A 72,089-nucleotide genomic window follows, 5' to 3' on the forward strand; every position below is an offset into this window, starting at 1 on the left:
ATAAAAGTTCCATAAAACGTCATAAACATTTTTATGACGTCATAAAAATGACATAAATCACCACTTCCGATCGCTACGTACGACCGCTATGTACACTAAGTCTTGTTCGTATCGTTGAGGACAAGTCTTTTTTTTTTAAATTAGACCCCCCCCCCCCCCCCCGACTGAACACACCCTCGGTTGAATTAAAATATCTCAATGCCAGGATGAAAAATTGAAAATTTGAGACATGGTTCTCCTCGCTGCTCAACACTTGCGATGAATGCTAATCTATATATATATCATATATATTGTAATGTGTAGCGGTCACCCAGCCAAGTGCTGAACACGCTCGCCGTTGCTTAACTTGCGTGATCAAGAGAGGCACTCTACCACATCACTAGAAAAGCTAGCTCTGTAGCGAGGCAGTATAAGTTCCCTCTTATACTGACCGCTACATTGATGATCTAATGCAGTCAGTTTTGGAGGGTTGACAGCTAGACAATGCAGATATCTGGTGAGGAGTAGCCTGAATGGTCCCAAGTTGCCAAAGCCAACCTGGAATTGTTGCTTGGGTTTTTTTTTTTTTTTTTTTTTTTTGTTTTTTTGTTTTTTTGTTTTTTTTGAGCAACGATAGTCTTTGAATCCGATAGGTTAAGGTTAGACTTTTGTAGAGCATCAAGAACTCTTCCCCAGTTATTGAGTAGTTCTTCTGGAGTATGGCCACCACAGTATACGTCATCTGCGATCTTCGCAACTACCCCTCCTTGCACTAAATGGACTAAAACACGGCAAGTAAGATCCTTTAATGGCGTCTCCGAGCCGGGCATATCTTTGCGCTTCTGACATAAACTCGTAACCCCCCCCCCCCCCCCCCCCCCGAAATGGAGTTGTCACGCCGCAGTATTTCATAGAGTCTCTAGACAATACTCAGCACACGAGGAGCTGAAGTGAGATTAGGAATGCCTAGCTTTCTGGAGACACTTGAGAGTAAGCATGGTTCTGGCCATGAGGCTGATCGTTCTGTGACTATGTGAGGTTCCACAAAGAAAGTATTATCGGACGACACCATATCGGTTGGCAAGTCAATTTCTACAAAGTGACCTGGTCACAACGTTGTAGATTCACTAACTGGGGCACACACAATGTAGGCCCTGCGAATTGTGTGAATTGGTTTGACGAGGAGATGATCCGTACGTATATGTAGTAAATTTATTGCCTAAAATGAATTCACGACGAGGCGGGCGGATAGATACGCGTACGTCATCCCCCACCCCCCACCCCCCCACCTCCACCCCCATAAATGGGATGCCCGCTAGAATTTTCAGTATCAAGATTCTCAACCACAATGCCTTCGATAAACAAATTGTGACCTTCTCGAGTAAAGGTGAGTCTGGTTTCTCCAATAACAGTCAGGGGTGATAAGCCAGCAGTTTGATGAGCAGACTGTGAACTACCAGAAATTTTCGCGACCAGTCTATTAACGGTAGAGGCTCTGGTCATATTGCCGGTGGCGCTACAGTCTATTGTGAGATGAACAGGTGTATGACCATGGAAGGTGTCAAGATACGGCGACTGTCTGACCTGAATGTTGTTTAACGTCCCTCTCGAGAATCTTTCACTCATATAGAGACGTCACCACTGCCGGTGAAGGGCTGCAAAAATTTAGTCCTATGTTCGGCGCTTCTATGGCCATCGAGCAGGGATGGATCTTTATCATGCCACACCTGCTGTGACACGGGACCTCGGTTTTTGGGGTTCTCATCCGAAGGACCTCCCCGTTTAGTCGCCTCTTACGACAAGCAAGGGGTACTGAGGACATATTCAAACCCGGATCTCTGAGGTCTGGAACCCATAGTAAAGGCTGATAAACACACAGGATTACTATATATAAACAGAATAACAGTCATGATGGGTCTTTAGCATCAATATGTATTCAGGTAATAGAGACGTGTCAACTGCAGGTGATGTCATTTGTCATGTGACCCAAAGTATGACTAATAGTATTACATTAGAGATTTTTTTTTTCGACTTGACGAGAAAGGCCGAGTGCAGGATGATCCGATGAAAATATCTAAACGGTTTCTGCTAAAAAGACTCTCTGTTAATGGCGCTAAGTAGCATTTCGGAAATTTTATGGTTATCATAATGACCTTACTTGCAAATACAATCTGATATCTATAGCTCGAATGCTGTCTAACATGTCTCATACCAATTGTTAGATCATTCTCTACATACTGATTTTAACTAAGGATTACTCCGCTTACCAGATCAAGAATTCACGGCGGGTTACTCCTACAAGAGCCCTTTTAAACGTTCCCATTTATCGGATGTATAAGCGGAGCGGCTGATTTATTTGTGGTTGTGTTAGAAAGTTCGCAGGGGGAAATGAGAAATTATTTTGTATTCTTTCGGTAGAATTATTCCTTTTCGATAACATACATAAATATACATGTATAAATGAATAAAAATTAAAAACATGTAAATAGAAGTCTGGTAATCTTTACGTCTATGGCAATCTGTTTCATTTTATTCATTATTGCATAGATATTTTATAAGTACTTCCTTTAATAAGTACTTTCAATCCCGCGGGGATCCGGGTTAGGATAGGTCCTCAGTGCATGCCCCTTGCTTGTCGTAAGAGGCGGCTAAATGTCGCGGTCCTTCGGATGATATCGCAAAAACTGTGTGGCACGATAAAGACCCCTCCCTGCTCAAAGCCGTAAGCGCTGTGCATGGGCTTAAATTTTGCAGCTCTTCGCTGGCAATGGTGACGTCGCCATATTAGTGAAAAATTCTCGAGAGGGATGTTAAACAATGTACAATCAATCAATCATATAAGTTCTTCCTGGAACAGCAGACCAGTGTGTAAAATATAGAAGCTAATCGTTATGAGTTTCGAGATATTAATGATTGATTTGGTTGAATGTCCGTGGAGAATTTTTCACTGATATTGAGACGTCACCAGCTGTTTATGAAGTACCACAAATTTAGACCTATGCTCAGGGCCGTAGAAGTGAGGGTTCTTTATTGTGTCAACACCTGCCGAGACATGGGACCGCCGTTGTTAGGTCATATCTGAAAGATTCTCACTTTTAAATCCCGAGTCTTTGCAATTGGTGAAGAAGCAATGATCAGCAATCACTATATACCTATTTTAACGTCTTTGGTTTGAGATATAGATAGATTAATAATTCCACATTTTATGTTTGAATTTGTTGGAAATATTAATATATGTATATTTCAGTGGCGGATTACCCCCCCCCCCCCCCCCCCCCCCCCCCCCCCCCCCCCCCCCACTAAACATTTCAAATTTAGGATAAATCGTGGTATCTTGCTTAGAAAAATTTAAACAATAAAAGAAGCAATAATTTCTTCCACTCTCGGAGAGATAGATGACAATTTGTAAATCTTTTGACTTATTAAATAACTTTTTAATATTGGGAGAACTTACATTTTTTCCAAAAGCCCTTAACATTTTCGTCATCATTTTATTAATGTCACCGTATCAAAAATGACAGAAAATAGTGAAAAGAACTACATAGGAGACATATTTCGAATTCAAGACCTATAAACTCAGCAAAATCCAGGAGCTTTCGGGGACTTCGCTGAACCCACTGGGGTCTCAAGGCGGCCCCCGGACCCCCTGCCTCATAAAGGTACGCCTCACAAACCACCATTTCTGGATCCTCCCCTGTATTTTATTTATTGCTCTGCTTAGAATACGCGACATGCAAATCGGAGTTGCAGACAATATCGTCATCATGTGACATAGATCATGGGTGGCTCTTGTCATTGCATCGTATTTACAAACTATTCATGACACATTAACCACATTTCTGACGCATGTTTGGTTTCTGCAATCTATTTGAACTCAAAATCTAATAACATCCACGTTTGCTTCATTTGCATACCATTTATAATGGTACTTCAACACAAAGCACATGAGCGGATTTAGAATTTCAATATATATGGGCGTGGAGAAATTGAGAGACAAGTTGTTCGCCTTTAGGTGCCCAGTTTACGCTCATGGGGTTCCAGGCAAAGTTCCCGTAATGTCCCGTGTTTAATTGTATATCAATAATGAAATCTGGTGTAAAACTAATAGAATTTTCAAGTACACGTGCTGCTGCAATCTAATTTGCAAATAATCTTTCAGTTTTTAAACTTCATCCAATGATAACACTGTTGGCTCCCCGTATCTACGTGCAGCATCTTTATATATATATAGACACACATGCGTGACGTCCATGTCGCTCTATAGGCCTCGGTATACAGTCTCTACACCTCTGGGGAGTCCAGCGATCTGTAAGTTCCCTTCTCTTACTTTTGTATTTTTATACGTTCTGCGAGATTAAGGTCTTCACTTTTCATTAAAAAAAAATACCTTACTTTACCAGAATTCGGTGATGATATTGAGGTCATCCCAGGCGTCACAACAGGGGATGCTTACTCCTCTACGGATCTGATCCCACCTCTGGTGTGTTCAGGGGTCCGTTTTTGCCCAACTATTTATTTTGTATTGCTTAGACATAGGAGTTATGAGATTGATCACTGTTCGTTATCTTCACCTTTCATTCATGGATGGGTAGTTAATTACGCTGTGAATGTGGTGAAGACTTATTCTAAACATTATTATTTTTTCTTCAGTGGAACATGTTTGCTTAAGCTTTCTACATTTTGCTCCAGAGTAGCATTTTGAACTGGCCATTCAGCGCCGTTATCAGAATCTTGATAAGCCTCGCTTTGAAATAATGGATCTAAAGCGTGCAGACGTTTGTGAAAAGTCTACACGAACATCGGGATGATTCAGATTACTTCACCATGCACCCGGAACTAGAAGTAAAAGTTACGAATTATTCGAGTATGTCCTTAAAAACCCGGGGGGGGGGGGGGGTTAAAGGCGTTGCCTCAGTACCACGACCTTGAGCGTCCTGAACAGGGCATAGTATGTGACAATTAATATACAAAACGAGTGAAAAAGTCTCCAAGGAGATGGGGGGGGGGGATATGTATAAAAAAAAAAATTTTTTTAAAAATTCAGTCATGTAGTTGAAACGATCAGAATACTCTTACAATCCAATTTTAAGATTTAGTAGTACCGTAATCATGCTGTGTTTATTCATAAGAAGGGAATATAACGAACAATGGTCAATCTCATTTAAATTTCACCAAAATAATGCAAAATTAAGAGAGAACAAATAGTCCGTACAGGAGATATCACTTTTAACGAAGTTCGTTTCTAGGTGAGCATAATTATAAATCTTAACTTCTCGTGTTGAGTTGGATGTTGGACATATTATACTGTTGTGTTTTTCAAAAAGAATATTACAGTAAACTATCAAAATCACATTACCTTATATTCAGGTTGTGACTACGCCCTTGCTTGGTTTTATGATTTAAGTCAGGGATTTGTGAGAGTTTTTAATCGCTTCATATGGCGACACTGACTGCAAAACAGGGCAGTCTCAACAATAATAGGAAAACTATTACTTAATCAATGTATGCAGGGTTAATTAATTTTGCAATAATTATTCAACTTACTCGGAGTTATTAATAGATTAATGAAATTTATATCCTATTATATGTACGTCACGTCACGATTGTGTTGTTAATGTATGTGGTGTTTGAATGTTATAATGCACGCTTTTTTTCTATATCATATATATATATATATATATATATATATATATATATATATATATATATATATATATATAGTAATTCATTTTGGGGGTTTTGGGGTTGTTGTTTTTTTCTTCAATTCTTTTTTTTTTTTTTTTTTTTGATGGGGGTTGTGTTTTGTTTGTTATTTCTTCTTTTTTGTTTTGATTACAAAACTCTGCACATACTTTTAAAATCATTCCTGCTATGCGAGATCCCCGCCAATAGCACACCCATGCAGTTAAGCCTTTTGATTGGGACAAAACACTTACTTATAACATATAGCAAAATATGGGTTTTTTTTTTCCACGAGCTAATGTCAGATTATTGTAAATGTCAAAATGACAGTTTATCACATATAGGCTAATGTATTATAAAATTATTCTATCTAAATGATGGTCTATCATATATATTGTATTGTAAATTTATTCTATCTAAATGACGGCCTATCATATATATTGTATTGAAAATGTATCCTATCTGATTAACGGTCTATCATATATAATGTATTGTAAATTATTCTAGCTAAATGACGGTATATTGCGTATATTGTATTGTAAATGTATTATATCTAAATGACAGTCTATCACATATAGGCTATTGTATTGTAAATGTATTATATCTAAATGACAGTCTATTACATATAGGCTATTGTATTATAAAATTAATCTATCTAAATGACGCTCTGTAATATATATTGTATTGTAAATGTATTCTATCTAAATGACAGTCTATCATATATATTGTATTGTTAATGTATTCTATCTAAATGACAGTCTATCACATATAGGCTATTGTATTGTAAATGTATTCTATCTAAATGACGGTCTATCATATATATTGTATTGTAAATGTATTATATCTAAATGACAGTCTATCACATATAGGCTATTGTATTGTAAATGTATTCTATCTAAATGATGGTCTATCATATATATTGTATTGTAAATGTATTCTATCTAAATGACGGTCTATCATATATATTGTATTGTAAATGTATTCTATCTAAATGACGGTCTATCATATATATTGTATTGTAAATGTATTCTATCTAAATGACGGTCTATCATATATATTATATTATAAATGTATTCTATCTGAATGACGGTCTATCATATATATTGTATTGTTAATGTATTCTATCTAAATGACGGTCTATCATATATATTGTATTGTAAATGTATTCTATCTAAATGACGGTCTATCATATATATTGTATTGTAAATGTATTCTATCTAAATGACGGTCTATCATATATATTGTATTGTAAATGTATTCTATCTGATTGACGGTCTATCATATATATTGTATTGTAAATGTATTCTATCTGATTAACGGTCTATCATATATATTGTATTGTAAATGAATTATATCTAAATGACGGTATGTTGTGTATATTGTATTGTAAATGTATTCTATCTGAATGGCATTCTATCAGATCGTATGTGTTGTGTCGTTAAGGTACAGAGTTATAAGTTCTATATAGAGGCAGGGTTGCTTGCTTCAACTTAAAAAAAACCCATAGATTGCAGATAAATTTATAATCACATGTCGGTATTGAATATTAAAACATTTAGATACAGGTATAAGTAGGTACATGTATGTTGTGTCTCTAAGTGAGAGAAAAATACTTCTAAATAGCAATGCAGACAACATACAAACAAACAAATAACATATAAACAAACAAACAACATACAAATAAACAACATATCATACAAACAAACAACATGCAAACAAACAAACAACATACAAACAACATATCATACAAACACTAGCCAAGAAAACAACATACAAACAGCATTCGAGCAAACAGTATACAAACAACATACAAACAAACAGCATACAAACAGCACATAAACAAACAACAGACCGATTGTTAGCTGTTCTTGGTACACTGATTTTGACTACGGATAACTCCGTTTACCTGATCAGGATATAGGGCTCATGGCGGGTGTGATCGGTCGACAGGGGATGCTTACTCCTCCTAGGCACCTGATCCCTCCTCTGGTGTGTCCAGGGGTCCGTGTTTGCCCTATTATGTATTTTGTATTGCTTGTAGGAGTTATGAGAGTGATCACTGTTCGTTATCTTCACCTTTCAAACAAACATACAGCATACAAATATACAGCATACAAACAAACAATATACAAACAAACAACATACAAACAAACAACATACAAATGACCAAACAAATAACAAAGAAATAATAAAAACAGACACCATACATTGTACAATTATAAGTTTAAACCTGAATGTAAAAACTACATGTATATAGTCTGAAGGATTGCTAAATGTACAGTGTATATATTTGTAGTGAGTAGGATTGCTAAATGTACAGTGTATATATTTGTAGTGAGTAGGATTGCTAAATGTACAGTGTATATATTTGTAGTCTGAAGGATTGCTAAATGTACAGTGTATATATTTGTAGTCTGAAGGATTGCTAAATGTACAGTGTATATATTTGTAGTGAGTAGGATTGCTAAATGTACAGTGTATATATTTGTAGTCTGAAGGATTGCTAAATGTACAGTGTATATATTTGTAGTGAGTAGGATTGCTAAATGTACAGTGTATATATTTGTAGTGAGTAGGATTGCTAAATGTACAGTGTATATATTTGGTCGCGCTTTGTAATTGCATGTATCTTTTTTTATGATTCTTTATTTTTGCAAGTATAATCAAAGTACATGTACATAGTATATGTACAAATTGAATGAATGAAACTTGTATTATGGTTTTTTTATGAGAGAGAGAAAGATAGAGAGAGAGAGAGAGAGAGAGAGAGAGAGAGAGAGAGAGAGAGAGAGAGAGAGAGAGAGAGAGAGAGAGAGAGAGAGAGAGAGAGTTTTAAAGTACCGTCATTTATTCAAATAATGAGTTCCAGTTGGAGTAACTGGAACTCATTATTTGAATGAAGGTATCGAAAAAATCTTCTTCACCATTTTTATGAAAGATACTTTTGGGTCTCATTAATGTGGGATACAGCAAATCGTACATGCATGTAGGGATGTTTTTTTTGTATACCTCATTGTATTGATGTAATATCTAATCCAGAGAAGAAGTGAATTTTTGACTGCTTTATGTTTGCCAAACAATTCAAAAATGAAAGTATATGAAAAATTATTTTATTCTGAATGTGATGCTCCAACTCTGATAAAAAAAATACTTGCACATGATCTGCTCATAAAATGTGCATTGTAAATTACAGGTGTCTTATGTCGCGCTATACAAGCGATATGCACACGTACTTCAGTTCAAGTTGGTGAACATAGTGTAAATTTAAAACAGGTGCAAAGTATTCGTTTATTAATTTTTTCATCTTATGCGCGAATGGAAAAGTGATCTTCCAGACACGCGGCCGCCGTGTAATATTTTGTATATGTACACTACGATATGACGTCAAGTCAATATATGTAATATTTGTACACTACGATATGACGTCAATATATGTAATATTTGTACACTACGATATGACGTCAATATATGTAATATTTGTACACTACGATATAACGCCCAGATATGTAATATTTGTACACTACGATATGACGCCCAAGTATGTAATATTTGTACACTACGATATGACGCCCGGATATTTAATATTTGTACACTACGATATGACGCCCAGATAGGTAATATTTGTACACTACGATATGACGTCCAGATAGGTAATATTTGTACACTACGATATGACGCCCAGATAGGTAATATTTGTACACTACGATATGACGTCCAGATAGGTAATATTTGTACACTACGATATGACGCCCAGATAGGTAATATTTGTACACTACGACATGACGTCAATATATGTAATATTTGTACACTACGATATAACGCCCAGATATGTAATATTTGTACACTACGATATGACGCCCAAGTATGTAATATTTGTACACTACGATATGACGCCCAGATATGTAATATTTGTACACTACGATATGACGCCCAGATAGGTAATATTTGTACACTACGATATGACGCCCAGATAGGTAATATTTGTACACTACGATATGACGCCCAGATAGGTAATATTTGTACACTACGATATGACGCCAATATATGTAACATTTGTACACTATGATTTGACAACAATATATGTAACATTTGTACACTACGATTTGACGCCAATATATGTAACATTTGTACACAACACTTTGACGCCCAGACATGTAACATTTGTGCATTACGATATGACGCCAAGATATGTAATGTTTGTACATTACGATTTGACGCCCAGTCATGTAACATTTGTACCAGTTGACGCCCAGTCACGAGTTTCAGCTGAGCGTGAATTGATTGATTGATTGTATATTGTTTAACGTCCCTCTTGATAATTTTTCACTTATATGGAGACAATTGTGACAATTGCTGGTGAAGGACTACAAAATTTACACCTATGATCGGCTCTTACGGCCTTTGAGCAGGGAGGGATCTTTATCGTGCCACACCTACTGTGACACGGGGCCTCGATTTTTAAGAGAAGCTGTCAGTAGCCATTGAGAATTTTCTTTAAAAAAGTGGAAAGTGCAAAAATCACAAATCTGAATGAAACTCTCACACTTTTGTGTATGGTGATAATCAATGTTAAAAAAGTGAAAATTACTGGAACCATGCATCGTGTTTCCATGGCAACGGACCGTACCCACAGTTAAATCATGAGATGTTGAGTTTTTAATCTTTTCACAAATATTTCTAATAAAACAATTTCCCAGCAATGTACAGTGAATGGAAATTCAAGAAAGGACTTAGATTATTGTACTTGTGATTGAAAAAAAAAATGTGTATTTTCTTGATTATTCTTAAAAAATAAGTCATAAATTAAGGTAAAAAAGGGCATTTATGACTTCTTTTCGAACACTATTTTCTCTGAAACGCAGCAGGGCTGACATTAATTCTACATGCCGTTTTTAAGACAGTTATTTATACTACCAATATAGTACATAAAAACAGTTAAACAATTTACCCTTTTTTGTAAAAAACAAAACAAAAAACCCTCAAAACTCTACAAAAGGTCTCATCCGCAGGAGCGCCTCATTTAATCGCCTCTTACCACAAGCACGAGGACTTATTCTAACCCGGATCCCCACGAGATTGTGTAGTAATGATAATAACAATGAATTTAATTCGTAAAGCGTTTAGAGCAATTTGGATTTTACGCTTTACAAATATTTAAATATCAATAAAATAATTAATAAATTGTATAAGAACATATGACTAGTAGGTGAAGATAGGGAGTCCGTTATGATTGCATAACATAGCATGAATTGAAAACAGTAACTAAGAACATTTCAACTTGACTCATGAACAAGATGTGTGTCATGTGTACCGTTACCGTGACCTTGGTATCGACAGAACGAGTCATTATCAGCCATACAACAGGATTCATCTCCGCGTGTTTATTTCAATACATGGGAACCAACAGGCAATGGTAAACAGTTCCTCGCATACCGCGAGATCTCGCGTGCCTTTGGACCGGGGCTGGGCGTGGATGGTAGTTGTGGGTGAGTATTTTTAATTCGATTATATGATAACTTTCACATATGTACCTGTGTGCAATCGGACAAGGCAACAGGTGATTATAATTATTTCGTTTTATCTATTACGCTAGTTTCAACATTCAACGCCACTTGTGCACTGAAATACCGTTTTTACAGAATTCAATTTAGTACATTTTCAGGCTACAAGTGACATATATGGACAAATGTCACAATGAAATACTTGACTGATATTACGATCGACGAGTGTCCTATACGATTGTTCCGGAATAACGAATGCTTCAGATTGGCGCATATATATATCTTATATATATATATATATATATACAATGTATATATATAGTAACAGTATGGTATCCTATAGCTAGCTATCATGTATATAAATAGTAACAGCGTGGTATCCTATAGCTAGCTATCATATATATTAATAGTAACAGTGTGGCATTCTATAGCTAGCTATCATGTATATAAATAGTAATAGCGTGGTATCCTATAGCTAGCTATCATGTATATAAATAGTAACAGCGTGGAATCCTATAGCTAGCTAACATATACATGTATATAAATAGTAACAGTATGGTATCCTATAACTAGCTATCATATATATAAATAGTAACAGCGTGGTATCCTATACCTAGCTATCATATATATAAATAGTAACAGTGTGGTATCCTATACCTAGCTATCATATATATAAATAGTAACAGCGTGGTATCCTATAGCTAGCTATCATATATATAAATAGTAACAGCATGTTATCCTATAGCTAGCTATCGCTGTATGGATACGTCAGAATTAAATTCACTTGAATTCATATAAACATCTAATTGTCATCTTGATGTAGTGTTGTGAAAGCCAAACACTGTAAGCAATACATTTAACTAAACAGATCAATTCCAATGGCTCAGATTGATTAATTGTATCTTGTTTAAAGTCTCCCTCTCGAGAATTTTTTACTCATATGGAGACGTCATCAATATTGGTGAAGGACTTCAAGTTTAGACTTTTCTCGGCATTTACGGCCACTGAGCAGTGAGGGTTCTCTAGCATTCCTACTGTGACACGGGACATTCATTTTTAAGGTAAACTCCGAGGACCCGTGACATTCACGCCTGATGCCGAGCGTTTGGCAATGGAATTGTCACTGTTTTAACGACTTTGGTCTGTCACGGTGGGGATTCAAACACCCACCTCCCGCATGCGGGGCGAACGCTCTACCTCTAGACCACTGCAGTGGTCCTATGACTCAGAAAAAAGATAAAAGATGATAGATAGATAGGTGAACTGAATTGTTCTTTGTAGGAGCATTCTGCACGATTGGAATGGTTGTGGGCACGCTGAAATCCTTCGGCGTACTGTTGGTGGAACTCTCTAGAAAGTTTGATGTACCCACCAGCGTGCTGACGTCATCTCAGTCTCTGTGTGGCTACCTTCATCTAGCGCTGAGTATGTTTGGAGAAAGAGGGGGACAGACAGGGTAGCTTTAATTAATTGATTGATTGATGTTTTCCCTACACTCAACAATTTTTCAGTTATCTGGTGACGCCCAGTTTTTTTTATTGGTGGAAGAGAAAACCCAGATACAATGTACCTGGGAAGAGACTACCGACCTTCAGAAAGTAAACTGGGAAACTTTCTCACTTACCGGCACGAACGGGATTCGAACTCGCACAGACAGAGGTGAGAGGCCGTGTGATTTTGAGCTCGATGCTCTAACCACTCGGCCACGGAGGCCTCCACCTATAATTAAGATATCATATCCGTAAAAAAAAAAATATGAAGAAAATATATGAAGAGTACATTTGATATCTATCTTAATAAAGCAAGCAAATTTCAATTATTGAAACTGGTTTTATCTCATTATCTACATTTATATGCAGTTTCCTGATTGAAGAGAGGAAGGGAGTGAGAAAGAAAGAGAGTGGAGAGAGAGAGAGAGAGAGGCAGAGAGAGAGAGGTCAAAATATCAATTCGAAAGAGTACAGGAGACAGTAATTTATTATCGGTAGGTATTATTTCAGCGGTCGTTTCTTTTGACCTTTGACCTTGTCTTCCTCAGCCCCTATATCAACTGCTATGAGTCAAAGGTTTGGTCACAGACCCGTGATCTTTATTGGTGGACTGGTCACTGCTCTTGGCCTGGTGACCACTGGCTTTGTATCCAGCATCGAAGTCTTCTTCCTCACGTACGGGCTCTTAACAGGTATATTGAGAGAATGGTGGTTCTTTTTGATTGGTATGTTATATACCCTAACATCCACAAAACCTTTCTCCTAGATTGTTTGATTGATTGATTGTATTTTGAATTGTTTAACATCCCTCTCGAGAATTTTTCGCTCATATGGGGGCGTCTTTTCTCTTAGAAATTCTAGAAATTAGTTTTTATACATTATACAACGAGATTATTTTTTGATTTGCTTAATTTAACTTATTGTTCACACATAAGCGGCGGATCCAGAAATTTAACTTATTGTTCACACATTAGCGGCGGATCCAGAAATTTAACTTATTGTTCACAGATCCGCGGCGGATCCAGAAATTTAACTTGTTGTTCACACATGAGCGGCCGATCCAGAATTTTTTTTCCTCCCGACCGACCCTAAATTTTATTTTTAAAATCTGTAAACCAATAAATTAAAAAACTGTGGCCTTAAGTAGAACTATATATATTTCAGAGTGAAAACTCTCCCTCAAGGTGACGCGAAAAGCTACACATTTCTCATACACACATGACCATGGCCATATTTACAATTATGATATTTATTATGCAGTAATTTTATTATAGATCATGAGGATAAAAATAGAAAAGAAAATGAATTACTGAATAATACATTGTGGTAAATGTTAATGATGCTTCACATACAAGTTTTAACACATTAATAAACAGTGCCTCTATTTTCACTGCTTGTCCCTTGCAGCTTCCTTCTTGATAGTGCGTGTAAGATACACGTGTATGGTTGGGAGGGCAGTGCGAAAATTTAAAAGTAGATACGGTCATACAACAGTAGTACCCGCACACTGTTTATAATATATTAATAGCATAATACATTTAAAGATTATTTCCCAGTTTGAATTTCCCGCGATATTTCATGTGTGTATTGAACTATTCCCAGAATGCACTGTATTTTGTTTGACTGCCATCTTTATTAAACTTGTTAGACTGCTCACACGTGTTTCTCGATCTCCCGCACTAAACATGGTGTCAGAAGACTTAACACAGTAAGGAAACGCCTAGAGACTGTAAGTGTTTTTCAGGTGACATTTCCGATATTCTGAACCATTATGCCTAATTTCAACCTGCCAGAATCGTTCGACTTTAGCCGACCAAGCGAGTGGCCGGAGTGGAAACAGCGATTTTGCAGGTACCGAACCGCCACGAAACTTGACAAGGAGGATGAAGCCATCCAAATTAGTTCATTGATATATGCCATGGGACTGCAGGCGGAACACATAGTTAAGTCTTTCGTATTTGGTGACGGGGAAGATGAGACAAAGTTCGAGGTAATTCTGAAGAAGTACGATGACTATTTTGTACCCAAACGTAACGTGATTCACGAAAGGGCCAAATTCCACCTGAGATCGCAAGCTCAAGGAGAATCAGTCGAAACTTTTATTCGTTCACTGCATGAACTCTCAGAACATTGTGATTTTGCTAACAGATCCGAGGCAATCCGAGATAGACTTAAAGCTTGTTATTGGCATCAACGACAAAGGACTATCAGAGAAACTGCAGCTAACCAAGGATTTGACTCTTGAGAAAGCGTCAGAAATTGCCAGGAATTCTGAATTAGTGAAATCTCAAATTAGAGATCTACAATCCAAAAATTTGGATGCGGTACGGGTGAAACGTCACACTCAAGATCCGCCACACCAAGTAAATCGTGGAAGAGGTGCGCAACGGACTCGCGGTGGACAGTCTAGTCGCGGCAGAGGATCTAATAATCAGAACCGACAGAATGCGAATTTACCGTTGTGTGGAGCGTGCAATCGTAAACATTACGAGGGTCAGTGCCCAGCTCATGGACGGCGATGCAGAAAGTGCAACCGTAGGAATCATTTCGCAGTGTGCTGTCGTTCCAACACTGTTGCCGGTGTTCGTGAAATTGTCGACGACGACAATGATCATCATGACTACTTTCTAGGTTCAGTGACCGCGTGCAACGAGGGAGAACCGTGGTTTGTTAAACTTAAAGTTTGTGGTTCAGAGATTCCGTTCAAGATTGATACTGGTGCTGACATTTCCATCATGTCAGAATACACGTACAAATCGCTACCATTTCAACCAAAATTACATGTGAACAACAGCAAACTACAAACGCCAAACGGTGATCTTCACTCACTTGGAAAATTCAAGGTTACTACTCGACATAAGAATCATCCTTATTCATTTCACGTAGTTGTGATTCCAAGCACCGACTCTCAGAATAATCTTCTATCAAGATCAGTTGCGTCTACCATGGGTCTCATTCAGAAGATAGGAAGTGTCATAGAACATCACGGTACTATGAAAGGTGACCCAGTGAAAATTGTTCTCCGATCTGATGCGCAACCGTATTGTGTTACGACTGCTCGACGAATACCGTTCGCTCTTATGCCGAAAGTGAAAGCAGAACTCGATAAACTAGAAAATGATGGTATCATTCGTAAAATTAATGAACCTACTGACTGGTGTGCACCAATTGTTCCAGCAACAAAGAAAAACGGTGATGTGCGTATTTGCATCGATCTGAAGCGTCTTAACGAAGCCGTTAAACGTGAGTACTACATGCTACCGAATCTGGACGATATCTCTCCGAAATTAAGCGAAGCGACCATATTCTCTAAATTGGATGCAGCATCAGGATTTCATCAACTTAAACTGCACGAGGACAGTCAAAAATTGACTACATTTATTACTCCTTTTGGAAGGTACTGTTACACGCGCGTACCGTTCGGAATCTCGTCAGCACCCGAGATATTCCAAAGGCGCATGGGAGAAGTACTATCTGGGTTGGAAGTCGTAGAGTCGATAATAGATGACGTCATCATCTATGGATCTTCACGCAATGAACACGACCGCAGATTAAAAGCAGCATTGGATCGTATTAGAGATGCAGGGATCAAGCTAAATCCCAACAAGCGCGAATATCGAAAGGAGAAAATTGAATATTTTGGACACATCATCTCGAAAGATGGTGTTCAACCTAGTCCAGAACGTGTGCGCTCTATTCTGGATTTGCCACCACCGACTAACATCAGTGAGTTGCGTCGTATTATCGGGATGATCAATTATCTTGGTCGATTTGTTCCTGATCTATCCAGTATCATGAACCCTATCAATAATCTGTTAAAATCAGACACAGCGTGGACTTGGGATGAATCTCAGCAAAGTGCGTTTGACCGTGTGAAGAAACTCATTACAGAAGCGCCAGTACTTGCATTTTACGATATGACTCGACCCACTATCGTTAGTGCGGATGCAAGTAGTTTCGGTATCGGTGCAGCGCTATTTCAAGTTGTGGATGGAGAGACTAAACCAATCGCATTTGCGTCTCGCACACTTACCGAGGCAGAGCGTAAATATGCGCAAATTGAGAAGGAATGTTTGGCCGGAGTGTGGGAATGCGAGAAATTCGACCGATACCTCATGGGAATTGGATCATTCGAACTGATTACGGACCATAAGCCGTTAGTACCGCTGATTAATACTCAAGATCTCAATAAAGCGCCATTGAGATGCCAGAGATTACTGATGAGATTACGTAGGTACAATGTCGTAGCGAAACATGTTCCAGGAAAACAGCTCGTGGTTCCGGATACGCTTTCGAGAAGTCCTCTCAATATCAGTGATCAAAGCAATACTGTTGAAGATGTTACCGCATACGTAGCGTCCGTGGTCAATACGAAACCATTATCAGATAAGAAATTGGAAGAAATTCGTAACGAAACATCTTCAGATCCGATTCTACCTGACGTCATGAGATACACTATGCAAGGTTGGCCGCAAAAAGAAAATTCATTGTATGCGGAGTTGAAACCATATTTCGCGCCAAGATTCGAATTCTCAGTGTCTGATGTTATAGTGTTCTATAGAGACAGACTAGTGATTCCAGAATCCCTGAGAGCTGATGTACTCGCAGCGATACATACAGGCCATTTGGGACTGAACAAGTCAAGAGAGCGTGCAAAGTCATCAGTATGGTGGCCTGGATTATCAAGTGATTTGGAACATTTGATCAGGTGTTGCGAGTTTTGTAATACCAACCGTCCGTCACAGCGTAGTGAGCCACTTAAAACTACTCAGCTTCCTAGTCGTCCCTGGGTAAGGGTTGGAGCTGATCTTTGCGAATTACAGGGCAAAAATTACCTTGTAGTGATGGATTACTTTTCTCGGTATTTGGAGATTGCCTACCTGGACAATATCACAAGTAATCACGTAGTTGGCAAATTAAAGAATATGTTTGCCAGATGGGGCATACCCGAGGAACTTGTTAGTGATAACGGTGGACAGTTCAGTTCGAAATCATTCAGACAGTTTTCGATTGATTATGGATTTCATCATACATTCTCCAGTCCTCATTATCCTCAAGCAAATGGAGAGGCAGAGAGTGCGGTTAAAGTAGCCAAACGAATACTCAAACAGCCGGATGTATTTCTAGCCCTAATGGCTTACCGCAGTACCCCCGTACATGCGACAGGTACTAGTCCATCTGAACTCATCATGGGACGTAAAATCAGAACTACCGTTCCGATTTGTTCTGACCAACTAGAGCCTGGATGGCCGGACCTAGGAAAAGTTAGGGGAAAGGACAGACAATCCAAACACAGGATGCGTGTAAACTTCAATCGTATGCATGGAGCTCGCACTTTAAAACCACTTTACGTAGGTGACCGTGTGAGGGTGAAAACTGATAAAGAAAAGTATTGGGATGAGGCAGGAATCGTCACATCTGCTGATTACGCGAACCGCTCATACTTTGTGAAAACTCTCAGTGGAGACCTCAGGAGAAATCGTAAGCACTTGCTTCATGTCAATGATGAAATGCAAGATTCATCTGTGCCAAGTGATTTTCAGTGTTCTTCCGCTATGGAACCGGAACCGGAAATTCCGATGGGGAACCAGAATTCAGAGGAATCGCTGTGTACCGAAACAACCACACCACTTACCAATGAAACTCCGAGTGTACCTGTTACGAACATTCCACAGAGTAGCACTCCACCAGCTACCGTAAGGCGTAGTGGTCGCGAAATAAAACGCCCCAAATACCTAAGTGACTATTTGCTGTGAATTTATTCATAAGTCATGTCAGACATTTTGAACAGTTTTGCTATTTTGCTATTCATTTACTTTAATGTACATGGTATTCATTTTTGCACATTTCACTGGAAGTGAATAGAGACATTACACAGTTCTATGTAATTATGTTATAAAGACAGTCAACTCTAATCATTATATAAAGATATTTTGATACATTGAAAAATTCAATTCCTATGTACTGTACATCTATTTTTGCTTCAACTATTCCTAATTTTGGTAAAGATAAATTTTTGAGATTTATAATCTTAAGGAAGGAGATGTTTATAATATATTAATAGCATAATACATTTAAAGATTATTTCTCAGTTTGAATTTCCCGCGATATTTCATGTGTGTATTGAACTATTCCCAGAATGCACTGTATTTTGTTTGACTGCCATCTTTATTAAACTTGTTAGACTGTTCACACGTGTTTCTCGATCTCCCGCACTAAACACACACAAGTGTTTGCCTTTAAATATACTCTCCGAGGCGTCGTACTTATGTAACTAGCAAAGAATCTACAATAGATGGTTTACCATCGAAGCGATTAAGCAAGAGTTATTTCCCATTGGCCACCATATTGTAGGTTAACATGCCCGGATTCCTTCATTATTCAACCAAAATCAGCCTTGTTATTCTGGTCACTGAGGTGGAGATAAACTGTTTTTCTTAATAATATACATTTGTTAATGCATCTTTTACTTCATAATTGCAGTATTGCAAAGATTTCCCCCCAAATATTTCTGCTTTACATGTTTGAAATTGGTTGCCCAAAGAGGAAAATCCACCAGTTTGACCTACAAGATGGCGGCCAAGGGGAATAACTCGGGGTCAAAATACGTCATATGAAAACCATCTATAGTTATTCTATAATTTACTTGAATATACCTCATCAAATTAAGCATAAAATGCTCAGATGAGAATATGACCGCTGGGGGGAATACACTGTACATTGCCACTAAATTGTCAGAAATTACATTTTTCATCTCGATCTCTGATGTTGTACTTTATACATGTACATACATATGGCGCTGGCTACATGTGACATTAGTGATCATGTATACTACTGATTTAATCAAACTGGCCTCTTACATTCATATAATTCATTCATAACTTAATAAAGGAGAAAATGCATAACTTAATAAATCATGAATTATGTTTGAAAAGGAGTTTTGGAAGGAAGATTTGTATGCACCCGGAATCGAATATTCGGGGGCATATAGTTTTTGACCTGTCCGTCTGTATGTTTGGCTGTAGCAAAATACTTTAACCTTGATCAGATCTTTTACACCTTAAAAGTTAGAGCTTTCATATTTGGCATGTATATTTCTTGCGAAAAGACCTTTCTAACGATACTAAATTTGTTGACCTTGTGATTTTGACATTGACATTTTACCTAGTTTTTTTTGTAAATTTTCAACCCCAATTGGGCCTGGATAAAAATGAAAATTGTTAAACCTTATTTTCCATCTACAGGACACTGCCTATGATATTCCAAAATATTGATTGTTTACTGCTTAAAATAACCGAGGAGTTTGTGGAAGAAAAAAGTGTGACAGACGGACGGACGGACCAGAGAAACAACTTTCTTTTAAAAGTGCGGGTATAATTAAGACAATTCTATCCTAAACATGAACGTTTTGACTGCACGGAAAAATTTCTCTTTTCAGGAATTGGATTCGGGATTATTCTAGGACCCTCCCTCGTTTTCCCGGGCCTGTACTTTGAAAAACGTTTAGCCATAGCTTTAGGGTTGACATCGTCCGGGTCAGGATTTGGAAGTTTCATTTTTCCGAACTTGATGCGATTTCTCATGGACGAGTATGGGATTCAAGGTTGTTTCTTCATCATGGGAGCCATAATGCTTAATGTCTGTGCTTGTGCTTTGCTGTTTTTACCAGTGTCATGGTGGGAAAAGGGAAGAGGCAAATGTTACGAGGCAGGGGTATTACTAGTTGATAATACTAATGATATAGCGATGGATCTATACAAATCCAATGAGAGTGAGTTGGAGGATTACGAAAATGGTCTCCTTAACAGATCTACAGAACGGGCGTTGAATCATTGTAACTCTCTGGAAGGTGTGGGAACAAAAGAGCCATTTTGCGTAGATGACAAAACTGTCAAAGAAATAGAGTTGTCTGAAATGAATTCTACTGTCACGTGTCCTTCAGACATAAAACGCCATCGAAGTCATGACAGTGCAATTGAGTTAGCTAGCATGGATTCCATTCCTATCATCTTAGAGAAAACCACCAATTCAGAGAACAAAGACAAGCAATCGTGTTTTGATTGTGAAATATTGAAAAATCCCACTTTCCACATCCTCAATATAGGAGTATTTCTGGCGATACTCTCCCACCACTGTGTTTTCAATTTCACACCTTCACTAGCAGAAGAGTTCGGATTCACTGAGTCAGAGGGCGCTTTGTGTGTGTCGATCGTCGGCGCTATGGATCTTGTCGGGAGGGTCTCATCTGGTTTCATCTCAACCGCGTTTTTCTCTCGACGGGTGCACTTGTACCAATTGTGTCTTCTGTTGTTTTCTTTCAGCGTCATGACAACCATTTACATGGAAACATTCTACGCTTTTGTCACGTTGTGTGGCATGATGGGATTGATGACAGGCGGGTTTGTGGGGACACAAATTTCTATGTTGGCCGAGGAACTTGGGCGGGAAAAACTACACACGACATGGAGTTACGTGGCATTCTCTATTTCCTTCTCCACCCTGATTAATCCTACAATAGCGGGTCAGTGCGCATGCGTTTTGTTATTTTATTTTATGTCTGTCGATATACATATATGTACTAGTATTTCTGTAAAGTGTAGATTGGTACTGAAACTCATTTCAATTCCTTAAAGATGAGCTTACAAAGCAATTCTCCGAATCAAAAAAACATAAATCGAAATACTTTTACAAATCTGATAAAATCAAGTCAATGAAGTTTCATTATTGTCTTTCCTTAAAGTTGAAAAAAAAAATCTCCTCATATACGTCAGTGTTAGCCTATGTTGAGGTGCAACAAAAGAAGTGTTTGCTTACAGCCCCTTATTTGAACCTTCACGGTATTTTTTTTTTTTTTAATCTGACATATGATTTAATCTGTTCAAAATTCTTTTCGAAATTCTCGAATTTCGCGCTGATGACTTTTGTATGACGTCAAAAAATACAAGGGTATACGATCGTTTTCTCTTCGTTTCATTTGGAAGGGGGTGGGTGTTTGTTTGTATGGTATATTATAGACCTGCTACATACATCGATGATTGTGAACTTTATGCAGGTCTACAAGAAAAATATTCAATCAGAATAATTAGGATGGTTTTAAAAACAACGTTTGAAAATTTGGTAAATTCAAATCATTTGAGATATGTTGCTCTTTTTTTCAGGGGCAGTCCGTGACGTAACAGGATCGTGGGTGTTTGTGTTTTGGATGGTCACGGGGTGGAGTTTTACAGGTGTCTTTGTTTTCAGTCTTTTGTATCTTATGAGCAAATGTATAAAAAAGAACACGTGATCTGTAGTCTTTTGTGACGTCACGCTCGTTATGTATGTACAAGACAAACTCCCCATCGAGTCTCATTACGTCACCTACGTATAAACCTTTCCGATCACCCCGGTCGATTCCATCTAACTAAATCTAAATCTAATCTAGCTAGATGTAGGATACCGGAGAGTAACGGAATCTGCCGAAGTTTGCCGAATTTTCGTAACATTTTGGATAATGGCGGCGAAATATTTGCCGAGGTGACAGGACAGCCAGTAGCAAGTTTTCCTCCATGGCCCGAGCCAAATGAGGAAGGGGGTGGTGTTGTGCTTCCCTGCAAATACATACTTGAAAATGTGAATGCTTCAACTTTATTTGATAAATTGAAGACAATTTTATCACAATTAAAATAGGGGGATGCGATGAAATTGTATACTTTATAGATGATAAACAGCCTCTGAACTTGACTTATAGATATGTCAGTTTTTTTGTACAATGCAAGGTGAAGATAACGAACAGTGATCAATCTTGTACATAAATTATCTATTTTATTTCTCGATATTATTCAGGGAGCTCACTAGTTTTGAGGACGGGGCCCTTTTAGAATGAGAAATTTATTGAATTATTTGTTTAGATTGAAAAATGTTTAATTAACATACAATCACCCAGGTTTTTGTTTTAATAGCAGAGGACCTTTTCTGTGTTTTTGACAGTAGGTTATCATTTTAGAAATATATCTGGCAACATTGTCTCGAAATTGAGAAATTTTGGGAATTGTTTGCAAATTTTCTCCAATGAAAGAGGTCCTTTTAAATGGAATTCAATTTAAAATGATTGACAGCTGGGCTATCCCAGTATAGGCTATATGTAAATTTGCATTTCTTGAATAAATGTTTACGATGAATTAGACTGACTTTAAAGTAATTTAACTTTACAAACACACACTGGGTAATTGTGATTTATTAAACCTTTTATGGATATATGGTAATTTTTTGAAATTGTCATGTAGCCCGTTTTCGTTTTCAACTGCATTACCCGATATTCTTTTTTAAATTTCCATATATTGACGGGTAAAATATTGAATAATTCATGTTAAGGTCACACAAAAGAATATTTGTGTCATCATTTCTTTCTTCGTGTTTATTACGACATAAAAATGCATGTTGACATTGTCCCTAACAAAAATGCTCAACTGTAAATCACGTGATTCGGTAATGGAGAAAATGATCCGGTAAAGGCGACAAGTGTGCTCATTAACAAACAACAATAATTCCTATTTATTAAGTGCTTATTGAGAAATGATATATACAATAGTTTAAGTTATATATGGTACCACTATTCATGTTATATAATAGATTTAACTCGAACTCGGATACCAACTATCGACGCTAAACCACGAAGTGATCCGTTATAGGCAACCTCTCCGTAGCCCTATCCCGAAAACGTCAGAATAAAAAAAAATTGGATAGGGCTACATTATTGCAGCTAACTTGCCTCTTACAATTGATTGCATCTAAATGTACCACCGAAATGTTTGTATATTGTTAAAAAAGATAATGTTATGTCACCGAAACGAAAAATGAAAACAAAAATGTTCATTTTTTAATTGCCCGATTCAGCGGGTTTAATTCTAATCACTTGGAAAACGTATAATTGTTGGTCAGCCTTTGTGAAGGTCAGGGCGTGTGTGTAAGGGGAAACAATCTAAACTGGAGATGTCGTGAATACGTATACGAGGCCCATTGTGAATGTAATTGTACATGTATCTAAAATTTGAATTGATAACAAATGACTTAAAGCATTCAATGAAGAATCCAATACGGAATGTCCAACTGTACAAGTATTGCATCTTCACTTCCCAAAATCGTTCCTATGATCTAAATTTCTAATTCATTCTCAGTGGCGGATCTCGAGGGGAGTATGGTTGCTACTACTAAAACTTCATGTTTTAAGTACACGTATATAAGGAAATTTGAAAATTTTCAAAACAAAAATCTAATTTTAAATATTTACCTTGATTAATGATTTCCTCAATTTCTAAACTTGATTAAATCATAAACTAGTAAATATTTTCCCATAATTTTAAGCATTTGCCGGTGTAACCGTGGTGGCGGTCGCTGGTGACCAGGGTCGCTCTTAATAGAATATATAGGGAAAAGAACCGACTCGGATCATCGGCTTCTGCGCATGCGTGGTATTTAACTCGAAGCGGTGCCCTACTGGTTTTAAATCCATAGTAATAATAAACCCCCTTCTCAGTTTTCTGTTTCGTATGCACATCATAACTTGAAAGATACAAATTAACTTGTATTATCCAACTCCAAAATTGATATTTTAATGCATAAGATTTCTGAATTATGTCTAAGATATCTAATAACGAATAAACAACTTGAAAACAATGGCTGTTTATTCAAAGCATATTTACAATAGTGTTATCTCCATAACAATTCCTAAGTCATCTTTTATATTTTAATCACATGATAACAGGTGTGAACAAGGCACAGCTAGACGCCTTAAACTTGGATTAACGTGCAGGTGTAAACAATTACCTGTAAATAAAATAACACCAGGTTATTCTACCGTGACCAACCTTCGTAATCATAAGTACAAATACCACTCGCCCAATTTACGAACAATACGTAGGCACATATTCAACATTGTTTTATTATTTATTTATCTATTTTGCATAGTATGTTTCTTCTCTCACCCTCTTTTATTTCAAATATATTTTCTGATTATCTGAATTCAAATTATCTCCGATATGCGAACAACCACACATCTACTGTATACAACTTGGAGGTTTACTTTGGGTGTTTTTGTACAAAAGTGGAAGACTTTCCCATTACGAGATAATTCTTTTTGTGTTAAAATTTAACCAAATAGACTCTATATACATGTACATATAGCAGGATCGTGTATAGGAACCAGCAGGCATGAGGGATCGTGCCATCCTTCTTATTCCCAATAAAAACCATAAGACAACAAAACTAACGTCTGGCGGCTTTTTTCGTCTTTATTTACCTAATATCTATTTATTTATTTTCAAGGTCAACGTATATCTGTTCACTTATGCCCCAACTATAATTGCTTACAAAGGACACGTTTCAGTTTCACGAAATTAGTCAAAATAGGATTCATGTTTGGTATACGGACAAAAAGTCACAGGATAAACGTCACTGGACAGAAAGTCACAAAATATGTAGAAAAGTCACAAAAATGACTTAGCAAATGAGACCCCATATATACTTTTAAGATAATAATAACAGGTGGTACCCAAATGCTCACTAAAGCTGTTGTTCAGACACCAGACATTTCTTACAGTGGATAGGAGGTACAAGGGAATACATGTCATCATTATTGATGTTTGTTTTGCCACATTTAGCACCTTCAGTTCATTATTAAATGTTCATTATCAGATAATAAGAAAGGAAAAATCATTAACTTGTTTATATATCAATTATTATATGATAGTTTACTTACTTCTTGTTTTGACAATGATCTGGAGTGAAAGGAAGCCAACCATAATTCTGTCATCAGATTTTGTTTTGACAATCATTACATGTAATATGTAGTATACTAAACCAAATGATCATCAAGCTTATTTCATCGAAATAAGAAATCTCTCTTTTTAAAAATCAAAATGATATTTTACAATAGAAGACAGCGGAGTTGGAACTGTTCTCGTGGGACAAATTCTAGACAGAAATAAGAAGACCTAGGGGAGGGGACTCACCCCCACCCCCTCTAAATCCGCAACTGCATAGATATGTAGACTTCTTTATATTTTGAATTAAGGTATGCCATGTATAATGAAAGGATAATGAACAATTTTGAAGGATTTAGATCAACATAAATGTTTATTGTCAAATAATGATGAAAGTGAAGCAGATGAAATTCACATGACTGGTGAATGATTCGAAGCTGACATTTTTGCACTTAAGACTTTTTAGAAGAGTTGTCTGCCCTTTGTATAAATAAGAAAAATCTAATTTTCTAAAAATGTGTGTGGTCAATGATTAATTTTATTTCATATTTTCATTAAGAGAAAGTGTATGTAACTTTCTACCAAGAGATTTGTATGAAACTATAACTTCTTTTTAAAATATTGTAATAAAACATGCTTCATATTTTGTCAGAACTGACTAGGGTATGGTCTGTAAAAGTTGCACAAGGTGCAAATGGGTGGCGGTTTGATTTGAAATAGCTAATTTAAGTGTAGTTTCAGAATTCGGGAGAGAAAAAATGGGGAAAATAATTATTTTGAATTAATTATGAGCGTCGGTGTCTGGGGTCGCTCTTCAGAATGACCGTTTCATATTTTGTCAGAACTGACTTGGGTATGGTCTGTAAAAGTTGCACAAGGTGCAAATGGGTGGCGGTTTCATTTCAACTAGCTAATTTAAGTGTAGTTTCAGAATTCAGGAGAGAAAAAATGGGGAAAATACCTTGATAAATAGTCCCCTTAAAATTAAGCATTTACCGGTACCTTCATTAATATTTACCCCTGATTTAAGCACTTACCGGTACCTTCAATAATATTCACCCCTAATTTTAAGTATTTACCGGTACCTTCATCAATATTTACCCTAATTTTAAGCATTTACCGGTACCTTCATCAATATTTACCCTAATTTAAGCATTTACCGGTACCCTTATTAATATTTACCTCAATTTTGAGCATTTACCGGTAGCTTGATTAATATTTTCTCTAATTTTAAGCGTTTACCGGTAACCTGATTAATATGTCCTCTAATTTTAAGCGTTTACCGGTAGCTTGATTAATATTTCCTCTACTGTAATTTTAAGCATTTACCGGTACCTTCATTAATAGTTCCCCCCCAATTTTAAGCATTTCAGACGCAACACAAAACAAAAAAAATGGACAGTAGGAAAACTACGAAGAAAAGACGATGTACCAATATATGTTGTCTAACATCACCCCCCCCCCCCCCCCCCCCCCTCACACACACACACAAGAAAGAAAACAAACAAAAGCAAACATATTTTTTTCTTGATTTTCAAATACTTTGTGGCACTAAAAATCTTCCATACATTTATACATCATTATAGGCGCTATGATAGCATTCTGAAACCACCAACATAACTTCCCTGTCGGACGTAAATAACAAAGAAAAATAAAATTCATTTTAAATATTTTTATTTATTTTGTAGAAAAGATCATAAATATCTCGCACACCATTTCTTAAATTTGACCACACGAAGTTCTTTAAAAACACCCCCGCCTTCACCAGTCTCCTCGCCGTCTCCAATCTCTCCTTCCTCGTCGTGTCCATGGGCGTGCCCAGCTCCGCCCACGATCCATCCAGTCGCCCACGCGGCCCCTCCCTCTCCAGCCTCGCCCTCTCCCGCCTCTTCCTCCTCTCCCGCCTCTTCCTCTCCGGTTAAACAGCTGACTACCGATGATACCTCCTCCTATGGCTCCAAGTGGATGCCCTCCTGAAAGCTGCGATTAATCAAAATGATTGATTTTATTTATCAATTGATCCATTGATTGATAATGTACAATAGATACCCTTCACCTTCATCAATAAATATAAAAATTGACGACCATGTGTGTGTGTGTGGTTTTTTTGTTGTTGTTTTTTTTTTTGTTGTTGTTGTTGTTTTTTTTTTTTTTTTTTTTTTTTTTTTTCTATCTTAAGGAAGCCCGATACACTGCACATCCGAGGTAGGGAAGAGTTTTTAGCAGGTTAAGTGGTCCCCTCATTTACGGATGATAATGGTTTGTTTTTTTTTAATGTGGGAATATACGCATTGCCAATTAATAGGTGCTACCGACCACACCAGACATGAGCAAGAGACCATAAAAACGGAGAACAGATTTATCAAATCTAAATTTTCAATACAACTAACATTTGATACGATTTTCATAAACAAATAAACATTTTGAGTATATGTTTACATTTTTTTGGAGAAAAAAGCAGTTGTTTTAAACATCTGTTCTAGATAAATCTTAAGGTATTTAAGTATAATCAACATTTTGATTTAAGTCAATTATCAGTTAATAGTCCGGACAGAGAATGTTACCTTAGATCCGTGTGGAGATTTTTTTTTACACTTTTTTTTTTTTGTCTTTAAGGTATTTTCACCCTCCTGTGACATCATACTATTTTGCAAAGTCGATGATTTAATAAGATTTATGCATGACAGGAACAAAAATTTTGTTGGAGCCTTTTTCAATAGTTATTGTGAAAAATCTTGTTAACCATAAAATGTTTAAAAAGTCGAAGTTATATATGAATAATCAATCATATGTTTCAAATATTGAATCTAAGGGCAATAACTCTGATTTCATTAAATTATTTATCAAGTCTATTATACAATAGATTTCCTTTATTTTTCACAAACATTTTGTATACATTTTTTAAAGAAGCAGTTTCATGAAATTGTTCTGAATATTATATCGTTACAGCAAGTTTTTGTGAAATTTTGATAATGCTGTTTAAGGAAAATTGCAATTTTCTGACGTTGATACTATAGATATATTGTGCTAATTGATAAACACAATTATTGATACCGCAACATACTTCTTTTATAATTTTTATTTCTTACTAAGGTATATTAATTGAAGAATCAACAATCAAATATAAGATTGAACCTATCATTCTAGAGGGGTGGAGTTACCTTAACTTTGCAAAATGAAAATTTTCAATTTGCTTATTTTTTTTAGAACCAGCCTACCCTACCCCAGGAGTAACTTTTCAATGAACCAAATATCCGATGCAATGGCGGATTTTAAACCCTCCCTTCGAAAAACTTGTTGATTTGCTCCTGTCTGATTTATACATGTATTATGAGTAACTATGTTATAAAAATTACGTGATGGCCGGCAAGTCCACCCAATAAAGCCCCGAGGAATCTCTGTGACGTCACAGGGTCCACTAACAGCAAACAGAACAACACACAGACAATGGACTTCAGCTTCATTTTCTGCAGGAGAGAAGAAAACGAATCATTAACCCATGAATCTAATACATAATACATCATCTCGATTGGAGAAGAATACTAAGTTTTATTAACATTCTTGATATATGAAAGGTGAAGATAACGAACAGTGATCAATCTCATAACTCCTATAAGCAATACAGAATAGACAGTTGTGCAAACACGGACCTATGGAGACACCAGAGGTGGGATCAGGTGCCTAGGAGGAGTAAGCATCCCCTGTCACTCTTAGAAACACCACTAAACCTAGGTACATATACATACTTAAAACTATATGTGCCGCATGACATGTAATATTGAATATTAAAGGTATGGATGTATGTATGTTTTATCAAGCGATAAAAGTTACGCATTTTGTTTCACTCGATCGGATTAACAAATGTATTAAGCTATTTTCCTATTAATTCTCCGAGTCGGATGATAAGCGCCCCATGTCGAAATATCTATGATCGCATTAAGATCCAAGCTGAAGTCAATCGGCAATACTCGGATAATTTCGCTGCTTTTTAAACATATCTGAGATGTGATTTATGTAGGAAAATGTATCGATTTCTTACATTTTGTCGCCGGAAATAACTGCTTTTTTAACCTCGCTTTTAAAGATGGCTAAAGACGAATTATCCACTGCACGGAAGTTTGTAAAGGATTGCCTTGTCACATACATGTACATGTATGTTTATTTTAACAGACAATTGAAGCAGATGCAGACACTTAAATCCTTTTTAACTGCTTCGATACTTTACGTTTTGAAAACTATTTTCTTGTGATCACTTGAATGGAATTATTCAATATTGTGAGAATCCATCACGTCCGAGATCACATTGCAGGTTACGAACCACGCGAGGAGCTCCGAGTGAGCTGAACCGTTGCAGGCTTTTGGTAGAACACATTCAGCAATAAAAGACATCAAACTGGAAACAATAGACATGTGAAGGGAGTTGAATATCATGTTTAAAATAAAATCACTTCTGATACGAATATCTATGATAAATAAAATCCCTTCTCCGTGATGTTATTGATGATATTCTTGCGCACATCCACCATAAACATTAATCCTTATTAAAAGACGGTGTTTATCATAAATATTATATTGAATGAACCAGTATACCTCGTTAATAATTATAGTTGAAATTGCCAGATATTATTTTACATATCTTATCATATTGGCAATACTGCGGTCTATATTTTACAGCTGTTGGATACGACAAATTCCTGATTTTTTTTTTAAGACAGTCGTTTTTATTTCAGGGCTCTCAAACAAATCTTATAGGTTCTTTGTTCCTGTTTCATTATTCATGAATTTTCCATTTAAACACAAGTCTTATTACTTTATCTCTCTGTCTGAAGCTGCAGCTTCAGATTTCGACGTTCTATTAAACAACGTTATGAATTTGAAGAAGAAAAACAGAATAATTTCCCTCATGGTTTCTTTAAAATCTCTATATTTCGTGCTTTTCTTATTGACGTACATTGCGAAAGTAAACCTTCTTATGTAGATCTTTATTCTCTGGTGTTTTTTTTTTTTAATATCCACTGAGTTTGAGTATTTTAGACCATATTTTCTTTTTAAAAATCTCTGATGTTGACCATTCAAATTCAACATTGCATGCGTTAAAATTTGTGCTATCAAAATATATTTCTTGAGGAAATTTAAATTTGATTCAAACGAGGATATAAACAATTAAAAAATTAAAGACAAACTCAATGACTGCATACTGTCTGTTTATAATCAATTCATTATCATAAGCCCCAATCCGCCACTACTTAAAAGTTTCTCATTAAATGAATTTCGATCAACGGTAAATTTATCTAAAATAATTGTAATTTTTCATCAAACTTGTAAATCTCTGTCTTGTATTTAAAACTATAGATATAATTTTTCCCCCATGGGCTAAATCCCCCAAAATGAAAGTTTCAGATATATTTTTTTAAAATCCTAAATCAATATCAGATGGAACTAAAAGGTATAGAACGTCACTACTTACTGTGCACTTTGAGCGGCCGCTAATACTGAGTGACGTTCTGCGTAAACCAGAGACTTTTATATATCGACTTGTAGATTTATGTAAGGAGGTGACAGCGGTCATACACCGTAAGGAATTTTCAAAAACCACGACAATTCGTTATCGATGACGGGCGATCAACCGAGAGATTTAAATTAAAGTTTGATTTATCACATGTAGATAGCGAACTTGCGTACTAATTATATAAATCAACATGGTAATCGTTACACAATGTTATTTGTATTTCATTAGTGTTTTTTTTCTTCTATGTGATTTGTGAACCCCTTTGAATGAGTCACTATGACAGAGCATTTGTGTAATTTTGGAGAAATTAAAAACAATTCAGGGAAACACTAAAAAAAGATTTAAATTGTTAAAATTCAATTCAATTTATTCGCTCAAATCATGTTAGACTGCACTTGAGATACAATAGATATGATACATGCAAGAAAAATCGTTAAAGATTCATATATGGAACAATGCAACTTTCTTAGATACCAGAGGGGAACATAATATACAATGCATGTATAAATAAACATAATTTAGTAATACGTTTAAGAGGTAGCAGAAGAACATTTACGAAGAACAACAGAAAATCTCAAATATATGAGAAATAAAAACACAGAAATTTCTTAATATTTTCATATCTTGAGTTGACAATAGATTAAGTTCATTCTTTGTACAACATTAAAAATGTGGAGGATCTCGGTTGATAGTTAGAATGGTTCATATTCATTGTACAACATTGAAAATGTGGAGGATCTCGAGTACCCAGTTTACCGTTTATTAATGAAGTACACTGCGCATATGATAATAAATTTAGACATTACATTATTTACACACAATAAAACTCAAATGATATTGAAAATGGGATGGGTTTGGGATTGGAACTTCAGATCACAGTACTTGAGAAATAATTTTTATTTAAGACTACCCTGAAATGCCAGCAAAATTAAAGAACACAATTCAATCAACGACTTAACAATTTATTTACAATTATCAGCAGTAAAGTATCAGTGACAATAGATCCCGTGGGGATCCGGATAAGAATAGATCCTCAGTACCCCCTGCTTGTTGTAAGAGGCAATCAAATGGGGCGGTCCTTCGGATGAGACCACAAAAACCGAGGCCCTGTGTCACAGCAGGTGTGGCACGATAAAGTTCTCTAGCTCCTGCTCAAAGGCCGTAAGCACCGAGCATAGGCCTAAATTTTACAGCCCTTTACCGGGAATGGAGACGTCTCCATGTGAGCGAAATATTCTCTAGTGGGACGTTAAACAATATATACAATCAATCAATGAGAAATTGCTAACTTACACTAATTAACTTTATTACCGATGTTTGTTCCCCCCGAGCTAAATTTACACATGAAAAATAAGCCTATAGCGCTGTTTAAATTGCTGAAATCCAGTCCCCAGTTATGTAATATCCATTGTAGTTCTGCGAAGTCCTTCTAACCAAAAAATCTAGAGTGTATTTACACTAAAGCATGATTATCGCTAATTCTGTTTCCAGAGAAGGTTACTTATTTACAAACAAACACCGTTTTAAAGATAAACCTTCCAGGATGTTATTCAGGTCACAGGTGTCAATTTTGATAAACAATATATTGTACACATGTACACAACACGTACTATCGTACCCATGATAGCATGTCACTTGGCTTGATGGAGCATGCGCATTTCACTCACTGATTGATCGAATGGTTTGAATAAAGGAGAGTTTTGATGACCAAGCTACATGTATGCCATTCAAAGTCAAACCTATTTCGTAGAAATTTATGACAAGCTTCATCCAAACATTTGCACACTTGAAGTGGCTTAGCGTTATCGGAACAATAGTACCATTTTAAATATAAAACCGCAGTTGCGTATAGGTGTGATGCAGGTTTAGGGCGTTCAACAAAAAGCTACACGGTTGCACTGCGTTTCCCGGGAATTTACCGACAATAAGCCTGTGTTTTCTAACCGTAGTTTCAATTTTGACACTGCAAAATCAGTTGGTTCATTTCCCAGAATGCGATGTCGGAAAACATGATCAAAAGCATAGGTCAAAAGGTATATCACTTCTTTAAAATCAATGTGGTATGTTTGTCATGGTTTATTTTGTTTTATGCCTTGTAGTTGAATTTTGATTTTTACAAATATTTCAATTTATTCCTCGAGGTTTTAACAACTTACAGTCTAACAAAGGACGTATTAACGGTCTATGTCCGAGATCATTACATAACGACCAACCCGAAGCATACATCAAATATGTAATAAATTTGGTTTCAACGTAAACTACATTTTTCTTTTACATTTTAAAGTGTTTTTTTTTTAAAAGAGAGAAACTGTTTATATGGATTTCCTGTGACGAAAAATTAGCAAGTGTTATTTCCAGTGAATTCCATTGTGATTAACTATAAACTAATTTTCTCTAAGCAAAACTGAAGCAAAAATTGACGTTTGGATATTTTCTGTTGGGCTTCTAAGTAGTAATGGTCCAGAGAGAATTTAGTGAGTTTTACAAACAGACACTGTCGGATTGAAGGACACAAACGGAAGTGCAAGTTGAAAGTGCTAAACGGGTTCACTAGAGCACAATAATCAGGAAATCATCACTCATCATTGATCGCGCATTCATTATGACGCCCGTATACAAAACGCTGTCATAAATTCAATGTACGTTTTGCACTAGAAATTAACGAATCATACATACTTTTACGACGCATTCAAGGAAATAATAATTATTATTATCTAATTAGAACTGGCCTAGATATCTATTTACTATTTATTCTTACGTGTTATGAATGTTGTACGGAGTATTACCGAAACAGTGGAGCGTGTAACTTGGTCGTACCGTAAAGAGTCGAATTTCAAACAAGTACATATATCAATCATCCTTTATCGTGCTATTAATCAAGTAACACACCTCAAGTGTGAATAATTAGATAAACAGGTATTATATAAATTTATCAATTTGGGTGTTTGGCGACTAAAACAAAGAAGAAACTGTCCCCTTTGTGTGAACATTCTAACCCATTCATTTAAATTATACATCGTTGTAACATTGTTGTCTACTCACTCTCCACAATGTCATTTTTGTTTGCATATATTGTTTTGTAATGGGATTCATGTCTATGTACATGTACATGTATATCCAATGAGCATGTGACTCACGGAAATAAAGAATCAGCAGCGATTTTTTTCCTTATATAACTGGTACCGATAAACGGTACCATTCCCAATGCCCAAAACCATTGATTTTTCCCAATTTTGAGACTAAAAATTCCCAATTCACTACTTCTTGTTTTGTTTTCTTTTTTCTTTTCTTTTCTTTTAGTTAAAATCATTTGCCGTTACATTGGTAGAAAATTCCCAATTTGTTCGATTTTTTCCCAATTGAATGGGTACCGGTACCAGTACCCGTGGGTAGAAAAAAAATCACTGAATCAGAATGAAAGTTCTAAAGAATATGTAGATAAAATCTCTTTTTTCCTTCTAATGATTTAGAGATTTTCACATACATGTCTTATAATTACATGAAGGTGAAGAGTTGAAACTAAAGGGATGATCATGAGAAAATTCGGGATAGGATGATTTTTTTTCCCCCGTACAACAAATAGTGTACACCAGTAACAGGATTCCGTGTTTGTCCTACACTTAATTTGGTGTTCTCTGTAGGAACTATGAGATTAATCACTGTTTGTTATGTTCAATTATTTCATGTCAGCATAAAAATTTCAAACCTTGAAGATGGAGAAAACACAATTGTACAACGAAGTGAATTAATAAGGGCTGACTTAAATCAGACTGGAGAAAACGTTAAATAAGCTACAAGTATTGTTTGATTGTGTGCCTAATTATGTACTTATGCATACCAGTATACATAAATATATACATATACATAATGTATTGTATATTATCATGATAGTATAATCTAACGTTATTACATTTTGGTGGTACGACAATCTTCATTTGAACATGTATAATTTACATGATATATATTTTGTATACAGGAGAGGTTTTCTAAGTTGCTGAAGCTTGTAACTAATCCCTTTGTATATGTATGCAATGAAATATGTTCAAATCAGAAAACACTGCAGGGATTTAAATGAAACTCCGTATCACAGTCTGCATACGTAGCAGAAATGTAGACAAATCTTGTTTATCAATAGTGTTTTTTTTGGGGGGGGGGGGGCGACTGTGGTCATTCACGTACACACAGATCTTATAAACAATCATAAGGGATTGTCCCAAAAGTTGTTTTTGACATTTCCATTTTCAGTACCAGTATCGATTATCTTTAGAGGCTTGATTGTACACAAACATATAATGGTTTCAAGAAATTGTTTTTCACATTGTATTGTGTCGTTTATTGGCTTTAAGCCTTACAGCTCATCAGCATAATACATATTCAATTACAGAGTATAAACAAAAAAGTATATTGACATTTTTGGTGATTACCTTTGACATCATTTCTTATTGCATAAGTACATGTATAACTTACACAAACACTGTGATCAGTGGACAATATAAGTGGTGTAACACACACCTTCATCATTTGTACGTACAAGCAAAAATATTCTTGTCCGCGTTTTCTTTTTCATTGAAAGGAGATGTATGAAATTATTCAAAGGAGTGGTAATGATTAATTTTTAGCTTTAATGTTAAAATGTTTGGGTTCACTTCTGTTCTTTTTATGTCAGTGGTGTAATTTACTTGTCAGTGGTCAAACACATTTTGTCATTGGTGTTACATGAACAATTTTCTTGATCGCAGACAAAGATGGTCATATATCAGTATCAAACTTTTCTTAAAATAAGATTTAAATAAATCTATTTAATCTGTATTAATATTTTTGTGTCATTTTGTAATAATGCAGGTATTGTGTTAAAAGGAGAGGAAGGTTTTTAAAATAGTGTCTCAGATATACCATTTTGTGTCAGTTTAATTATAGAATTATTGAGTGTTTTAAACATCAGACCAAAATATATCAATTTTAATGCTTTTTTGCAATTATTTATGCCATTTTCAAGTATATGGTATTATTACTTATCCTTTTCCCCATTTATTATATATTTGTTACACCATTGACAGATTTGTTTTACCTATTCACCTTTGACCCCATTTTTTTTTTTTTTTTTGGCAATGGGGAACATTTCATGTTTGCAAAATTTAATATGTTTTACCGTAATGTTTGATAAACATGTTATGCTAAAAAAAAAATTGGAATTTAGAGCTATATATATCTTGTCATTTCTAACTGAAAAATCTGCGAAATTTGATAATGACCAGTGTACAATATGAAAAGTGGAGTGAATATTAGAGGATGGACATACATGAAGAGAGTTATAAGTCAAGTTTACATAAAAAGGAAACCAACAAAAACCAGCATATACATTAGACGATAGTTTGGTTAGATCGTAAGAGTAAAGCACTTTTTAAAAATTTACCCAGATTACAGAGTCCTTTTCTATTATGAATTGACATCAATTGTACCAGTTTAAACATAGAAACATAATCATATATAAATGGGTTTTAACAAAAATTGGTTTTCAAATTCAAATTCGAAGTAAATAGTTTGTAAATTAGAAATTGATAATTTGTGATTTACAACTGATACTTTGGCATTACAAATTCAAATTAGAAATAATTTGTTGTAAACTGAAAAATATTAGGTGATGCAAAAATGCTGCATTTTTGTTCATGTATTTTTGTTTTGTAATGGGGAAGAAAACACACAATGTTAACTGACTGGGAATCACATATGGGCCCCTTGAATTTAATTCTGATCGCGATCAGGTAGTCTACCAAAAACTACATGTAAATGGAGCCGGCTTGGATACCCCCCCCCCCCAATGATTTTTTTTCAAGGACTTCAAGATAACCAAACACTCCACATGCAGTCGTTTCCATGTGTCACAATATGAAATGTAACGGAAAGGAATGACGATACCTGGAGTTGAACCGGGTACCCCTGGATCCAGACAGGTGCTTTACAAAGTACCAACGGAGTTATTAGTATCACGTGACTGCTGTTCAATCCGATCTGACCATGAGCTACATTTTCGTGATCAGAACTGATTTCACTGGAAAGGCTCCCATTAAGGCTAAAAGGTCAAGTTCCTAAATATGGTTTTTTGCGTACAGTTCATAAATTACTATCAAGTTAATATTCATATAATTGTTTTTTCATGTCAAACTCAAAATTGTTGATATTTACAAAATTTAGAGTGGAGATCCCCCCTCCCAGAAAGCAGAAAAGTTCACCAAGACAGAGTGTCGGGCAAGATCTGAGTCACGGCACTACCCTGCCGAAATACTGCTGCTGGCGTTATATCCATGACCAATACAGAGAGTTTCTAGCGGGTAGAGAATAGAACTATCTTGATGTTTTATTACAATTATATACGCACTACACAGCATTTATCACACGATTACAATGGTTGCCATTTCTGATAAATGGCACCAGGGATAGGGGAGTTGAAATAATTAAAGAATATTCTGATACAAAATATGGTAATTAAGTATTCAATTAATTGTGAATGACCAGGTTTTAGCTCACCTGAGCTGAAAGCGCCTGATCGCCTGTTGTCCGTCGTCTGTCTGTCCGTCTGTAAACTTTTTACATTTTCGACTTTATCTCCAGAACCACTGGGCCAATATCAACCAAACCTGGCAAAAGCATCCTTGGGGTAAGGGCGTTCAAGTTTATTCAAATGAAGGACCATGTCCCCTTCAAATGGGAGATAACAAAAAAAATGTAAATCATTTAGAAATCTTCATGACCTCGGGGGTAAGATGGGCCACAAGAGGTGGGGGGGGGGGGGGGGGGGGCAAAGTTTTACATAAAAATGTATAGGGATAATCTTTAAAAATCTTCTTCTCAAGAACCACTGGTCCAGGAAAGTACAAATTTACATGACAGCTTTCTGACATACTGCAGATTCAAATTTGTTGAAATCATGACCCCCGGAGGTAAGATGCGGCCACAATAGGGGGTCAAAGTTTTACATACAAATATATAAGGAAAGTCTTTAAAAATCTTCTCAAGAATCACTGGGCCAGGAAAGTGCAAATTTTCATGACAGCTTCCTGACATAGTGCAGATTCAAGTTTGTCAAAAGCATGGCCTCCGGGGATAATATGGGGCACAATAGGGGATCAACGTTTTACATACAAATATGTAGGGGAAATCTTTAAAAATCTTCTTAAGAACCACTGGGCCATAAAAGTGCAAATTTTCATGACAGCTTCCTGACATAGTGCAAATTGAAATTTGTTAAAAGCATGACCTCCGGGGTAGGATGGTGCCACATGAGGGGATAAAAGTTTTGCATACATATACATGTATATAGGAAAAAAACATCAAAACTCTTCTCAAGAACCACTGGGCCAGGAAAGTACAAAATTACATGAAAGGTTTCTGATATAGTGTAGATTAAAATTTGTTAAAATAATGGTCCCCGGGGGTAGGATAGGGGATCCAAATTTTACATACAAATAAAAAGGGAAAATCATTAAAAATCTTCTTCTCAAGAACCACTGAGCCAGAAAAGTTGAAAGCTTTCTGACAAAGTGCAGATTGAATTTTTTTTTAAATCATGGCCCTAGGGGTAGGATGGGGGCCAGACTGGGCCACAATAGAGGATCAAAGTTATAGAGAAAATCTTTAAGAATCGTTTTCAGAACCATTGGGTCAGAGAAGTTTACATTTACATGAAAACTTTACTGTCAAGTGCAAAACGTTTGTAAAAATCATGCCCCCCCCCCCCCCCCGGGGGGGGGGGGGGGTAGGTAGGTTAGGGTCACTAGAGAAATCAAAGTTATATATGCGAATATATAGGGAAAATCTTTAAGGTGTCTCCCTACACCTTGAAATAATTTCTCAAATCAGTACGAATTGACTGAATCATAAAAGATACCTGTATGATGATATACAATATGTATACATGCCAAAAGGCAGAAAATATGCACATTGGATAAAAACATGATTTTCAAAAACATTATTTCAGTACATATGAACAAAAGACTGGCGGATTTGAACTAGAGATTTGCGGTTTCGCAGCAGGGTTAATGTCTCAAACTACCAGGAAATGGAGGAAAATTCACCTTCAGAAGCCCATGTTTTAATTTTCAGATTTTATTACCATGGCAACCAATTTTCAAAAATAATGTATATGGTTCTTAAAAGTACACATGTGAAAGATTTTAAAGGTCCATCATGACATCTGCTGCTAGCCTAGAAATGGATCGAGATACACTCAGGCACCTGCCATCTTGGAAGTAAAATATCAACAAAAATTAGAAAAATATACCCATTTCCAACCCGTCCTAATAAAAAAAAAATTCCCAGTATAATGACAGATATCAACTTTCAGCAAAAAGCCTAACCTTTCCAACAAGGCCAAATTTGCAATAGGGTCCTTGATTCCTTTTCGAGATGTTTTACATCAAAGATGCAGCATGCTCTTTTCAACTTACCGTTTAAAGTGAAAGTAGAATTGCCCGCCTAGAAGTCAAACTCTCATACATCTCACAGGCACAGTTTCGAATCCCATAAAAAGGCACTGGATCAATGTAGAATGGTCACCACCCTATATTAATACAGATATCAATAACAATGAAACTATATAAATTCTATAAAATACTCTTTTAACATATTTACATTTATAAAATACTCTTTTAACAGCTTCGTATTGGCAGTTCGCCAGGTATATTGAGACTTAAGGTGTCCCGAGTAAAGTTAAAACCTCGATGCACTTCATACTATATGACGTCACAATATAAAATGTCTATAGTTGTATCGTGGGGAAAATGTCATAATATTTTCTCGCTATTTATTGCCGTTATCTAGTGTTCAAGCTGTATGTGTTTAAATCTGATTGTCAGGTGATTTTTTCCCAGTTTTCTTCGATAATATATAAGTCTCATATTTTCATATATAGTATGTGCACGAAAGACTGTAAAGTAATCTTTACATCACTTTGTGACCTTGATATCGCCCCCGATGTGTATAGTCATTTGGAATAAAGGAAACCAACGCATGTACATATCGACTCGGTACAGGTGAAAGATGACGATATTTTATTTCGATCAAGGCATATTCAGAAAGGTAACTAGTTGCAGATTTGGGATTTTGATATGGAAGGTACAATATTTTGCCTCGTTTAGATACGATTTGGATGTGAATGTGGAAAATGTCCAACATTTGAGTTGAGATTATGGAAATTGCTATATTTGAGAGGATATTGCACCGATCCGTATCACTCTTTGAATTTACCATATCAATGTCGACATATCAAGCCCAAACTGCAATTGATTTGAGTGCATCTTTCACCTGTACCGTGATAAACAACTAAAAGTCTAGTGGATACAAATAGCTGTACGTCACTTGTATGACGACGTAATAGTTAAGCAAAGGATTTCCCCACCTGATACGATGTTTGTTTATGTATTGACAAACGATATTTACTAAAAATATGCGACACTTGAAAGAATTTTACTTTTATATAAATATGCTGTTATTACTTGTTACTTTACTTGGGACACTTTAACCTCGATGTGTTACCAGCCCAATGCTTTTTCTCTCTCTTTTTCCAGCCCAATGCTTTAACCACTGGGCTACGATAATAGACAAATAGATCGATCGATACAAATAATTTCACCAAACATTTAAATCGCCACTTTGTGACGTGGTGTCATAAAGAGAATAAGCTTTAGTGTAGTGGGCCACCTTAAATATGGGCCATGGTGACTCAGGTGAACGATGTGGCCCATGGGCCTCTTGTTACGTGTACCTGTATCGTTTTCTTTTTGGAGAGTGATAGTGTTTAAGTATATTCACAACTAGTTATTATGAATTCAAATAGAATATATGGGAAACAAAACACGGTAATTAAAATACAGGCAAATTGATGAGACAATGGTTATTGGTATCATTCATAAAAATATAAAGTGGGCTACACTATATCGACACAATACGATTTTAAAGAGAACAAGCTCTGAATTAAAGAGATTATTGAATAAAGTCATGTCGAATTAGAACTTTGGTATCCCGAACACCGATATATCTAATACCAGGAATACATCGAAGTGGTTAGGAAGTCCCAACCACACACTCACTCTCAATCATGCACTTATTCTCTCTGAATATTTTACCATTAATATCTCGAATCCTCGGATATCTCTAGAGAGTTCGAGATAACGCGGTTTGACTGTATCAATAATTACCGGTTGTTTGCTATAAATGGAGTGGAAATTGATAAGTTGGACAATATTTAGCATTTTACAATCAGACAAGTTTAGAAGACAAGCTATATGAAAAAATGTAAACAGATCACCAATTTGGACATAGATCACTAATCTGACCACAGCTAGTCACTGATTTGGTTATAGGTCACTGATTTGGTTACAGGTCACTGATTTGGTTTACAGGTTATTGATTTGGTTATAGGTCACTGATATGGTTACAGGTCACTGATTTGGTTATAGGTCACTGATTTGGTTACAGGTCACTGATTTGGTTACAGGTCACTGATTTGGTTACAGGTTATTGATTTGGTTATAGGTCACTGATTTGGTTACAGGTCACTGATTTGGTTATAGGTCACTGATTTGGTTTACAAGTTATTGATTTGGTTACAGGTCACTGATTTTATCGCTCTCTTTAAACATGTATGTATGATCAGTGTATTAATTAGAAAACAACCCTATATAAGAAGCTATCGACGATCCACAGGAAGCCCCTGATCTAGAGGTATCTTTAAATCTTTAGAATAGTTGGCTAAATACATGAATCATCCTAAATCAAGCTCCGCGACCATAAACTGAGAAAGGAAATATAATTTTTTTTTCAGATTTTGTATGTACTCTTAGCTTCTTAAAATCACAAATTCTCTACTGACATTTTGAGTCATATCTCAGTATGAATTTTATTGACTGTGTACATCAATATTGTACTGGTTAGATTAATTTATTGACTGTCTATATTAATACTGTACGGGTTAGATTAATTTATTGACTGTCTATAATAATTCTGTACGGGTTAGATTAATTTATTGACTGTCTATAATAATTCTGTACGGGTTAGATTAATTTATTGACTGTCTATAATAATTATGTATTGGTTACATTAATTTATTGACTGTCTATAATAATTAAGTATGGGTTACATTAATTTATTGACTGTCTATATTAATATTGTACGGGTTAGATTAATTTATTGAATAGGTATATTTTCAGTTTATTGTCACGGAACTTGGCTCTACCAGCAATAAGATATATCAACAATCATTACCAATGGACAATGTCCACGGCTTGACCACATACTCAGAAGGGACTCATATACAATATCATTAAAACAGCTCTCGTTTTGGACATCAGAGAGAAAATGGAAAAGTGGAAGGTCCAAATTGACCATATGACGAGGAACAATTGAAGCTAAAATATATATAGAATGGGAGAAAAGCTGGGAAACATTCTAGAAACTAGCCAATGGAGATATCTCGTTTATGCCCTATCCACCAAATGCGTCACAGACAATATCAGGTTTCCTATATAGAAATACACTTTAAGTACATGTAGTTTTTTTTTTATTCTTACGGATGAAAAATGAAGATAACGAACAGTGATCATTTTCAGTACTTCTATAAAGAATACAAATTTAAGAGTACGAGAACACGGATCCCTGCAGTGGGCACACCCGAGGTGTGATCAGGTGCGTAGGAGGAGAAAATCAGTGGCGGATTTAGAGGGGGCGCAGCCGACGCCCCCCCCCCCTTAAAATTTGCAAATTTGAGGTAAATCGCTGTATCTCGTTTCGGAAAATGTACTATACGATAAAAGAAGCAATAATTTCTTCCAGTCAAGGAGAAATAAATGAAAAATCCTTTGATTTCTTGAATTACTTTATTGGGAGAACTTAATTTTTTCTAAAAATCCCTTAAAATTTGGATCATTTTAATATTGATTTCACCTTATTAAAATGATAGAAAATAGTACAAATGACTTAATAGGAGAAATATTTCAAGCCCCATAAAATCTGTAAAATCCAGGAGCCACAGCCTCGTAAAGTGCCCCCCCCCCCCCTGTAATCAAAATTCCTGGATCCGCCCCTGAAAGTATCCCATGTCGATCGATCACACCCGCCGAAAGCCCGGCCTATTATATCTTGATCAGGTAAACGGAGTAATCTGTAGTCAAAATTAGTGGGTAAAGAACGACCTAACAATTGGTATGAAACACGTCAGACAGCAGTCACCCTAATGACCACAGGTACTTATTTCATACACGAGTCCCCTCAATCTCTACCCAGAGTTATCGTTCCTTACACCCCCTTACACCTCTGTAAACGTCTCAAGGGTTTTACAAGATTTTTGTAAAATGGCACGTACATGTATGCTCAAATAAAGTATGGTTTTGACTTCAGTTACAAAAATATACGTAAATAAATAAATATTGAGCAGATGTCAAGTCTATTTGTGACACAAGAAGCATTGATTTGGGTTGAAACGTATATATTGGGTAGTTCTATTGCACCAGGCCTATAGATAGGTACATGAAGAATATATAGTAATGGAAAAAAATATACAAATAGTTGCTTGTCCTACATTTTCCAGATATTTTATAAAATAGTTCTTCGTTTTATTAGCCGTAAAAAAAAAGTGGATTTACATGTGGAATAACATTGCTTATTTTGAGACGTTAACAGAGGTGTAAGTGAAAGCAAGGGACGACAACTCTGGGTAGAGATTGGAATCCCCTATCTCAATTATTTTAAAAGGAGTTAAGTTGGGGACTCATGTATGAAACAAGTGCCTGTGTTAATGATAGGTTTTATTGGATATGGTGAAATGTGGTTAAATTGAGGTTGAACAAATATACCATTTTCTAAATTTGTTGTAGATGTTAGAGGTCACTAGTTACCTACTCCGTTCTCACAGTGAGAATGAATATACATACATGTACAAATGGGTTTCTGGCTTTTTCGAGTGGAATCAAGAAAGATAACTCTTACATCAATGCTATATTGCAATCGACCTCGAAGAAATTTACTTCAATTCCGAATGATAACATTTATCATAACTTGAAGCGTTCAAGAGAGTATATTTGTAGTTCATTTGAGAAAAGCGTACCCGGTTGTTTTAGAAAGTGGTTGTGAGTTTTTCCCCGGGATTTTTGTAGCCATTCGTAGGTAGTTTAATATTTTGGCTCGCTTCTTGCTTCCCGTTTTATTTATTTTAACGCGGCAGGCTTGATCTTTGTTTCTTTACGAGAGATCTACCCTTTTTACAGTAAGTACGGCGTCAATATATATTTCATGATCAGTAAGCGTAGTACTATGAGGTACAGCCGCGTTAAATTCGCTAATTTGTCCGAGGCGACCCCTCAGAAAACCCGTCTCTTCAGTTTACATAGTGACGTTTATCGGTTTGTCATCCTAACATGCTAAACATGGCTATGTCATTCATGATTGTCGTGTTATTGTGTGGAATTTGTTTCTAAAAAGTTATGAACGACAATGCTTACATAGGTCGTTCTCAGCTTGGCGTTAAAAACTTCAAAGAAATGCGAACTCGCTTGATGGTTGCAGATGAGGAAATTCCTCATGAAAGCATCTACTGTCACAGTCAGGGCTGACTATTCTTGTATGCGGGTCCCGACTCCGGTAAACGGACCCATTCCCAATTGAAAGCTGATTGTTTATCCCAAGTTCTAATTGAAAACATATCAGCCCACAAGCATAGTAAAAATAACATCTCCATCAGCATGTGTTGTTACGTAAACTCTGCAACATCTTGGGAATTAATCCGAGATTCCTCTGATTCTTGCCCCCGCTTTATATTGTGACGTGCGGGGAGAGTTGGAGCGGATTCGTGTAACAAAAGTTGTATCATTAGCGGCTTCCATTCATATCTGCTTATGGTTTGAATATGATCTGCAAAAATATGATAAGGAAATTGTCAAATTCCACACTTGCATGGTCGATTCGTTTGTCCCAAATCAGGAAAGCGCTTGAATTTACTCATTTGATTAAATACGCAGACTCAAATGTTTCATCGGTTTCACAACTACATTTAAAAACATTCACAAAACGTTTTTGTCAATTATAATTGAATGAGTGTTTTAATCTAATTAAGGTACACTGAATTGAGAAATCAGGACAATTGTGTTTAATCTGAGATTGTATGATTTACATATGATGTTAATTTAAGATGTAGGTCTCTTGTTTAGTAATCGTCAAGAAAGCATTTTAATTTTGATAAAACCAAGCACATAAAGTTCTGAATTGATAGCTTACACATTACCGGTCCTTCAGACTAATTATAACAAAAAAATCACTGGACTTTAGAAATACCTACATGTTTCACTGGTACAGTGGATTTCAAAAACTCTGTGATGTGTTCTATTTGAACTGTGTTTTTATAATTATTCTCTGAAGCTGAGTAGATCTTATTACAAAGGAAAAGTAGTTTATTATATGTTCTCAACTATTTTCAAAGATAGTCATCAAAACTCGACCAAAATAAAACAGAATTCACATCTTCAAATTTTTCTCAGTTTTTGCAGCATTGACTACCCCAAACTTTTTTTTTTACGTAAATCATGTAAATAGTGGATGTGGATTGGTGTTTTTCCTAAAAAAAAGTGAATAACAGTCTTCACGAAAACATTTAAAACTTGCTGGTCAGTCATAAAATTCGCTGGCCTTGGTCTTCGGACCATTGAGTTTTCATGAAGACTGCAATAAACTGACTGCCTAGGGAGTTTTCCTATAAAAAGTGAATACTTAACTCTTCCAAGAGTACTCTTGAGATTTATTCTGTAAATTTGTGAGATGTATGATATAGTAAGTGAGATATTGAGGTATTCAAATGTGCGTGTGTGTCGAATAGACTGATTTCAATATTTGTTATCCGAGTCCTTGTAATTAGTTCAGTGTATCGTGTTTCCACACTGTACATGTAGTATTAGCTTCAGACGATATTGTACTTACTGTTTGTAACCGATTTTGTAAAATCTTAGAGCTCTGTAAATTGTGAATTTTTTTTTAGCCAAGACCAAAAAAAAAAAAAAAAATAAATGTTGGTTTCCACTTTTACCTCAAAAATTTTAACGGTAGGTAGGTACATGTAGTGTTTTTTATTTATTTTTTTGATTTTATAGGTTGAATTATTTTTTAGTGATTTAGTATTCTACTATGCATAGTGATTGTGATTGTCTAGTAATCAAATAAAAGTTATATGGTAACAGGGGTCGAAATTAACTTTTTCTACCACAAGCTAAAATGAAAACCTACAAGCTAAAATGAAAAGAATGAAGCAGTGCTCTTTTTATATTTATTTTTTTTCAATCAATGATTTTCCCCATCATTACTGAACCTAGTGGGTCAACAGGCAGCGTTTGGACAAGACACTAAGTTACGTAAGTCATATGGTGCAATGTCTAGGTCTCTTGATTATCGCACCTCTAACAGTCTAATCCACGACTTGTTTACCGCAGGTCTAGATCCAGTCTTCCAATTTCATGCCACATCAGGGTTGTCACTAGTGATTTTTTAAAGCGAATACAGGACTCATGGTTTTATAAGCAGCACGACCACGAGTCCTATGACTTTTTTGATAATCGTCTACGCGGTGAGAAATGCACCCGTGTCGTCACTACAACCCGACCTCAATATGACAATAAATTTAGATATGACATTCTCATGATTCTGATAAAAATAACTACCGGAAGACTTGGTAAAACATAGATTCCGATATTTTTTGTAGATAAATGAATAACAAAAACATCATACTTGGAATTATTCAATTTAACGTAGTTCCACACTCCTGTGACGTCATAGGATTTTGCAAAGTCAATGATTTAATGATAGGAACATAAATTTTGTTGGAATCTTTTTCAATAGTTATTGTAAAAAATCTTGTTAGCCATAAAATATTTAAAAATTCTTAGTTATGTTTGAATAGTCAATGATATTTTTCAAAATATTGAATCCAAGGACAATAACTCTGTTTTCATTCAATTATTTATCAAGTCTATAATGCGATAGATTTCCTTTATTTTTGACAAACATTTTACCAAGGTGATAAGGAATCATTATCTGTGTCTTTTCACGAAATTACATAAAATTTTAATCCCGAGTGATTTTAAATAGCTCAGAAGTATGGTGCCAGACTTCAGTTTTTGATGGGGGTATACATAATCTGGAAGCTATAGATTTGAAATTATTAAGGAAAGGTATGGATTTTTTCCCATGAATAACTAAAACAGATATAACTCTACTAATATAAACAGAAAAAATGATATGTAAACCATGCTATAAGGAAAATGCGTCCACATTTGTTTTTTAACATTTTGGGGAATAACGATAATTCAATAATTTTGCACATATTATTCTAAAACTTGATGAACATATTGAAAATGACATGTGTTTTAGTTATTGACATGTTTCCTGATAAATAAATGCAATTCAAAAAATATTTTGTTGTTTTTATATTAAAATAACAACAAATAACTGTTTCCAATGAATTTCATAAAAATCTACATCGGGGTATATGACTTTAGTGGTGTATGTAATAAAAATTAATATGGAAACCCTTAACTGTTTTGCCTTTTTTCATTACTCTGAATGTTAATTTATTGATTCCAACCAAAAAAATGTTACCTAAACCCCAAAAATCCAGGACTAAGGACCCACCTTAATCACCCCTATAGGTGAACAGGACTCGTGGCACATGTCGATATGCGATGTCCAATCTCTAAAGCATTTGTTTGACTCCGAGTTTCTTAAAAAATCATAAAAGAAAAATCCGGATAAAAACGGTTATTGAAATCGGTCGTTCATGTAAGCGTTTGTATGATTCAGAGTGCAAGTTTGAGAAAAACGAATAGCGCATCACCGTATAAAACGGATACAATACGATCATAGTTTGTAAATCACCACTTGCTAAGATTTTCGAGTGTCCATTATTTTTACTCGCTATTTTTCAAATGTACTCGCATTTTGCGAGTATTTCTCGCTAATTTCGAGCCCTGTGGTAAACAAAAAACCCAGATATACTCTCTTGTTGTAGTGATGGCAGTCACAAAGTCTATGAGAATGGAAAAAAAATGTGTTGGGGCCGCCAGGAATATTTAGGGTCAGTCGGGAAAGTAGAAACCAACATGTATTTTTTTTGCCCATATTTTAGTAACAGGACCTGGGGATTGAATGTTCTATCTCTGATGTAGGATTGATGTATTCCAGATGGAAAATAAAAAGAAAGAGAGACCACGGTTTCCATGCAGATTTTGTGGAAAAGAATATATAACAAAGCAAGGCCTAGAACTTCACCTGCCGTCTCACATGGGGATTAAACCCTTCACCTGCAGCTATTGCAACAAAGGATTCTCACAGAACGGAGTTTTAAAGGTAGGGCGGAAAATGCGAGTTGGACCAACATTAAAACAGAAGACCATTGATTCTCTAGACATACCCTCTACAAGCTCAGTTTTCTGTTCATCTAGATGTACTCGTATTGCATCTGCAGTATTTTTTGTCGCAAATAAGGCCAAAGACTAAAGGGGATATAATTTTTTTGACTGTCTTTCCAAAACTTAAGGTTATTTATACGTTTTGATTAAAAAATTATTGCAATTAGCTTGTATCCATCGTCATGCACCGTTCATCCTTCGGGTGTTAACAATTCAACATTTTTAACTTCTTCTTGATAACTACCATTCCAATTCTTTTCAAATTTGATATGAAGCATCTTTGGGACACAGGAACATAAATTGTAAACTCCAGGGCTCCTGCACCGCGGTGTAAAACCTATATAAAAAAAAATAAACCAATTTTCAAAAATCTTCTCTACAACCGTACATGTGTTAGAAAAACTAAATGTATAGCGATTTTAAGCAGGAAGGCCTCTACCAAAATTGTAAATTTCATGATTCCCAGGGTAGATGTTCTGACACCAGGGTGGGGACGAACTTGTTATATAGCGTTTATGTGTAAAACACTTAAAATAACATTCTTTTGTGCAATAGATACTAAATTGAAACTAAAAGGGTATTTAAAAAAAAAGAACAGGTAGTCCTTTACCAAAATTGAAAATGTTATAATCCCTGCAGGGTTAGGGGTTTTGGTATCAGGGTGGGGCCAAAATGGTCAGTTATTAATTTTATGAACAATAGAACGTTTTTGAACTTCTTGATAACTACCTGTCCAATTCCTTTCAAATTTTGTGAACTCCTGGTTCCTTAATAATGGGGCAAAAACTGCCAAAAATTGACCAATTTTCAAAAATCTTCTCTACAACCGCACGTATATAAAAAAAAACTAAATTCATAGTGATGTAGAGTAGGAAGGCCTCTTCCAAAACTAAATTTCATGATCCCCGGAGGAGGGGTTTTGACCTTTACCAAAATTGTAAATTTGATGATCCCAGGGGTAGTGGTTTTGGTATCAGGGTGGGGCCAAAATGATCAGTTGGTTATTGAATGTGTGAACAACAGAACATTTTTAACTTCTTGACAACTACCATTCCAATTCCTTTCAAATTTGGTGTGAAGCATCTTTGCGACAAAGGGGATGTAAATTGTAAATTTCAGGACTCCTGCACCAGGGGAAAATCTGCAAATATTGACCAATTTTCATAAATCTTTTTCTTTACAACTGCAAATCTTGAAGAAAAACTAAATGCATAGTGATGTAGAGCAGGAAGGCCTCTGCTTGAATTGTAACTTTCGTGATTCCCAGGGTAGAGTTTCTAACTCCAGGGTGGAACCAAACTGGATATATATATAGTGTATATCTGTAAAACATATCTGTCTTCATTAATGCAGATTGAAACCTAAATGGATTTTTCAGAATGAGTAGTCCTTTACCAAAATTGTAAATTTCATGGTCTTAAGGGGAAAGGGTTTGGTTTCAGGGTAGAGCCAAAATTACTACAGTGATTATGGTCTTTATGATTTGAAGGATTTCTTTAAGTTTACTGATGAAGTATAAAAACAAAATGCATGTTTAGGAATAGCAGAAAATGATGCACAAAAAATGGTGACTTTTACAACCCCAGGGTTTTGACCCTAGGATTATTATATTGTTTAATTTTAATGCATATATTATGTAAAGCCTTTCATCAGTATATGCACTTTTGAGGGCATTGAAGTTTTAAGAACACATCTTGTTTTATACTGTTGCTGAATATTAGAATTTAGCTTAGATATTCAGAACTCCCTCTTTCAGGGGAGACATATTGTTTTTGTACTTTCTGTCCATACGTCCGTCTGTCTGTCTGTCACAAAATCTTGTGAATGCTTCTCCTCCTATATGGCTTATCTGATAGATTTGAAACTTTGTACAATGATTCATTGCCATTTTGTAGATGTGCATATTTTTGGGAAAGGAGGATCCAATTATTTTCCTAGATGTTATAGTGGATCGAAGAGGGATGAAGGATGTTAAATTAGAAATAGCTTGTGAACACTTCTCTTATATGCCTTATCCAATAGACTGTGTGCAATACTTCAGTGCCATTTACAGATGTGCATATTGTAGGGACAGGAGGGTCCAATTGTTTTCCTTCAAGTGATAGTGGATCTGAGGGGGTGGAGGCCGGGTGTAAAACAAATTGTGAACACTTCTCCTATGTGGCTTATCAGAGTTCATAATATCTGTGTTCCCGCTCATGCTTTCTCCTCTATACTGTGCAGTACATTAAGGGGAAGAAGTTTCATTTTGAGCACTTTCAATTTGGAGAGCTGCGGAGACAATTGTTTTTCATAAAAACAATCTCTTGCTTTTTCTAGATTTTATAGCCTTTGGGACTTTTAACTAGTACTCGAGTGAATGATACGGCCTGTGGGCCTCTTGTTGTTATAGAGGACACTGTCTTTGGGACTTTTAACTAGTACTCGAGTGACTGATACGGCTTGTGGGCTTCTTGTTGTTATAGAGGACACTGTCTTTGGGACTTTTAACTAGTACTCGAGTGACTGATACGGCTTGTGGGCCTCTTGTTGTTATAGAGGACACTGTCTTTGGGAGTTTTAACTAGTACTCGAGTGACTGGTACGGCCTGTGGGCCTCTTGTTGTTATAGAGGACACTGTCTTTGGGACTTTTAACTAGTACTCGAGTGACTGAACGGCTTGTGGGCTTCTTGTTGTTATAGAGGACACTGTCTTTGGGACTTTTAACTAGTACTCGAGTGACTGATACGGCCTGTGGGCCTCTTGTTGTTATAGAGGACACTGTCTTTGGGACTTTTAACTAGTACTCGAGTGACTGATACGGCTTGTGGGCTTCTTGTTGTTATAGAGGACACTGTCTTTGGGACTTTTAACTAGTACTCGAGTGACTGATACGGCTTGTGGGCCTCTTGTTGTTATAGAGGACACTGTCTTTGGGAGTTTTAACTAGTACTCGAGTGACTGGTACGGCCTGTGGGCTTCTTGTTATAGAGGACACTGTCTTTGGGACTTTTAACTAGTACTCGAGTGACTGATACGGCCTGTGGGCCACTTGTTGTTATAGAGGACACTGTCTTTGGGACTTTTAACTAGTACTCGAGTGATTGATATGGCCTGTGGGCCTCTTGTTGTTATAGAGGACACTGTCTTTGGGACTTTTAACTGGTACCCGAATGACTGATACGGCCTGTGGGCCTCTTGTTGTTATAGAGGACACTGTCTTTGGGACTTTTATCTAGTACTCGAGTGACTGGTACGGCCTGTGGGCCTCTTGTTGTTATAGAGGACACTGTCTTTGGGACTTTTAACTAGTACTCGAGTGACTGATACGGCCTGTGGGCCTCTTGTTGTTATAGGGGACACTGTCTTTGGGACTTTTAACTAGTACTCAAGTGACTGATACGGCCTGTGGGCCTCTTGTTGTTATAGAGGACACTGTCTTTGGGACTTTTAATACTCGAGTGACTGATACGGCCTGTGGGCCTCTTGTTGTTATAGAGGACACTGTCTTTGGGACTTTTAACTAGTACTCAAGTGACTGATACAGCCTGTGGGCCTCTTGTTGTTATAGAGGACACTGTCTTTGGGACTTTTAACTAGTACTCAAGTGACTGATACAGCCTGTGGGCCTCTTGTTGTTATAGAGGACACTGTCTGTCAGGGTTTGTTACTTCCTATAACCACAGTGATGATTGTTCAACTGATGAAATCCAGATTATCGGTTTTTCGCCCATCAACTCACTGATCGTCCGTCAACTCATGTGTCGATCATCTGTTGATTCGTCAAGGCAGAAATGGGAAAATTTGTTTCATAAAGAATCAATGCAGTTTTGCTTACATATAGATTGCTTGATAAAAATATCATGTATATGTAATGGAGATGTGACAATGCCACTAGAAATTGGTTAATTGTGTTCATAATGAACTTGTAATTTGAAAAATCAGCATTTTAGCGACACTTTTACTAGTGTGTTTTACCTATGTAACATGGCACAAGCCTTGTTTACATAACAAAGAATTGTGAGCTCTGTATCTCTCTTTGAACTCAACAACTGACTTTCACATTATTGCTGACTATTAAAAATGCCTTATAGTCATTAAAAATGGAAAAATAAAATTTGAAAATTTTAAGCTAATATCGTGTCCATGCACCTTTAATTAGTATCAATATAGAAAGTGACTCACTTGGAGATTTTTAAAAATAATTGTGAGCATGTACACGATTTGAGCTGAAAATTTTCAAATTTTATTGTTTTCATTATCAATGTTTAGAATGCTTAACTAAAGTATTTCTAATAGTCAGCAAAACTTTGAATGTCAGTTGTCGAGGTACATGGGAGATGCAGAGCTCACAATTCTTTGTTATGTAAACAAGGATCATGCCATGTTTTTGTTTACATAAGTTGAATATATTAGTAAAAGTTTCATTTAAAGCAGACTTTCCAATTTACTAGTTAATTCTGAACACAGTTAAATACTTTCTAGTGTTTGGCACATCTCATTTTGTTTTAAACATGTTTTCTATTAAGCAATCTATATGTAAACAAAAACATGGCATGGGCCTTAATTGTTTACATAACAAACTATAAGAATCTTGAACTCTGTATCTCACTTGTAACTCAACAACTGATATTCAAATTTTGGTTGACCATTAAAAATACTTTATTTAACCAACAATTGTAAAAATAAAATTTGAAAATTTTTCAGCTCAAATTGTGTCCATGCCCCTTTTAAACATTAGTTAGATTTCATAGCCATATATATACATAGATATACAATTTATTTACCAATATATATTGTACCATTCATATCTAGAATGGGAAAACTTTTGTTATGTATCAGATATGCTACAAAATCCACATCCTCTTTCAATATTTTCATACTTTTTCAATTCAAACATACACATGCACAACTATATAGATAGCACAATTGATTTGTCATGTTTGTGTCAAGTAATATATATATATGTGTTTATTATACTTTCATGTTAAATACATGTACTCAAATCTGATTGGTCGAGAAGCATTTGAAAAAACTTTGTTTCCCTCTGAGAACAGAAAGCACGCGCTCCAGGGTGATAGTATCTAGCAACGGGTAACAGTACTTGACAACGGGTGATATTATATAAAATTATCACATGTGTCGATAGTTACATGTAGACAACATCGTTTGAGTGTTTGTAATAAATGTGAATCCCTGCATTGATATACAAAACATTGCATGATGGTGATTTATCAAATGTCCATAGACGTAATTTTTTCTGCTTTGTTATTTATATTTCAGCATAATAAAACAAATATTGCATGTAGTTGAGGATATCATTAAAAAAATTTCAACTACACCTCGGTTGACAATGGTTCTCTCGGGGTGATAATTTTCAGTGTTCATTATCTAATTTTCTATATAATGATGTTACATGCATCTTGCATATATTGTATAGATATAAAGTATAAAGTAAACATATCATTTTTCAATCTAAATAAATATATATTTATTTATATATCTTCAGGTACACATGCGTACACACACGGGGGAGAAACCCTACGATTGCAGTACGTGCGGGAAGTCCTTCAGCTGTGCGTTTTATCTGAGGGCTCACGAGAGGACACATACAAACACTAAACCCTTTGAGTGCCAACTATGTGGCAGCAAATTTACACAACTTTCGTCTTTAGGGACCCACTTAAAAAGGAACTGTAAAGAACTTTATGTGTAGTCTTCATCTCATTCTGTGTACCTGTGGTGGATCTAAGATTTTGTCTGCATCTCATATTGTGGACCAGTGGAGGATCTGAGATTTTATCAACATTTCATGCTGTGCATGTTGTGGACCATGCAGGCATAGATTTGAGATATTGTTGTCTCATACTGTGTATGTTGTGTATCATAGACAAATCTGAGATATTGTCTTGATCTCGGTCTTTGCAAGATGTGTATTGGGAACAGATCTGAGATATTGTCTCCATTTTATACATGATTGTTGTGTGTCAGAGACAAATCTGAGATATTGTCTAAATCTCAGTCTTTGCATGCTGTATATTGGGAATATATATGAGATATTGTCTCAGTCTTTGCATGCTGAGATATTTTCTTGATCTCGGTCTTTGCATGCTGTATATTGGGAATATATCTAAGATATTGTCTCAATCTCAGTCTTTGCATGCTGTATATTGGGGATATATCTGAGATATTATCTTACTCGTTCTTTGCATGCTGAGATATATCTGAGATATTTTCTTGATCTCGGTCTTTGTGTGCTGTATATTGGGGACAGATCTGAGATATTGTCTCGATCTTCAGTCTTTGCATGCTGTATATTGGGGATATATCTGAGATATTGTCTCAATCTCGGTCTTTGCATGCTGTATATTGGGGATATATCTGAGATATTGTCTCAATCTCGGTCTTTGCGTGCTGTATATTGGAGACAGATCTGAGATGTTATAGAAGGGTATAATGTTGCGGATTCTGTTATACGTTTTTCAGTGCCATTCATTCCAAGAATAATTAACTAAATCTGCCACTGTTTATCATTGTTTAGTTCAGTTGTAGTTGTTTGTATTGCAGGCTTAGAGTTATTTTTAGTATCTTGATGCACATAATCTTGTGAATTTGAATATTTCTTATCTGTTTGACCAGGAAAGTTCTGCACAGTCATTCAGACCACTGTGTTTGAACAGTTAAGTTCTATGTAGTTCATCAGACCACTCTGTTTGAATATTTCAATTCTCATTGTCCAGTTTCCATGTAGTTAGACCGCTGTAAACAGAGAAATATTCACCTGTGTTTTATTTTCGCTCTTGTTGTCGGTGGGCGAATTAAGACTGGGTGAAATTGTTTTTTTCCCTTTTTTCTTCCTTCTAACACAACTGTGTCCAAGCAAATTTAAAATGGAGCAAAACCATCAGCAAGTGCAGAAAGGCGAAAATAACAGGGGGCGAAAATAACCCTGTATGCAGTATATTGTACAATGTATGTTTATTGTGGGTGTAAAAATACTCATACTTGCACATTCAATATTCAGATTTCCATTATTGACATAGCACAATCATAAATCAGTGCTTTATGATGACATTTTTTAATGTTACATTATTTACTAGTTTTATGGATTCATGGCTGGGAAAATGGCTCACATTCCCTGTCTAAGTTTATCTAAAGAATGCGAGACCATATATCCTGCAAAGAATTCATAATTACGAATATGTCCGACTGCAGAACGATGTTTATAATTGTTTATAGATTTATCGAAGCCATCTTGTATCCCATCTATTCTTGGCATGGTACCTGACCTCATATTCCCAGCGTGTCGTCCAATCAAATGCCTAGATTTTTCTTTGTAGTAGGATATCGTCCAATCAGATGCCTTAGATTTTTCTTTGCAGTAGGACATAAATCTATATTTGTTATCTAGCACAAGAAACTCCACTGAAATATGATTTGTGCTAAATAATATGCTTACAGTATTAACAAGAGCCTTTATGTGCATGTACAATGTATAGAAGTACTATGTTTGTACAGTATTGTTCAATTGAACTGTAGAAAGAGTTTTAATAGAAATGTACATGTTATTTTAAACGTTTTAGCTATGAGATTTTAGAAGAGTATGTGTTTTAAATTATTTTGTTACTTATAGTGTAAAAATTATAAGAAAATGTTGTATCAGTTCTTGATTTGTTTACATTATGATATGGTGTATGTTTCAAAACTGTATATCGACACATCAGCTGGTAACTTTCTTGGCTTCTTCTTTGGAACAACTAGACCAATTTCAACTAAACTTTACTTAGCACACACTGTCCTTGAGTGTAACAATTTTACAAGGACAAACTCTGCTTTAAGGAGAGAAACTACAAAGCTACTCGAATTTGGACTTTCTCCATGCATGTTCCCTCTCAGAGTAAATATAGTGTAGATGTGGTATTTCATTAATTAGATAGCCTAATTAATTAATTAATATAAGTTCATCACAGGTATAGTGCAACAGATGAGGGCATCAAATGTCGCATACATGTTGAGGATAACATCCCCTAATCAAGATTGGTGTGAAATATTGCTGAAGTGTGGCTGGACCAGCTTCCATTTTGAAATTGTGCTGTTGAGTAGAATCTGTTTCTTCACTGTAAACGGTCCGTGGCTTGATGCGAGTGAGTCGTGATGCGAGCGAGTCGTGATGCGAGTGAGTCGTGATGCGAGTGTCAGCAACTTGTGTCCAGACAACTGAGGTGAACTTAGGGTCTTTGAGTCTTAATAATCTGCTAAAAGCCAGATATATATAATTCTAAGACCATGCAAGGGCAATAAATAATTGGATATGATTCTCACGGAGCTTAACCAATTTTACATAGATTAGAAAATTATCAGTCTGTGCTCATTTTGTGTTGGTTTTTGTTATTTTTGTCCACTTCCATTAAATGTTTATTTCTAGTCATTTTGTAAATGTTTGTGCAGGTTACTTATGTACAAGACTGCGGGTTGACGTGTGCTGTTCAGTTTGGGATTGTGAGTCAATTCAGAGACTACATAGAGCCATCAGTCACTACATGAAATTGTCAGATGCTAAACAGAATTAACAGTCGCTACACAAAATTGTCAGTCACAACAATTGTCAGTCGATCACTACATTTGAATCCATGCTAATAAAATGCTTTTTTATGTTTCTATTGGTATGGCAGCGTTTACAATGCAGTTAACAAATTTCACAAATCTGAAAAGTTTGTGATCAGATATTATTTATCATAGAGCTAAGAAAAATGTTCTTCTATAAACATCATCTGATAATCCAATCTAGATTGGAAAAGCAGAAAGATTGTACAATTTGGCCTGTCTGGGGTGTGGATTCTGTTAGCTTACCGTTTTCTACATTTGTTTTAACCTTTCACACAGGTATTTATTGTTTAACTTTTCACACAGGTATTTATTGTCTGGTTGTAAGTGTCTGTGCAAGAGATTAAAATACATCTTCATTTTTGCTTTACACAAAAAGAAAAATGAAAATAAAAAAAATCAAAATGTATAAGCTTTAATTATTTTTTTTTTTAAAAAGTCCTTTACATGCTATTAGTAGTTTGTATAAAAGGTAAATAAAAGTTTATGAATGTTGATATTGAAAGCGGGGATTCCAATCAAATTAGAATTAGATCCTTTGATCCGCTCACGTATATCGCAAGGAGCGGATCAAAGGATCTAATTTTAATTAGATTGGGGGAAATTCAATCATTTTCATTTTGTTCGTGATATTTAGGAATATTGGAGAGTATTGATAAATCAACAGAGTGTGTATTTAATGCTGACTATTTCTTACAAATTTACATTCCTTTAGTATGACGTCACTACGCCTGTCTTTTACATAGTAAAGCGATGCATTGTTTAACATTGCTTTTTATTAGCTCACCTGAGCTAAAAGCTCAAGTGAGCTTTTCTGATCACCCGTATTCCGGCGTCCGTCCGTCTGTAAACTTTTAACATTTTTTACTTCTTCTCAAAAACCACTGGGCCAATTTCAACCAATTAAGTTGGCAGAAAGCATCCATAGGTAAAGGGAATTCTAGATTGTTAAAATAAAGGGCCAGGCCACCTTCCAAGGGGAGATAATCAAAAAAAGGTAAAAATAGAGTAGGGTCATTAAAAAATCTTCTTCTCAAGAACCACTGGGCCAGAAAAGCTGAGATTTATAGATAAGCTTTATTAGGTAGTGCAGATTCTAAATTCTTAAAATCATGGCCCCTGGCGGTTGGATGGGGCCACAATAGGGGATCAAAGTTTTACATACTAATATATAGGAAAAATCTCCTCAAGAAACACTGAGCCAGAAAAGCTGATATTTACCTGATATAATGCAGATTCAAGTTTGATAAAATCATGGCCCCCGGGGTAGGATTGGGCCACCAGGGGGATCAAAGTTTTACATACAGTCAAATATATAGGAAAAATCTTCTCAGGAATCACTGAGCCAGAAAAGCTGAGATTTATATGAAAGCTTTCTGATATAGTGCAGATGCAGTTTTGTTAAAATCATGGTCCCCGGGGGTCGGATGGGGCCACAATAGGGGATCAAAGTTTTACATACAAATATATAGGGACAATCTTTAAAAATCTTCTTAAGAACCACTGAGCCAGAAAAGCTGATATTTATATGAAAGCTGCCTGATATAGTGCATATTCAAGTTTGTGAAAATGATGGCCGGGGGTGGGGGGGGGGGGGGGGGGGGTAGGATGGGACCACAATAGGGGTTCAAAGTTTTACATACAAATATATAGAGAAAATCTTTAAAAATCTTCTCAAGAACCACTGAGCCAGAAAAATTACATAAAAGCTTTCTGACATAGTGCAGATTCAAGTTTGTTCAAATCATGGTCCCTGGGGGTAGGATGGGGCCACAAGGGGGATCAAAGTTTTACATACAAATATATAGGAAAAATCTTCAGTCTCAAGAACCATTGGGCCAAAGAAGTTCACATTTACATGAAAACTTTCTGACATAGTGTAGATTCAAGTTTGCAAAAACCATGGCCTCCAGGGGTAGGTTGGGGCCATAATAGGGACTACGGTTTTACATGCAAATATATATGGTAAAGTCTTCTGATGGTGATGTGGCCCATGGGCATCTTGTTTATTTTTTAAAGATGTATAGTACATATTCAATGCTAGGGGCAGGGAAAATGTATATTTGATATTGACAAAATGGTCAGTTGATACATCATCCCCACACCACCCCCACCCCTCAATAAAATTCTGTTGTTGTGGAGCATTGTGTTTCCTGGATTCCATGCTTTAACTGAAACAAAGCACGCCAAGTATGCAAACTAAATTTTCAGTATGTCAAAATTGTAGGTTGGTTGGTTGTTTTAAACAGTACAATGCTTTCTGTGTTGTTTCATCGGATGATGAGGCTAGCTAGCATTGCAGGATAAAAAAAAATCATAATCCGCGTAAGCGGTTGCGCTGGTTATATAAGTTTTTTTCTGCAATGATTGCTATCTTCACTCGATGAAACAACAAAGAAAGACATTTTATTATTTATATTTTTAGGCATTGTTTTACAATATAAACTAGATTTAAGTATTAAATATCTTATGGTTGACCCAATCGTTAAGCTAAACGGAACAACCAACGCACCCCTTGACCTTGATGACTCCATTTTGGTAATGATTACACAGACATGTGGTACTCAAAATTGGAACGAAATAGTTTGCAATACACATGCATTCATTGTCTAGACGAAAAGAATTAATGTCAATTTCAATAAAAATATAATTTTTGCAATAGGCGATCAAATGGGGCAGACCTTCGGGTGAGATCACAAAAAAAAAAAAAAAAACCCCAAGAATTGAGGCCCCATGTCACAGCAGGTGTTGCACAATAAAGATCCCTCCCTGCCTAAAGGCCGTAACCACCGAGCATAGACCTATATACTTTGCAGCCCTTCACTATGAATAGTGATGTCTCCATATGAGTGAACAAAATAATTAAGAGGAGGGGGCAGGGAGAAAGTTGGAAGATGACTTGAGAAGTATAGTGTGCACATTTCGACCACCTTCAACCGGGTCCAAGATGGTGGTCCTTCCGCTTCCTGGAGTCACTTCCGCCAAGATGGCGACCGTTTCGTTAAAGTAACCATCACCCTTTACCAGGACTTTGGACCTGCTGCCAGGAGGCAGGTGGATTTACTACTTTTTTAACGAGAAGAATGCACACAGCAGCACAAAGCTAGGTCTCGTACCGACCAGATCAGCGTTCATAGCCCGATCATCGAATCGAGGGGAACGTTCGAGTGGTGTACGGGACTTTACGACCGCGCCAGGGACCAACTCATGGTTTCAGGAAGCCTAGTATACCCGAGTTCTGATAGCACTGTCCTGTCCACAACTGCTATTTTCACGTAATTCAGTTTTTTAAAAAAGCAACCAAAACAATGCAATTTTAATATAATTGTACCCCCCCCCCTCTATATACATGCATTATAAATTACACAATCAGAAATCAAACAATGATTTGCCCATCAATTTCTAAAACTAAAATAATTCATATTATCAATTTATGATAGCTCTATATTTATAAAAGAAATTGTTCATGGAGCCAATGACTGAGAGTAAGAGATCAAGAGAGAGAGAAAGAGGGGTTGGGTGTAGACTACCTTTAAGATTACAACCATTATACAATCACTATGACCACAGAAAAACTGCCAACAGCCCCGAAACACGTCCTGTGCATATCAGAAGTACAATACCCAGAATATTCGGCCAAGTAAATTCCAGGTAAATACAAATGACATTAGAAGAGCTCCGCCCACATCCAGTGATCCGTAAGGAAACCGTATGTTGTTTTAAAGTTTGTTTTTGTCTTATTCCTATTGGGTACTGGGTAGAGGTGTCAACAATTACGTCAGAAGATAGAATTTCCTTTCATCAAAAATTTAAATTCCATCAAATGTGTACAGTGTATACGTTGAATAAATAATTATGATATATAATATTTTTTCGTCCGTGTATAAATTACATCCCATGTACGGGAATAATCATGTGTTACAGGAACCACACAGGTATTTAATCGCTGGACTAGATGGACGGTCGAAAAAACACAGAGGCCATGTTGGATTTTCAGGTTAGAAAATTTATACATATTATACCTTCTGGCATTGTAGTGCAATTAATATCGATATTTGTGTGATCAATGAGATATATTTTGATTTGATAATGATTTCATTTAATTCGGGAGGGGCGTGGGGGTGTTACATCGAAACCTTGTGCATATCATTTCATTAGAAACATCAAAATTAATGACCGGGTTGTTTTATAGCATGTTGTAATTCTAGCTTCTAAATAATTTATTGTTTTGACCTCTCAAAGTGTGTAATAAAGATTCCCTTTTTCATTGGCAGTGAACTGCTCGTGCGATCCCGGCGTCAGAAATGTATCCCCGGCGCAGTGCTCAGGAAATCCTACTGTGTGACTCCTGTGAAACTTTCTCCCTACAGAGTCATTGTGAACTTTGTCAAATAAATCTCTGTACTAAATGTGTAGGAAAACACCTCTCAGATTTGTCTAATCTACACAATGTGGTGCACTATTTACACAGAAAGTCTACTCTTAACTACCCGAAATGTCCGAAACACACCGAAAAACGCTGTGAACTTCACTGTGAGAAATGTGACATTCCTGTCTGTATTACCTGCGTCTCCTCAGGTAAACATGAAGGTCACACGTTATCAGAATTTCTGGAAAAACTCAGCGGAAAAACAAAAAGTTTAGAAAAAGATCTGGAGGAATTGGAGACCAGTATTTATCTCCAATATGAAGAAATGGCGTCCAGTGTCCAAACTGAGAAAGCTGAATTAGAAGCGAATTACATGAAATTGACAACAGCTGCCGACCAAGAAGGAGAAGTCTGGCACCGAGAGATCACCGCCATTGTCGACCAGCGGAAATCTGATATCCAGGAAATGAAATACAAACACCTATCTATCCTTAATAAAAATACTGAAGAAATCACACAGAAATTGACTGAACTCAAACAGATTATTTCCGACTTGAAATCAATGCTAAAATCAAATGACGTCTCCTTAACCTCTACTTACAAATCTAGGAATTCCGAATTTATAACATTACCGCCTACAGCCCGAGTTACATTACCAAGCTTTTCTCCTCGGAAAATAGAAAAAGATCAGCTCAATGAAATGTTTGGTTCTCTGTCACCATTATCCATTAACACAGAAGAACATGACTACACAATGAAGTCAGCAGAAGCTGTATCGTCTCCTCCAGTCAAACCACTGCTTGATAAGCCGCGACTCACCGCCACCATAGACGCTGGGTATATACAACTACTCGGTGTTAGGTGTCTCAGTGAAGATCAAGTCTGGGTCCGCGGGAAAGACAAAATAATGAAGCTTATCAACCTCCAGAGTAAACTACTGACATCAATAGTAACCGAGTCAGGGAACGTACCACGGGACATAGCAGTGACACGGGACGGAGATCTTGTTTATACTGACTATAATAATAAAACTGTAAACCTGGTGAAGAATAAACAGATCCAGACCGTGATCACACTACAGGGGTGGGCACCTCTCTATGCCTGCAGTACCTCTTCTAATGATCTCCTGGTTATCATGATCAGTGATGATAGAAAAAAAAAATGCAAAGTTGTGCGTTACTCTGGCTCCACAGAGACACAAACCATTCAGTTTAATGATCAGGGTCGTCCTCTTTATTCATCTACTAGTTTTAACAAATACATCAATGAGAACAGTAACCTGGATATCTGTGTGGCTGACAATAAAGCTAAAGCAGTAGTGGTGGTCAATCACTCAGGAAAATTCCGATTTAGATACACTGGTCATCCCTCTAATATCAAGGAAATATTTGATCCAGTCGGCATCACTACAGACAGTCAGAGTCACATCCTGACATCAGACTGGTACAATCATCGCATCCACATCCTAGATCAGGACGGAGAATTCCTCCGTTACATTCAGAACGGTCATTTACGCGATCCATGCGCTTTATGTGTGGATATCAGAGACAATCTCTTTGTGGCTGAGTGGCGCACTGCTAAAGTGAAGAAAATCCAATATTTATAAACACTGTTAATTACACATCTCAACAGTGTTCATTACATATCTAAACAGTGATATATACAGCAATGTGTTAATTAAAACGGCTTGCTAATTAGAACTGCATGTTAATTACAACCAAGTGTTAATTACAGTTTTATGTTAATTACAAACATGTGTTAATTACAGTTTTGTGCTGATCACAACCGTGTGTTAATTACAGTTTTGTGTTGATCACAACCCTGTGTTAATTACAGTTTTGTGTTAATTACAACCCTGTGTTGATTACAGCCATGTGTTAATACAGCCATGTGTTGATTACAGCCATGTGTTAATTACAGCCCTGTGTTAATTACAGCCATGTGTTAATTACAGTTTTGTGTTAATTACAACCCTGTGTTGATTACAGCCATGTGTTAATACATCCATGTGTTGATTACAGCCATGTGTTAATACAGCCCTGTGTTGATTACAGTCATGTGTTAATTACAGCCCTGTGTTAATTACAGCCCTGTGTTAATTACAGCCATGTGTTGATTACAGCTCTGTGTTAATAACAGCCCTGTGTTTATGATGTGCAATTAACATATCCTTGTGTTTGTGTGTTTAACATATTAACGATTAGTCCAGGGCCGTAAATTACATGGAGGCGGAGGAGGCAGCTGCCTCCTCCAACTTTTGAGCCAAAAAAAATTAAAATTTAAAGTTCATTAGAATTTATGTTGTTTCCAATAACTAACATGATACCTCCCTTAAAAAGCATTCCAAATCTTTCTTTTAGAATGAGTTAGTCAAGTAACATCTTAGAAGGCCCTAGAATCAAGGATTTTGCACGAAACGTGTTCAGTGTGCACAAAATGTGCCCAGACCCCCGCCTAATTTCCTGCCTCCTCCAAATTGAAGGTTAATTTACGGCCCTGCCAGCCGGACTATCAGCTGGAAGAAAGAAACACATGTAGGTGAAAAGGTGAAAATAACGAGCGTTGATCAATCTCATAAGTCCTATAAGTAGTACAATGTTAAGAGCTGACGTTAACGCAATACACACATCTGGAATGTTAAGAGTGGGGTATACGCGGACCCCTGGACTCACCAGATATGTATAAGATGGTCTATATCTAGACACTTTGAAGTTTGTAATTACACACCCGTCAGAGCCTCTATTTCGATCAGGTAAACGGAGTAAATCCTAAAACTGATTTTTTTACAAATAGAAGAAACAACTTTAATTTTTGAATCATGGGAACGATTTATGTTATTTTTTCAAATGACACGATTACGCTGTTGTAGTATACAGATCAATCGACGTGGAATTTAAATACCCGGTCAATTCCACAGTTAAGCGAATCGGTGTTTATCAATTAGGCATCCGTTCTGTTTTCTTCGTCCAACTTCATAGAGAACAAAGAAGCTGGTATCGTTTGATCACGACTCCAAATTGCTATAAAAATTTCGAAATCAATCTGGAGAACTGAGCGCTGTAAGATTACGATCACTGATGTTGAAATTAAAGGTCTTCAGACAATTAACCGTTGTACTCTACGGCTGAAATGTCAAAAGCATTATGCCATCGGTATATACATGCACTGCAGGGGACTTGACACTCTGGTGATAAATTCTGTATAAATGTACTGTGATAATATAAAATGTATAAAGACACTCAGGTGATATGTATGTAATTTATATAAACTCACTTTGATGCGAGAATCTGTATCATTACACTCTGGTAATAGTCTTCATAAGCACATTCCGATGATATAATGTGATATAAATGTATATGTATAAACACTCTGATGATATAATGTGTTATAAATGTATATGTATAAACACTCTGATTATATAATGTGTTATAAATGTATATGTATAAAGACATTGATGATATAATGTGATATAAATGTATATGTATAAACACACACTGATATAATGTGATATAAAATGTATATGTATACACACTCCGATGATATAATGTGATATAAATGTATATGTATAAACACTCTGATGATATAATGTGATATAAATGTATATGTATAAACACTCTGATGATATAATGTGATATAAATGTATGTGTATAAACACTGAAGATATAATGTGATATAAATGTATGTGTTTAAACACACTGATGATATAATGTGATATAAATGTGTATATATAAACATTCTGATTATACAATGTGATATAAATGTATATGTATAAACACTCTGATGATATAATGTGATATAAATGTATATGTATTAACACTCTGATGATATAATGTGTTATAAATGTATATGTATTAACACTCTGATGATATAATGTGTTATAATTGTATATGTATTAACACTCTGATGATATAATGTGATATAAATGTATATGTATTAACACTCTGATGATATAATGTGTTATAAATGTGTATGTATTAACACTCTGATGATATAATGTGATATAAATGTATATGTATTAACACTCTGATGATATAATGTGTTATAAATGTATATGTATAAACACTATGATGATATAATGTGATATAAATGTATATGTTTAAACGCTCTGATGATATAATGTGATATAAATGGATAAGTTTAAACGCTCTGATGATATAATGTGATATAAATGTATATGTATTAACACTCTGATGATATAATGTGTTATAAATGTATATGTATAAACACTATGATGATATAATGTGATATAAATGTATGTGTTTAAACACTCTGATGATATAATGTGATATAAATGTATATGTATAAACACACACTGATATAATGTGATATAAAATGTATATGTATACACACTCCGATGATATAATGTGATATAAATGTATATGTATAAACACTCTGATGATATAATGTGATATAAATGTATATGTATAAACACTCTGATGATATAATGTGTTATAAATGTATATGTATAAACACTCTGATGATATAATGTGATATAAATGTATATGTATAAACACTCTGATGATATAATGTGATATAAATGTGTATGTATAAACATTCTGATGATATAATGTGATATAAATGTATATGTATAAACACTCTGATTATACAATGTGATATAAATGTATATGTATAAACACTCTGATGATATAATGTGATATAAATGTATATGTATAAACACTCCGATGATATAATGTGAGATAAATGTGTATGTATAAACATTCTGATGATATAATGTGATATAAATGTATATGTATAAACACTCTGATTATACAATGTGATATAAATGTATATGTATAAACACTCTGATGATATAATGTGATATAAATGTGTATGTATAAACATTCTGATGATATAATGTGATATAAATGTATATGTATAAACACTCTGATTATACAATGTGATATAAATGTATATGTATAAACACTCTGATGATATAATGTGATATAAATGTATATGTATTAACACTCTGATGATATAATGTGTTATAAATGTATATGTATTAACACTCTGATGATATAATGTGTTATAATTGTATATGTATTAACACTCTGATGATATAATGTGATATAAATGTATATGTATTAACACTCTGATGATATAATGTGTTATAAATGTGTATGTATTAACACTCTGATGATATAATGTGATATAAATGTATATGTATTAACACTCTGATGATATAATGTGTTATAAATGTATATGTATAAACACTATGATGATATAATGTGATATAAATGTATATGTTTAAACGCTCTGATGATATAATGTGATATAAATGTATAAGTTTAAACGCTCTGATGATATAATGTGATATAAATGTATATGTATTAACACTCTGATGATATAATGTGTTATAAATGTATATGTATAAACACTATGATGATATAATGTGATATAAATGTATGTGTTTAAACACTCTGATGATATAATGTGATATAAATGTATATGTATAAACACACACTGATATAATGTGATATAAAATGTATATGTATACACACTCCGATGATATAATGTGATATAAATGTATATGTATAAACACTCTGATGATATAATGTGATATAAATGTATATGTATAAACACTCTGATGATATAATGTGTTATAAATGTATATGTATAAACACTCTGATGATATAATGTGATATAAATGTATATGTATAAACACTCTGATGATATAATGTGATATAAATGTGTATGTATAAACATTCTGATGATACAATGTGATATAAATGTATATGTATAAACACTCTGATGATATAATGTGTTATAAATGTATATGTATAAACACTCTGATTATATAATGTGTTATAAATGTATATGTATAAAGACATTGATGATATAATGTGATATAAATGTATAAGTTTAAACACTCTGATTATACAATGTGATATAAATGTATATGTATAAACACTCTGATGATATAATGTGATATAAATGTATATGTATAAACATTCTGATGATATAATGTGATATAAATGTATATGTATAAACACTCTGATGATACAATGTGATATAAATGTATATGTATAAACACTGATGATATAATGTGATATAAATGTATATATATAAACACTCTGATGATATAATGTGATATAAATGTATATGTATAAACACTATGATGATATAATGTGTTATAAATGTATATGTATAAACACTCTGATGATATAATGTGTTATAAATGTATATGTATAAACACTCTGATGATATAATGTGTTATAAATGTATGTGTATAAACACTATGATGATATACTTTGATACAGTATAAGGTATCATGTTTGAATATATATCGGGATATAAATACGGGTTGGTTACGTGATCAAATTCCATAAAGCCGAAAGGGTTTTAAGGAAAATTTGATCACGTAACAATCCGTATTCATATCCCGATCGATATTTTAAAAATGAAACCTTATTACTTATATATACATGTTTGATCAATTACCATTGCTGAATTGTGTTAACAACACGTTTCCATACATTTCACATTGTTGACCTACACGACGATTTGTTCAAAATGACGAAAACACAAAACAAACCTTCTTTTTTTAATTTTTAAGACGTTGAAAAGCAGGTTAATCAACAAGGACATACAGTGTATACAGCAACTCAGGAGTATATAATTGAAAACACTTCCTTATGTCTAAATTGGTAATTTTGGAGAGAGAAAACCTGATAAAAATATACTTCGAATAGAAGGGGGTGTGCTCAATGTTGCAGTTTTGATGCGTCCTTTCACATTTGACAGTTGAAGACAGACTTTGAAAGACATCCTATGAATAGTAACACTGAGGTGGAGGGACATGAAGAACAGGGCGGCAGTCGTCAGGAGTCGGCAGATCATTTATGGACAGGACAGAGGACGCAGACGAATCTCCAAAAAGAATGTGGAAGTACACGAAGGTAAGGAACGGCTTGGATTTGGATTTGTAATTGTTGACAAACATGAACTGACTGAACATTTCTGTTGACTCGATAACTTTCTGTTATTGTTTTCAACGACGCTTCGATGGTCCGACATAGACATGATTTGGCGTGCTTGGAAGCCGGCATCATTCATGGATGCTGTGGCACGTAGGCAGTGGGGTGTGTAGGTCTTAATGTACTTTGACGACTCATCGGTCATAAATCCCGTGAATGACCTTTTTGCTAAAGGTCAAATGTCATCATCTACTAGAAGGTACAATTCCACGTCACCTATACCAAAGTTGCCAAATTCAGCCATTGTTTACATAAGGGTGACCAGGGGGTCAATGTAGCGGCCAAAATTTAGACATTCATAAGTAAGACTTATTTATACGTACAATGATGAAAGTCCACAGCTTGGAATACAAATAAAATCATAAATAAATTTTGTGATGTTGATTTCATTTATTGATAGACTTCTGTAGTAAGTGAGAGCGACTGCTAGATGTGTATTGCCTTATCAATAGTATTACCAGTAACCTACTTTTAACAAGTTTTCATGACTCTGTTGACCCCAAAAGGGTATCAATACAGTGATTAATTGCTCATAATAGTGTTATATGAGAGAAAATCTATCTATCTATCTACATGTGTCTATCTATCTATATGTATCTATATATCTATCTATCTATATACATCTATCTATCTATCTATCTATTTTTCTATCTATCTATCTATCTATAAACACACTCTGATAATACAATGTGATCTAAATTGTATAAACGCACTCTGTTGGTGGTTGTATAATCTCGGAAATCTACTTGGGTTATTTGACTACTATACGACTTAAACACAGCCCACACCTCTGAAATTTATACTATTCTGGCGTCTGGTCAGATGTAGTCGAGTTATTATTTTTTATTACTTGTTTTATTGCTATATTAATGGGATTGACTCACGATTTTTTGCCATATTTTATTTTTGAATTTTAATGATCAAAATCTACTGACTAATGTATTTGAAAGGGTTCACAAAAACATTAAGGTTATACATTATCACAGAAGCTCAATTTAAAGAGTTTATTATTTGTTTTGTAAACAAAGACTGCGGTGTGTTATCGTTTATGAGGTTTTCAAAAGAAATGAATATCGATCTAAGTTTATTATGTTTATCACATTTCAAGCATTCGTTAGGTGAAATGTGTCATGTAAAAGTTAAATTGGTAATTGTGCAAAATTAAAATGCTTTAAATTGCAAAATTAAGATATCACTGGTTGGGTTTTTTAACATAAAAAGACCCCAGTCTCTGTTTACATAACACAGAGGTAAGGCTAAAATATTGCTGTAATCCTTGCATTCAGGTCAAAAGTTTGGCTGTCAACATTAAATGGGTTATACACTGTATTTTTATATTTAACATTAAAAAGGAAAAATATTTTGTTAAAAAATCGTGAACCAGTCCCTTTAAAGTCTAAATTTTGCTTAATTGTATCTGTATTCTTTCACAGATTTAAAGGAACAATACCTGATACAATAATGATTGATTTTTTCTCTGTCAAGACCCCTCTCCTCTATACACTAAATGCCCTGCCTGATTTCATCCTCAAGTACTCCAACTCAAAACAAGCTTTCTATTGAGAAACACGGAAATTGATTAGCAAATGTATTGAACTGGGCTGCTAATTGTTGTTGGAAATAACTATTCGCAATCAGAGAAAAGATAAAAAAAAAAAAAAAAACACAAGTTCACGGATTAAACATTTTCCAATACTGTTCGGTGATCATTAAGAGCGCTGATTGGTTAAGGACAAGAAATTATTTTGTACTAATTGACGGAATTCTAGTCAATATTCGCATATCATTTTTAGGTTGCGAACGCACCACGAATAAATACACACAAAGGTAAGGCTATACCTTTCAATTATGATAATTTGTTGTTTACTAATACTTCTTAACAGAAAAACAAAATAAGGGGACAAATAAATTTCAATGATTGAACGAACGTTTAAAAACATGTATTGAATTTTCTTTTCTTTAATTTCGACCTGACCAGTGTGATCTGAGACATTCATGATCATGATCAGTTGAAAGTTCAATGTTATTATCCTTTTCCTTGTCGACGAAAATATATGTGATGGAAAATATGATGATAATGGACAATGATATATCTCCTAAATCCTATAAATAATACGAAATCATGACATGGGAAAAGTCGGACCCATGGACACACTAGAGGTGGGATCAGGTGCCGAGGAGATTACGGCCAGCACTCCCTGTCGACCGGTCACCACTGTCGTGAGCACTATATCTTGATGAGGTAGACGAAGTAATCCGTAGTCAAACTCAGTATTTCATAACAAAGAACGACCTAACATTGGTATGGAACACGTCAGACAACATTTGACTTAATTAACGAAAGGTGTATTTGCAAAATAAGATCTGATTCATTATAACAACCATAGAATTTGCAAAGTGCATCGTATCATTTCATAAATATTACATTTTGTGACAAACATTCCCTCACAATATTATTCCACCATTTCCAATTTTTAAAGACGCACACCTCTGACGTTTGCGTAACACTTATCTTATGAAGTGTATTTGCATTTTAATATCACATATTGACTCTATTTTCCTTCTTGGCTGATTTCAAAATTTCTTTTTAAAAAAATTAAATTGTTTTTGCACTACATACACAGCGCAATGCATTTAGGTATGAACTGTAATATTTTCCGACGATTTGTGGTTTACAGTGCATTTAATAGTGCTCTCTGTGAACGAATTTAAGTTACCCATGAAATAAAGACTTCTAGAGACAATACTCATAAGTGGTAACCACAGCATTACCTTATTAAGTAAAATGGTTTTTTTTTGTGTTTTTTTTTCCATTTAGAAGAAGTATCGGAAAACAATTTACATTTGCGTCTCTATATCTCGATAATTTCAACATGGACACCCATATTTTTTTTTATTTTACATTTTAGAAAATAATGATGTTAATTTTCTGAGTAAAACTTAGGAATTATTGACTATAAATATAACAACAAAAATGACATTATGAAAATCATTGTCAAATTTTGCTCAATTGAAAAATGTATTTTGCATTATTTTACACTAATGGAAATATCATCATTGTTGTAAAAAAAAAAAAGAAAAAAGAAGCGTATATTTTAGTAGCGGGTCTAAGTGCAAAGAGGTCAAGTGCAATGTAATTTAGTTCATTAAAGGCATAGGGTCTAAGATATTGGTAAAATTTTACATGTTCAAAAAGGTGGCAAAATTAAAGATCATAACTAGAAAATCACAAAAAGTTCTTCAGAATGTTTACAAACACATTGAATACGATAGTAATTACTGTTCTCATTTGCCTGATCTGGTACCCTGTTGACTTTGCATCTCTTGTGTTTGTGTGTAGCAACCAATCAGCGGGGTACCAGTTTAATATATTGTCCTCCTGACAAAAATTTTATAACGGGCTAAAACGTCAAAATGACTTCAATTTCAAAGCGCTGCAGCTATAGATAACTCATAATTAATACTACAATTTTTTTTAGGAGTTCTCCTTGCAAAATATTGTGATGTTATTTTTAGATAAAAGATAGCCCCTATGCCTTTAATAACCATTTGCTACTCACATTTTTACCCCCGATTCGTGATTCGTTATAAATGTAGTTGATAAAAATATACATTGCAAACTCTTCCGTGGGATTGCTATACTTATCAACAAACATCTTCAACTTTAAAATATTTCATCCCTGTCCTGGGACTATCACCCTTTGGTATAATATTTGGTCACTTCATACATTTTCGGAAATTTTTTAAGGGATATGATCCTAAAGATTCCTATCTCCGACTGTGGGAATCGTTCTCCTGACAGTTACAGAAATTGAGTAAAAT

At 35.4% G+C, this 72,089-nt stretch overlaps 3 protein-coding genes across 6 annotated transcripts; 2 read left to right on the plus strand and 1 right to left on the minus strand.

The window, feature by feature from the left end:
- The first annotated feature begins 10,930 nt into the window (after positions 1 to 10,930).
- Positions 10,931 to 21,944, plus strand: LOC125662444 (monocarboxylate transporter 14-like). 4 transcript variants are annotated; one of them, XM_048894662.2, is made up of 5 exons: positions 10,931 to 11,147; positions 12,444 to 12,587; positions 13,201 to 13,344; positions 20,091 to 21,173; positions 21,811 to 21,944. In XM_048894662.2, exons 1-5 carry the CDS (start codon positions 11,072 to 11,074, stop codon positions 21,936 to 21,938), a joined length of 1,575 nt encoding a protein of 524 aa, XP_048750619.1. In that variant the 5' UTR covers positions 10,931 to 11,071; the 3' UTR covers positions 21,939 to 21,944. The 4 variants fall into 4 exon arrangements, with proteins under 4 accessions (XP_048750619.1, XP_048750621.1, XP_048750622.1 ...); XM_048894664.2 differs by lacking the exon at positions 13,201 to 13,344 and having other exon boundaries at positions 10,937 to 11,147; XM_048894665.2 differs by lacking the exon at positions 10,931 to 11,147 and having other exon boundaries at positions 12,487 to 12,618.
- A 5,105-nt stretch (positions 21,945 to 27,049) lies between these two features.
- Positions 27,050 to 30,911, minus strand: LOC125662844 (uncharacterized). Its single transcript, XM_048895196.2, has 3 exons — positions 30,860 to 30,911; positions 28,749 to 28,859; positions 27,050 to 27,372 (listed from the first exon to the last, which is right to left on the minus strand). Exons 2-3 carry the CDS (start codon positions 28,854 to 28,856, stop codon positions 27,154 to 27,156), a joined length of 327 nt encoding a protein of 108 aa, XP_048751153.1. The 5' UTR covers positions 28,857 to 28,859; positions 30,860 to 30,911; the 3' UTR covers positions 27,050 to 27,153.
- Positions 30,912 to 61,228: 30,317 nt separating this feature from the next.
- Positions 61,229 to 69,830, plus strand: LOC125663202 (uncharacterized). The gene is made up of 3 exons (XM_056147604.1): positions 61,229 to 62,887; positions 68,035 to 68,189; positions 69,701 to 69,830. Exons 1-3 carry the CDS (start codon positions 61,229 to 61,231, stop codon positions 69,828 to 69,830), a joined length of 1,944 nt encoding a protein of 647 aa, XP_056003579.1.
- Positions 69,831 to 72,089: the final 2,259 nt, after the last annotated feature.

Source organism: Ostrea edulis, chromosome 8, assembly GCF_947568905.1.
Source record: "Ostrea edulis chromosome 8, xbOstEdul1.1, whole genome shotgun sequence".
NCBI lineage: Eukaryota > Metazoa > Mollusca > Bivalvia > Ostreida > Ostreidae > Ostrea > Ostrea edulis.

Excerpts from the sequence above, each read along its gene's own strand:
- LOC125662444 (XM_048894662.2), top strand. The coding sequence starts at position 11,072 with ATGGTAAACAGTTCCTCGCATACCGCGAGATCTCGCGTGCCTTTGGAC. Across the intron at positions 12,588-13,200 it reads CTACCTTCATCTAGCGCTGA|CCCCTATATCAACTGCTATG; the intron begins GTATGTTTGGAG and ends TGTCTTCCTCAG. Across the intron at positions 13,345-20,090 it reads CACGTACGGGCTCTTAACAG|GAATTGGATTCGGGATTATT; the intron begins GTATATTGAGAG and ends TTCTCTTTTCAG.
- LOC125662844 (XM_048895196.2), bottom strand. The coding sequence starts at position 28,856 with ATGAAGCTGAAGTCCATTGTCTGTGTGTTGTTCTGTTTGCTGTTAGTG. Across the intron at positions 27,373-28,748 it reads GTGGACTTGCCGGCCATCAC|CTTTCAGGAGGGCATCCACT; the intron begins GTAATTTTTATA and ends GATTAATCGCAG.
- LOC125663202 (XM_056147604.1), top strand. The coding sequence starts at position 61,229 with ATGTATCCCCGGCGCAGTGCTCAGGAAATCCTACTGTGTGACTCCTGT. Across the intron at positions 62,888-68,034 it reads CTGCTAAAGTGAAGAAAATC|TTGAAGACAGACTTTGAAAG; the intron begins CAATATTTATAA and ends CACATTTGACAG. Across the intron at positions 68,190-69,700 it reads GAATGTGGAAGTACACGAAG|ATTTAAAGGAACAATACCTG; the intron begins GTAAGGAACGGC and ends ATTCTTTCACAG.